We start from the raw sequence: 72,089 nt of genomic DNA on the forward strand, positions 1-72,089 counted from the left end.
TTTTTGCATGCGGTCAAAATTTCCTGTACTGTCATTACTGACTGTCAGCATTTCAGCATTGTCTCCCAGCACAGCCCGGGAATTCTCTCTCTCTCTCTCTCTCTCTCTTTTTACTTCTCAGCCGCTTTTTTTTTTTTTTTTTGAGAGGGCATCTCTCATGTTTATTGATCAAATGGTTGTTAACAACAATAAAATTCTGTATAGGGGACTCAATGCTCAATGCACAATCATTAATCCACCCCAAGCCTAATTCTCATCAGTTTCCAATCTTCTGAAGCATAACGAACAAGTTCTTACGTGGTGAACAACTTCTTACATAGTGAATAAGTTCTTACATGGTGAACAGTGCAAAGGCATTCATCACAGAAACTTTCGGTTTTGATCACGCATTATGAACTATAAACAATCAGGTCAAATATGAATATTCGTTTGATTTTTATACTTGATTTATATGTGAATCCCACATTTCTCCCTTATTATTGTTATTATTATTATTTTTAATAAAATGCTGAAGTGGTAGGTAGATGCAAGATAAAGGTAGAAAACATAGTTTAGTGTTATAAGAGAGCAAATGTAGATGATCAGGTGTGTGCCTGTAGACTAAGTGTTAATCCAAGCTAGACAAGGGCAATAAAACATCCACGGATGCAGAAGATTTCTCTCAAAACAGTGGGGGTGAGGTTCTAAGCCTCACCTCTGTTGATCCCCAATTTCTCACCTGATGGCCCCCCCCTGCGACTGTGCCTGTCTTAGGTTGTTTCTCCCTTGAGGATTCTTACCCGCTTTTGACACTGTTAATGATTTGCTCCTTGACTCTTTTGTTGACCTCTGGATCACCACTTTTTGCTCATTTCCTTCCTTCCTGTCTCTGCTCCTGTTTCCAGGTTCATTGTCCTGTGCAGGTAAATATGGGCTCAGTCCTGCACCCTCATTCAGGACCATGGCTTCCTGTGTGCAGCTGACATGGCACTGAAATCTCCTTTGAGAACTTCCTTCTCAGCTCCAGAAAGACAAATCCAATGCCTTCTTTTTAAAATTTAATTCAATTCTTAAATGTTTTTATTTTTTAATTTTTAAAGTGAAGTGTGGTTGACATATATTGGTTTCGGGTGTACAACATAGTGATTTGACAATTATGTTCATTAGAAAATGCTCACCATGGTAAGTGTAGTTACCATCTGTCACCATACAAAGTTATTACAATATTAGTAACCATATTCCCTGTGCTGTACTTTTCATCCCCGCGGATTTTTTATTTTGTAACCCTTAATCCCCTTCACCCACTGCCTTCTTGAAGCTTCTGTTTAGAGGGCAGACATAATAAAACAAATAATGTTTGACATAATAAAAACAGAATCAGAATCTTGGGCTCTTAGCTTTTCTATGTTCCAGTTCCCTCCGTGTTAGGAAACTGCCGGGCTGACCTGTCCTCTCAGCCACCCCCGATGCAGTCAGGCCCTGCTGATTTTGCTGCCAGGCATTCCACCATTACCCTCAGCCGGCACCTTTCTCTGAGCTGCAGCATCTCGCTCCTGCATCACTGAAGCCTTGATGTCTTTTCTCTTCTGCTCCTGTTACATGCAATGTGCCTGGCCAGCATGATCTTTCTGAAGTTTCATCAAGCCCCATCCCCAAATCCTTCACTGGACCCAGAGCTCCTGCAGGTGGGCTCTACTTCTCTCTGCAGCTGTCACCCCACCACCCCATGCTCTCAGCCTGTCTGCTCCCTGCTTTCTGGGCTCCCACATGTTATCCCTTGCTCCCCCGAGCTGCCCCATCCTCTTCGGCCTGTTCACGTTGGCCTTTTCTCCAGACCTCAGGCTGAGGGTGGCTCCTTCGAGGAGCCTTGCGGGGCAGGGCCTAGAGCCCCGTGGGGCACTGATTCCGCTGCACCCCCTCTGCTGCTGCTTCACATTTACCCGTGTGGGGACAGTGGGAATGGAGGTCTCCCCGGTGCTGTGGGGATCATACATCCTTTTCCTCAACTAGCTGAGAGAATAAAATGTTTTCTTTCCAGCACAGCTTCGGCATCCTATAGCCACCCTTAGTGGTCTTCTGTAAGAGCTATTGTGGATGACAGACATCCTTTAGGGGTGAAGAAAATGAGGCGTGAGTGACTAAGGACCATCACAAATTGGGTAGAAAGTCTGGAGGCTTTGGGTCCCAAGCCAGCAGGGCCATGTCCTAATTTGTTGACAGTTTCTGCCTGAGCACAGCCCACAAGGGTAAAAGGCCAGGCCTAGTGAGAGTGACTCAACCCAGAGCCCCTCATTGTGTCCGTCTCACCAGAGGACATCCTGCTGAACATGGGCATCCTCAGAGCAGTTGCATCTGGAATGGGAGCAGGGTTCCTGCATTTGTGGTGAGCAAGTTCCTGGCTCCTTTCTACCCTGTCCGCCACCTTCTGTCTGTCTCTGAGGCTTCCTTCGGTTTTTATGCCTTGGCCGTGGGTGGACCCACCCATGTCTTTCTTCCTGCAGGGCCTGCTGTGTTCTGTGGCCCTGCTGCAGCCTCAGATTCCCCCTGCTGGTGGGAGTCCCCACCTGACCCATGAGGGCCTCACCTCCCGAGGCAGTTACTGCCTGGCCCATGAAAATACATGGGGAGATTTGAAGGGCTATTGTGTTACATCCTTCATATTTTACCAGCAATAGATCCAGCCCTTGGCTCTTGAGTGGACTCTCAGCTCTATAAATTAGGGGTCTATTTTTAGGAGGGAAGATTCATAGTCCCTGAGATTCCCTATGACCTGCTCATGTTTAAGTGCTGAAGCAGGATTGGACTAAGAGGCCAGGTGCTCTCAGAATAAAGTCATGCTCCAGGAGCCAGACCCACACACTTCTGGCTCCTCTGCTTTGGTGCCCGCTTTGACCTCGGCTCCTCTCTGATTTCTGCACGGCACTCGGGTTCTGCTTGCCTGGACTTGGGCTATGTCTGAATTTGCTTTTGCTTTATAATTGTGTCTGCAGAATCTTTTCTCCGAACACCTGGTCCATGAGCCCGGCAGGGTTTGCTAAGATGCAGCTTCCATAGCTCCCTTGCTGAGGCATAATCTCAGGGCTAGGAGCCTTGAATTCTGCATTTTCATCTCTTCCAGGTGATTTTTGTGCACAACATTTGAAAACTGCTTTACATGCCAAGTTTTTGGGATCCAAGCTCCATTTCCAGAAACCTGGATTTAGTTTGCTTTTTATTCAAACTCTACCCCTGTAGGTGCTGACCCAGGATCTCTCTACAACATGGTCCTCAACGCAGCCAGAGCAATCCTCCTTCCCTCTCTATCTGGCAAACCTCCCTCCCCCAGGCCCAGAGGGTGTTGGGTTCCTGACTGCAGAGAACTCTGGAAGGTGAGGATGGCCCTGCCAATAGCCTTGGGGTTGCCGGGAGGCAGACTTTCTAGGGCAGTTCATTAATGTGTACAGCCAGGAGAGAATGTTGCTTGGAGGGTGGCTTAAGGTCTAAGATAAAGGACAGAGGCTGCATCTGGGCAAAGAGAAGCCACAGAGGAAGGGGCAAAGGCAGGAGACCAGCAGAGGGAAGGGGAGCCCATGGTGGTGGCACAGAAAGGACAGGGCATGTGGGCAAGTGTAGGCTGGGTTGGGTGTCTGGGCAGGGCTGTGCCATCTGGACAGTGGCCTGTCCGCCCTCTCCCCTCTGCCACCTCCATGCCGGGATTCAGGCTGGAATGAGGCATTACTCCATCTCCAGTGTTGTGGGTGGTATGGAGTGGGGGGCACCTGCTGGATGTGGGGCAGGCTGAGTGGGCAATGGTGCATGTCCTCCCCATCTGGTTCATTCTGTCAGGGGCCTTCAGGCAAGTTCAGGGCTGTGCTCAGCCCTGGACCCTGCAGTGCTCGAGAGACCTGAGAGCAGGGGGATAGGAACAGCATTGAGGACAGCTAACCCTCTGGATGCATTTTGCCTGGAGAAGATCTGGAGGAGAGGAGCCTGTTTCAACACCAGAAGGACTGTCATACAGAACATTTGAGAAATTCAGTGGGTGATCTTTGCACCTGCTTTCTGTAGGAAACAAAATACACACACTTAGTTAATCAAGGTGTAGTATGACTGTAATCGCTGAAACCAAAGACTAGAGGAATACCAATGTTCATGAAAGGCAGGCATAAATGCACCCTTATCAAAGCTCTTGACTTTCATCACCAGGTTGCAGTCTTCTCTCCCCTCACTAGCAACCCTCTAACAAATTGAAATGGAAGCTATAGAATGCAGAATTCTCTGTTCCCTTCATGCCCTTGGCTGCTCTAAAGTCACATTTTATAGTTATGTAGTTGTACATAGTGTATGATAGTTGATAACATGTTTAGGGAGCTGGGGAAACAGAGCCATGAGTCTTCTCTCGCTGAAGTTGACCTAACTTCTTTGGGATTAATGGCAGAGCCCTATATCACAATTTATTCCTAGTAGTTGCTTGTTGGGCACTCAAGAGTCCATGCCACTCTGACGGACAAATTTGCTCCAGGTGTCATCCTGCCTTAGCCCCGTGTTCTCGGTCTCTGCAGGCAGCGGGACTGGAGATGGGCAGGTGAAGGTCCTCTCCTCATGGCTTCTTGTTTCCCAGCCCGTTCGCCTGTGTGTGCTCCCTTCCTCCCTTCCTTCTCCTTCACCAGTCAGACTGCCAGTGTCCTGGCCTCAATCGGATGCTGAGGATCCTGGGAGAAACCGCCCTCTTCCCAGGAGAACCACCACTATGAAACCCTCTAAAGAGGGTTAGAAGACACAGATTACTGCAGAAATTACAACCAACCAGAAGATTCAGTTACAGTGAGTCCATCCTTCTGAGTTTTGAAAGGTCCCTATTTCAGGCCTGGGGGCTCTGTGTGCAAAGTCTTGGTAAACCCATTTCTACCTGTGTCTGCTGAGTTGAACTACAGCCACGAAACCTTCAGGAGCATTCCTAATACCTCATGGTTTAATTTAGCCTTGTGTTTGTGGCAGGAATTCTCTGCAGGTTGCTAACATTAGAACATTGTCCATTGTCCCACGCTGGAGCAGGAATGGAGACACCATGGGCAAGGATCAGACTGGGGCTGCTTGCCAGGCACCGGCCAGGTTCTGGCTCAGCAACCTGACTTCCTGCCACCCTGCTGCCTGGAGGTCCATCCAGCAATAGTTGCCAGGGTGGCTGAAGCTGCCAATTACAAAGCCACAGCTCAGAGACTAATAATTTTGTCTGGATTTCTGTCAAGGCTGGGAGTGCTTGTCAGCAGCAAATGCAGGAAATTTTAAGAGATCAAGAGCAGTTAAGAATAAATTCCATTCTGGGATGTTATCCAAACAATCAAGGACTTAGCACTTCCTGGGGGTGAGGACCAAAATGGAACATGATCGGCGGCCAGCATCACTTCTCCGATCTCATGTGTCTGTTTTGAACAGTGAAGAGCTGTCTAAAAATAAAGCCTGGACCTCACAGGATTGGTGCTTTTCTTATTTATCCTCATAGGCTTTGGTCTTTTGAAAAACATCTTTATATGGGCTGAGAGATTCCTATCATCTGTATTTATAGAGTCCTTTATTCTAAGGATGGCAAAATGCCCACTCCCGCTTCTGAGAAGTAAGGGGCAGGTTTTCCCTGGGGGAAAAGTGACATGAGATGGGCAGTAAAGCAGGTGGTGGGAGGATTAGATGGAACACCTGTCTTTTGGTAAATCAGGGTTTGGCTTGCTTAGTAGCTCTGATCCTTCTTAGGAAAGCACAGCACTCTCTCCTTGCCTTTGCCTGGGCTTGGGCCTCTTCTGAGACCTTCCCCTGACCTCCTGCCTAAGCCACACCTTTCCTACTAGTCCATCCTCGGGTTCAGGCCTGACCTGCCATTTGCTCCTAACGACTGCTCCCTCCCCTGATTTCTGAGGCACGTGTCCTTTGTGACCCCTCACACCTTAAGCCACACTTCATGTGACTGCATCTGTCTGTCTAGCATGGTCTTTGATCTCCCAGAGCAGAAACAGACCCTTGTGCCTTTCCAAATGCCCTCCACCCCTGATAAGACAGTAGGTCCTTCTCAATAGCCAGCAAGCCTGAGTTAAGGTAGTTGCTGGTCCCTGACACTAAGTGTGGGTCACCAAGTCACCAAAGAGATGACCTTCAGCAGCTGAACTGTAGTCCTGACACACTTAAGACTGGAGATGTGGGTGGTCCCATCCCCTCCCTGCGTTACTGTGATCCACAGCCCTCTCTTCTTTCTGTGTACTTCAGTTAATCCGTCGGAATCCTAAGATGTTACAGGGAACTGGACTCTGACTAAGAAGCTCCCCAGAAACTCTTTCCCCAAACTGGAGGTGCTTCCTAAGTGTGGAATAACCATGATGTGCCCGTCTTCCCCGTGGGAGCAGCAGGATGAAAGGCTGTGGCTAGATGGGAACACCGGCGGGGATCTGGTTATTTAAGGAGATTTAAGGACACCCGAACAGCCAGGGGACGTGAGCCTGAGGAAATGCTGCCCTCCCCCACAGTTGTTCACATTCCACACAGCAGATTTTTCTCATGAAAAGCACTAGGTCTGGTGGACGTAAAGTAAGGTGTGAGCTGGGTGGCTCAGGTGAAGCAGAGGATCTGATCTTGGCCGTGGCCATCCTCAGTATCCGCTGCTTGGTGCCAGGTGTGTCCAGCTGGCCCTCGGCAGGGTGGGTGAGCCCACTCTGGCCGGCATCTTGGGCCCCCATCGTGCTTCCTGTGTTGACCCTGCCTTACGTGATGGCCTGCTTATTAACATGGCTTCTGAAGTGGCCTTGAGGAAAAGAGGAGCAAGTATTTCCTATTGAAGAAGGAAGTGGCAAACATACTCAGAAAAGAAGGAAATTTTGGAAAGGGTTGGACACAGTGGTGCACCCAAGTGGAGAGACGGGGACAGTCTAGGTAAAGAGGCAGGTGCCGGGAGGTTTAGCGTGCAGTGGTGTGAGGAGAAGATGGGGTGAAGGGACCAGTCCAGGCTCCCAACACCTGTGTGCTTCCAAGAAGCCATTGCCCAGAGCTGTGGCAACAGTGCAGAGTAACAGAAACAGCCTATTTGGAAGTCAGAGATTCTTACCTGCCGCTATGCTCCTGCCCTCCCACTTGACTGGTTAATATCGCTCGAGCGATTTGTTAACCTCCTTTTGCCCTAGTTTAGTCATCTGTAGGACGGTAGTTAAAATACACACCTCTCCAGAAAGGGGACCCCCTGCAGTGTTAGTGGGAATGTCAACTGGTGCAGCCACTGTGGAAAGCAGTATGGAGGTTCCTCAAAAAACTAAAAATAGAAATACCATATGACTCAGTAACTCTACTTCTAGGAATTTACCTGAAGAAAACAAAATCACCAACTGGAAAAGATGTATGTACCCCTATGTTTAATGCGGCATTATTTACAGTAGCAAAGAGATCTTAAAGCAGCCTAAGTGTCCATCATTAGATAAATGGATAAAGAAGAGGTGGCACATATATCACAATGGAATATTAGTCAGCCATAAAAAAGTCAGTTTTCAGCATTGGATGGACTTAGATGGTATTATGCTAAGCAAAATAAGCCAGGTGGAGAAAGACAAATATAATATAATTCACTTACATGTGGAGTCTAAAAAAAAAATAAAATGTATAAACAAATACAAAACAGCAATACTCTCACAGAAACAGAGAACAGACTGCTGGTTGCCATAGGGGAGGCCGGTGGGGTGTGGATGAAACAGGTAAAGAGGATAAAGAGGCAAAACATCCAATTATAAGATGAACAAGTCACAGGGATGAAAGTATAGCATAGGAAATATCATCAATAATATTGTAATATCAAAAAAAGTAATATCTTTGTATGTTGACAGGTGCAACTACACTTATTGTGGTATGCATTTAGTAATTTAGCATTTATTAAATCACTATATTGTACATCTGAAAGCAATATAATATTATACATCAACTATATTTCAATTTAAAAAAGAGAAAGAAGAAAGGAGTATGAAAGAGGAAATAAAATGAAGTCACTTCAGTCAAGGGGTTTTAAAACAAAGCCAGAGGCCATAAGGAGGTAGGAGTTACACAGTCCTCACCTGGTTGAACATAAACTTTTGAGCCGAGCCTATACTCTAAGGACTCTGCAGGAGCAGCTGCAACTTGCTAGAGATAGAGACTTTTGCTCAGTGATGGCCTGAGCAACTATGTCATTTAGCAAGGATTAGTTTTCTGCCACTAACACCAATCAAAATTCTTTGTAAACAATGTATACAAGGGGGCACAATTTGGATTGCTACCTAAATCTATCCTCCCTGAATTGCAATTCCGAGACCCCCAAATAAACACTTTTGTTATATTAAAAAAACAAACTCACCAGCAACAAGCAAATTTAATGAGAAAAATATATAAAGAGTAACAACAAATAGCATAAAACACCCAGGAGTATTTTTAAAGAAAATTGATGTGATTACAATGAAGAAAATACAAATCTTCATCAACATGTAAACTGTACACATAAAATAATATGTACCTTTGAATAAATATCATATTCCTAGATAAGAAAATGTCTGTTGTTAAATATTAATTATTCCCAAATTCATGCACAAATTTAATCAAGTCATTTCAATATCCTCATGGCTATTTTAGAAACAGAACAAGTTCTGAGGTTAGTAATGTGAATGTTTAAAACAAATTTTTGAATAAAAAATAGAAGTGATTAATATTATTAAACTAAATTATAAAGATATAGTGTTCAAAACAATCTGGTTTTTGTTCATGAATAGACCAATCAATGAAACAAAAAAATGCAAACATCTTGATAGATAGGGTTAACCAAAAATAAAGCTGTCAGTTATTTTCCCAGCAAAAATGGGTTTATTGGGGAATAACAGAGAATTGCAACTTCGGACAAGCAAGCTCAGGCAGAACCACAGAGAGTCCAGAGAACAGAGAGTGGGCTCCTTTACAGAGGAAAGGGGGTGGGGAGCTGGGGGACTGTTCTAAGCAAAGAGTCCATTGGAGGAACTGGGAGTCTGGTGTGTCATGGCAGCTCGTTGGCTGACTTGTGACAATCTCTCATTGGCTGTGCTGTTGCTGGACTGTTGCTAGGGGAGGCAGAAACACATCCACCCTCCTACAGGGTGGCCCAGAAGTATAAATAGTAGAGTTGCGCAGCGTCCTTCTCTTTCTGTGGACTCTGCAATTAACCAGAAGGAGTAGGCCTGAGAGCTCCCCCTGCAGGCCTCCCCATGCCCGTCAGTGAGGCTTCTTTCCTTCATCAATTTTCAGGATAGATAAGAATGAATGGCAGTGTGGTACCCAAAGTAACTCAAATAAGTGTAAAATAACTGTATTATTATTCAAATCACATAGGAATAACCTGTTAGAAATTGGGGAGAGAGAGTAATTTAGTCTTAAACAAATGCATTAAAATAAAGTTCAAATTAATATAACAATTAAAATACAGAAAAACCAAAAGCAGATGAAAGGAAAAGCTTCATCAGATATTTGGAGGAGGGGTCTGTTTTCATCTTATGGGCTCAGAAACTCAATTTGTTTTATTGTCCCACGGTTTATCAAATCTCTGAATGCTGATTTGAGCTGTACAAATTCATAAAAGTAGTGTTTAAAATCTAGTGATAACTTATTAATATTCAGGGACACATAGAGCTGTCAAGGCTGTCCTTGTCCCACAGGATGCTAACTGGTGATTGTGAAATCAGAGCAAGGAGGCCTGGCCCAGTGTTTTACCTACAGCCTGCGCCTGTCTGGAAGCTAGAATGGCCACACGCACTCAGATGACATAACATTCTTTTGTTGCCCAGGTGCCGCCGGGCCTGCTGTAGCTCCCCTCCCCAGCAGTGGTGGGAAGGCCCTTGTGATGTTGGCTCACCTTTTGGATTTTTGGATCATGCAAGAAGCCCAGGGAATAGTTTGGAGAGCCTGTCATCTCTCCAGTGGCAGGATCTGGTTCTACAGCTCACAGCTGCCATAACCACAAGGCCACTCTGGGTCCATGGGGGGATGCTGTGGGTGCCCCCACTTCTTCAGCTCCTGTGGGCTCTGCAATGTCCTGCCATTCCAGTTCACCATCCAGTCCTGCCTTCCTGCCCCCTCGGAGCATCTGTGCAGGGCAGGAACCGATACCATCATTCTTCTCAGACTCCCCCTTCCCCTTTCCCAAGTTTCAAGGCTGAAAAGGGTCCATCCCAACCTTTTGTGCAATTAAGGGCTCATTTGTTTGGACCCGCTAGAAAAGGGGGTGTTGGTCATTGTCAAATCACCTGTAGGAGGGTGACATGGTAATTTATTTCCTGAAACAGGGCAATTTTGAAAGTGAAGTGAAATGGAGGTGGATGGGAGTTATCAGTAATAATGCTGAGGAAGCAAGAACAAACCAGGTCTATCCAGCCTCCCCCTCCATTCTCCCAACACTCTTATATGGCCACTTTTCCTGGGCTATCCTGGCCAACCCCCTTACTTCTGACCATATTCTTTAGCTACATTGATGCCTTCAATATTGCTTCTTCTTCCCTGCCTCCAGCCCTTCAGGGTAACATCTCAAGTTTCTGTATTCGGCATTCACAGCGAACTCCCAAAGGACATCTTAGTTCCAAGTTCCTGAGGGCATCTCAGTGTGGTTGTCCACCTATGTCCTCTTCCCTTCCCTTTCCTTCTCCCCAGCACACTGGGGGGATTTATCTTAATAAAACAACCTGAAATTGTAGTATCACTTAAAATAATGCAGAAATAAAACCCCAGAGCAACCAAAGATTCCACAGGAAGGGAAGATTCCTTTAAGAAGGGAATGTCCAAATAAAGCTGATGGTATGGAAATGATCGGTTAATATTTAGAAAGATGATGATTTTGAAGAATTTGGCAACATGGAAATTGTATATTCTGTAATGGTTAGGGGAAAATGAAGGAGGCTATAAAGTTGTACTACTTTGACTGTAATTATATGAAAATAATAACAAATATGTTAACATGTCAGGATGGAAACAATGCCAAAATGGTAACAATAGCTTTGTTTCAATTGGGAGATTAAGGGTGATTTTTTTTCTCTTTTGCACTGTTCTCCAATTTTTCTGGAATGTGGTTCATATAATGGAAACAATGTTCCCTCCCTCCCCTTCTGCAGGAATTAAATGAGGTAATTACTGTGAAGTGCCTTTCCTTTGTTTCTTCTCTCTCCAAAACCCCATTGTATCCTTTCGACCTTGTCCTGAAAGTGAGAGAATGGGGCTTGGGTGGATTCTCTTGTTCACAGGGGGTGCTCCCAGGGCAAGGCTTTCTCCAGTTTTCTCTTGTCCTCCAACTATGTCAACCCTAAGTCACAAATGAAATGCTCTTGACAACCCTGTTGGACTCATCCTGGGGATCCCTGGCACCTGCAAAGCCAAGACTTCCATATCACTTCCATAGAAACTCCAGCTCTGTCAAAAACAACTTTGTTATGTGAAGTTTTACTGGGAAAGGAAATGCCTTGAGAATTTTCCACAGTTCAGAGTGTTGCAGAGGTTCCCTCCTCTTTGTCACTCTCTCAGATTTCTGGCCTGGGTGGTGGTCCAGGCTCTCAGCCTGCTGAACTGGGATTCTCTGGGCAGGTTCTGAAGTTATTCTGAATTTAGCCTCATCTTCATGCATACTTTCCACTTCTTCAATTTCATTTCATTTCAGTTTTCTAAACCATTTGTGACAAGGAAGATATTGTTCTTAAGGACAAAGCATCTTTGCTCCCTTAACAAATGAAGGCATCTCCAGATAGGGCCCCCTCCCAAGAGAGCCTTGGAGGAACAGATGTGGGATGTGTCCTGACAGCTCAGAGGAAAGGGTGTGAGCCACAGGGAGGCCAAAATTCTACTATGAGGGAATCCTGAACACTCCTTTTAGATTTTCTTCCATTAGCCAACTAAACCCAGAAAACTGCCCCTTACACTATTTCCTATGTCTTAGCAAATCCTGACTTCACTAATGTAAAAGAGCCTTTGAAATACATCACCTGTATTTATTCCAGCAAGGCTTGCAATAACAGATGACTGGAAGCATTCTCAGGTCCATCCGTAGAGCCGGTTTCAGTAAATTATAATGCATCCTAACAACAAAAATTCTAATTTAAAAAAAATGAAGAGCAGAGCAGCGTATGCAGTGAGGGGTCATCGGTATTAAAGTGTATTTAGTATGTGTATAGGATATTTCTGCAAAGATAGAGCAAAATCAGTAATACATCCTCCTCTGGGGAGGATAGCTGAAGACTGAAAAAGAAAAGACTGATTTTTATGTTGTTTTTTATTCTGGTCTTTTTTGGATCTTGCATATATATTTCCCACCAATTATACATTTAAGACGTGCTTCTAGCAAATATCAATATACATATTCATGTATGTACATATTGTGTTTGGGTGAACTCTTAGGGTTACGGTTTTCTTATTTTTGCCTACCCACATTAAGAAGGGAAATCATTTCCATGCCTGTAGCTTCAGCAAGGCCTCTAACCCTGCTGTCTTGAATTGCTTCAGGCTCTGCAGACACATTGGAGGTTTGCTTTCTCTACTTTTCAGCTACTCACTCTCTTGGGAGTCACTTTTCAAATTTTCTGGCTGAGAACTCACCCCATTCTTCCCTGCCCCACCCAAAAAAGGTACAAGAAATCTAAAACATAAATACTGGAAAACTGATTTTTGATAAGAACAGGAGACATAACATTTACAGAAACCTGAGCTTGGGCAAAAGTGCCTTGAGTATACTGGAGGCGGAGCCACGAGGAGAATGCAGCTTTCAGCAGCAAAGTCTAGGCCACCTAATACCGTTTGCCGGTGGACAGAGGAGTTAATAAGTGATTGGTATAAGTTGTGAATTGTTCCTCCACATTCAGGTGCAAGAAGCATCACATTTCTTTATTTTTCTAAATCAAATGACACCTGACTCTGAGCATCTACTGTCCTTACTGATAGGGTTTGCAAGACACACAATGCTGGCCATTCTTGGGGCTCCCTTTCCTTCAATCAGTGCACATGAGGATCCTGGGGCTCAGAAGTCCAGGGAAATGGGCAAAAGCTGCTTCTTGGCCCATGTGGTTGGCATAATTGTCTCTGCTGCCTCCTCCTTGCTGCATGATGTCCATCTGTGGGGCACGGGCACTTGGAAATGCCTCTCAGACCACATTGTGCGGGTGCCCTGGCTTGACTCAGAAGCCACAGAATGTAGTTTCTGGCTTTCCTGCAGTCATGGAGGGTTCACTTCCCCACAGTCCAAGAGATGTAGCTGCCCCCAGACCTGGGTGTGTTTTCAGGGCTGCCCCTTCCCTGGCTTGGAAACCCATCTTCCCTCTTTACTCTTTATGCAGAGCCGGATTTCTCTTGGTGACCCAGCTTTCTGAAACAAAAGCTTGGGTCTCCAAGGTGGCCGACCTGCCCCCTAAGTTTGGCACTCGGGTGTTCGGGTCTCAGGAGCACAGGCCCTGCTTCCTTGGGCAGCACACTGGTGATTCTCCCTGGTGAATTGCCACCAATGACAGCACCCTGAGCACAAGGGGCAGGCGAGTTCCCTCACTGCCCTGGGAGCCCCTAGTGCCAGGCCACGCTGGCAACCGCAGAGCTCTCCCCCTGCTCTGCCAGGGCGGTGAAGCTTGGCCGTCTCTGCCTGAAGACCTTGATTCTCCTCTGGCTCTCAGTCTCCCAGCTCCGTCATCTGCCCCATCCGGGATGCCTGTTAGATTCCAGGCACCTACAAGCCTGGGAGCAGCAGGCTGAATGGCTCACCCAGGGGCAGCGGCTTCCCTCTGCTCTTACCCTTGGCTGGTTCCCTCCCCCGCCAGGGAACTAACGGGTGGCCTGCGGCAATTTGGAAAGCTTTCATTCCGTGCTTTGTAATACCTGGTTCCACCTGAGTTTTTGCGGAGTCTGTGGGAAAGTGGTCTCAAATTTTGGTTGTGTTAAAAAAATCATCTCTCTGGGGGGCTTAAAAGATGCAGTGTCTGAGCAGCTAAGCCAGTAGGCCCTGTGAAAGATGATTTTTAACCACCCCATAGTTTACCCTAATGCAGTACCCTCTGAAGAATGGACTGAGGGCAGGTGGATGGACGGATGGACGGATGAACAGTAAACTGCAAGGTGTCCTGAAGACTAGAAAATGAGAGACCAAAAAGAAAGGACAAGGAGTTAGCATTCTGAATAGAACTTCAAAGATTATTGCCTCACATAATTGAAATTTGCTTTCACATTTTACTTTCTAGAGTATAAAAATTTTCAAGTAACGATTTACACAATACAGAGGTGCATAAATAAAAGGTTAGTAATGCCCTCCCGCCCCCCAGGCTCACACCACGGAGGTAACTGATTTTAATACTTTCGTATGCATCCCTCCCTATTTTTCTCAGTATTCATAAAACTGATATAAACAAATGTATGGCATATTTTCTTCAATAAAAAACAAAAACAGAAGCGAGGACTTACTATTTCATATTTTTCTGGCACCTAAATAATAAATTCTGGACTGGTCAGTTCAAATAGATCTAGCTTATTCTTTTTAAATGATTTCATGTATTCTGTGATGTGGGTGCTCTACGCTTAGGTCTTTCCGAGTCTCCCCTGCCTTTTTAAGTCTGCTACTTCCTCACCCTTTTCCTATCCTTCCCCCCAACCCTGTACTGCACACCCTTCCCCCTTATCTGCTTCTCCTCTTTCTTCTGGTCTGTACAGATAATCTTGTAAAATCTCTGTACCCTCCAAGCTGAAATAATGACTTTGTACAAGTAGGAAAAGGCACCTCCTGAAGCATTTCACAGCCAGAAAAGGTCATAAAATACATGCAAATCCACAGTGATGACTGAGAAATGGTGCATCTGAGAGGTCACACTGAACCCACAGCTTTGGCCAGCTGCTGTTGCTCTCCCGGCATGTTCATCTCATGATGTTAGAACATATCCTGGCTGACGCATATGCATACTTTAAATTTTAATAGCTTCTGTCAAATTGTAATCCAAAAGGGTCATACTATACAATGCATGCAACTCATTGCCCACACCCTCAATAGCATGAATTTCTAATTTGAAGTCAAATGCTTCAAAAATAATTTTATTGTTTCATTATAAAGTGATATAAACTCATTGTTAAAAATCCCCAGGTCCCAGCAGTCTAAGGTGGCCATTGTTTACACTCAGCTTGGCACTGGTTCAGGTATTTCTTTATGCCTATTGGCACAAATGCAATCAGCTTACACGACAGGGACCCCGTTAAAACAGCTGTTGTTTAATCTTCTTTTAAGCCATTTGAATTTTAGAGTCAGGTTGTTAATTTCTGTAAAATGTTCTGCTGGGGTTTTGGTTAGGATCGCATTGGATCTATAGATCAGTTTGGAAAGAATTGCTGTCTTGACAATAGTGAATCTTCTTAGCCATGGGTGCAATATCCTCCTATTTGTTTAGGTCTTCTAAATTTTTCTCAGCATCATTTTATAAATTTAAATGTGCAGGTTTTACACATCTTTCTACCATATTTTTCCTTATGCATGCCATACCTCATGTTGTTCTTTTAAAATAAAATTAATTTAAAAATGTTGATTTATGAATTTGTCATTGTCAGTATGTATAGAAATATATTTGATTTTTGTATATTGATCTTATATCCTATAACCTCAATAACCTTATATATTAGTTCTAGTAGCTCTTTAGGGATTCTGCATGATTTTATACATAGATCATGGTATCTTCTGCACATGAATATAATTTTACTCCTTCCCATCCAGTCTAGATGCCTTTTCTTTCTCTTTAAAAAATTTTTTTATTAAGGCATTATTGATATACACTCTTATGAAGGTTTCACATGAAAAAAAAATGTGATTACTACATTTACCCATATTATCAAGTCCCCACCCATACCCCAATGCAGTTCCTGTCCATCAGTGTAGTAAGATGCCACAGATTCACTATTTGCTTCTCTGTGCTACACTGTCTTCTCCAAAACACTATGTGTACTAAACGTAGTACCCCTCAATCCCCTTCTCCCTCCCCACCCACCCTTCCACACCCCTCCCCTTTCGTAACTGCTGGTTCCTTCTTGGAGTCTGTGAGTCTGTTGCTGTTTTGTTCCTTCAGTTTTGCTTCATTGTTATACTCCACAGATGAGGGAAGTCATTTGGCTCTTGTCTTTCTCCATCTGGCTTATTTCACTGAGCATAATATCCTCCAGCTCCATCCATGTTGTTGCAAATGGTAGGATTTGTTTCTTTTTTATGGCTGAATAATATTCCATTGTGTTTATGTACCACTTCTTCTTTATCCTTTCATCTACTGATGGACACTTAGGTTGCTTCCATTTCTTGGCTATTGTAAATAGTGCTGCGATAAACATAGGGGTGCATGTCTTTTTCAAACTGGGCTGCTTCATTCTTAGGGTAAATTCCTAGGAATGGAATTCCTGGGTCAAATGGTATTTCTATTTTTAGTTTTTTGAGGAACCTCCATATTGCTTTCCACAATGGTTGAACTATTTTACATTCCAGCCGGCAGTGTAGGAGGCTTCCCCTTTCTCCGCATCCTCACCAGCATTTGTTGTTCTTAGTATTTTCGACGCTGGCCATCCTAACTGGTGTGAGGTGATATATCTCATTGTGGCTTTAGATGCCTTTTCTTTCTTTCTCTTGTATCCCTGCCTCAGCTAGAACCTCCATTTCAATGTTGAATTAAAAAAAAAGGTAAGTAAGGGAGGTGATGGATATTTTAGTTTGACTGTGGTAATCATTTCACAGTGTGTGCATATATCAAAACATTGTGTTGCACACCTTAAATTATATAGTTCTTATTTGTCAAAAAAAAAAAGAGTGGTGACAGCAAGCATTCTTGCCTTGTTTCTGACCTCAGGGGGAAAACATCTGGTCCCTCACCATTAAATATGAGGTTAGTTTTGGGTTTTTGTAGGAGACTTTTATCAGATTGAGGAAGTCTCCTCTATTACTAGTTTGCTGAAAACTTTTTAAAACTTTTATTTGGAAGCAATGGATTATTTTGAAGAAAATTGAAGAGGTAATTTTAATTTGGAGATAATTTTCATATTTTAGAAATGATACAGAGAGATCCCACAAAATGGTACGGTTTCACAACCAGAAAATTGACACTGATACAATCATCATTGAAACCACACTCAATTTCAGCAGATTTGTGATTTCACTCATTTATATGTGTGTGTGTGTGTGTGTGTGTGTGTGCATGGGGGAGGTTATATGGACCTGTATCACAATTGTAGATTTGTGTTACCAGCCCCACAGTTAAGATACAATCAATTCTGTCACAAGGATCCCTTAAGCTTATCTCTTATCTCCATTGCTATCTCCCTCTCTTCCTCTCCCCAAAGCCTTACCACCACTAATCTGTTCTTACATATATAATTTTGTCATTTCAGAAAAGTGATATAAATGGAATAATGCAACCTTATGAGACTGGCTTTTTTTCACTCAGCATAACGCCCTGGAGAACCATCCATGTTGATTCATGTATCAGCAGTTCATTCCTCTTTATTGCTGAGTAGTATCTATGGTTGGGATGCACCAGTTTGTCTAAGCATTCATCCATTAAGATGTTCAAATTGTTTCCAGTTTCTGGGTATTACAAACGAAGCTGCTGTGAACATTTGTGTACAGGTTTTGTGTGAACATAAACCTGGGATAAATTTCTCTGGGGTAGTGGCCAAGAGTGTAATTGCTGGGTCATATGATAATCTTCTCAGTGAAATGTCTTCATGTGTTTTCTGTGTATTTTCTAATTGGATTGATTGACTCTTACTGTTGAGTTTTGAGAGTTCATTGTGTAGTCTAGATGTTGGTCCTTGGTCAGATACATGATTTGCAAATATTTCCTCCCAGTATGTAGTTTGTCTTTGCATCCTTTTCACAAAGTCTTTTGCAGAGCAAAAAGATTTTAATTTTGATAAGGCCCAATTTATCAACTTTTCCTTTTATGGATTGTGTTTGTAGTGTCAGGTCTAGAAACTCTAGGTCTGTGATTCATTTTAATATTTTTGCAAGATGTAAGGTTTAGGCCTTTTTTTGGTCTAAATGTCCAGTTGCTTTGGCATTGTATGTTATATATACAAGGCCATCCTTCCTTCTTTGAATTGCTTTTGCACCTTTGTCAAAGGCCAGCTGGGCATATTTGTGTGGGTCTGCTTCTAGGTTCCATTGATCTGTGCACCTACCTCTGCCAATACCGGTACTGTAGCTATATAGTAAACCTTATCGTTTGGTAGAATGATTTCTCCCACCTCTTTATCATTTTTCAAACCTGGTTTTACTATTCTACATCCTTGCCATTTCATACACATTTTAGAATAAGCTTGTCTTATTTTAAAACCTTGCTGTAATTTTGATAGAAATTGTATAAAATCTACAGATCAATTTGGGGAATATTGACATCTTTACTATGGAGTCTTCCAATCCATGGTGTGATGCTCCATGTATGTACTTTTTTATCAGATTTTGTGAGTTTTAGGATAAAGATCCTGTACATGTTTTGTTAGATTTGTACCTAAGTATTTCATTTTTTGGAGAAGTTCTAAATAGTATTGCGCTTTTGATTTGTTTCCATAATATTCATTTTTAGTAACTAAAACTTTGATATTTGTGTGTTGATATTTTATCATGTAACTTTGCTGAACTTGTTTATTAACTTTAGAATTTTTTTGTTTTTTTTTTAGGTTCCTTGGGATTTTCTATGTGGACCATCTTGTTATTTGCAAATAGAGACAGTTTTACCTCTTCCTTTCGAATTTACATGCCATTGGCATCTCTTTCTTTCTTATAACATTGGCTGTGAAGCCTATTACCATGTTTAATAAGTGTGGTGAGAGTGAACACCCTTGCTCTATCGTTGATTCTAGGAGTCAATCGCTATTATGATGATGTTGCCTGTAGGCTTTTAGTGGATGCTCTGTACCAAGTTCAGGCAGTTCCCCTCTATTTTAGCTTGCTGAGACCTTTTCTCATAATGTTGGATATGGGATTTTTTTTTATCATGGCTTTAAATTTTGTCAAAAGTGTTTTCTGTATCAGTAGGTGTGATCATATAACTTTTCTTCCTTAGCTTGTTGATATGATTACATTGATTGATATTTGAATGTTGAACTAGCTGTACATTCCCTGGTATAAACCCTGTTAGATCACGGTGTGAAATTCTTTTTATAAGATTGCTGGATTTGATTTGCTAATATTTTATTGTAGATTAATATGTCTAAGTTTCTGAGATAACTAATTTTGTAGTTTTATTGTATTGTTAAAATGAATTGGGGAATATTGTCCCCTTTTATTTGCTGGAAGAGATAGGGTAAAACTGGTATTAATTCTTATTTAAATATTTGGTAGAATTCTCCATTGAAACCATCTGAGTCTGCATATTTCTTCTGGGAACTTTTCAATTATGAGTTCAATTTCTATAATGGTTATAGGATTATTTAGACTTAATTTCATCCTGGTTGAGTTTTGGTAGTTTGTGGTTTTTGAGGAATGGACTATTTCTTCTGAGTTGTTTTATTTATGAGTGCTAGGTTGTTTAAGTATTTTCTTATTATCCTTTTAGTGGCTGTAGGCATCTGTAGCGATAACCTATGTTTCAATTCTGATATTTTTGATTTGGGACTTGCTAGAGGTACTGTATTTCTGTTTCCAATTTCATTCATTACTGCTCTTATCTTCTTTATTTCCTTCCTTCTGTTAATTTTGCATTGATTTTGCTCTTCTTTTCTAGTTTCTTGAGGTAAGAATATAGATGATTGATTTAAGACATTTTATGTTTTCAAATGTAAGCATTTTAGTGTTATAAATTTCCTTCTCAAGAAATTCAGATGACCAACAGACACATGAAAAGATGCTCTACATCACTAGTCATCGGAGAAATGCAAATTAAAACCACAATGAGATTATCACCTCACACCAGTAAGGATTGCCACCATCCAAAAGACAAACAACAACAAATGTTGGTGAGGTTGTGGAGAAAGGGGAATCCTCCTACACTACTGGTGGGAATGTAAATTAGTTCAACCATTGTGGAAAGCAGAATAGAGGTTCCTCAAAAAACTAAAAATAGAAATACCATTTGACCCAGGAATCCCACTTCTAGGAATTTACCCTAAGAATGCAGCAGCCCAGTTTGGAAAAGACATATGCACCCTTATATTTATTGCAGCACTATTTACATTAGCCAAGAAATGGAAGCAACCTAAGTGTCCATGAGTAGATGAATGGATAAAGAAGTGGTACATATACACAATGGAATACTATTCAGCCATAAGAAGAAAACAAATCCTACTATTTGCAACAACATGGATGGAGCTAGAGGGTATTATGCTCAGTGAAATAAGCCAGGTGGAGAAAGACAAGTACCAAATGATTTCACTCATATGTGGAATATAAGAACAAAGGAAAAACTGAAGGAACAAAACAGCAGCAGAATCACAGAACCGAAGAATGGACTAACAGTTACCAAAGGGAAAGGGATTGGGGAGGATGGGTGGAAAAGGAGGGAGAAGGGGTGGGAAGAAAAAGGGGGCCTTACAATTAGCATGTATAATGTGGGGGGAGGCATGGGGAGGGCTGTGCAACACAGAGAAGACAAGTAGTGATTTTATAGCATCTTACTATGCTGATGGACTGTGACTAATGGGGTATGTGGAGAGGACTTGGTGAAGGGGGGAGTCTAGTATCATTATTGCAGATAATGATACCAAAAAAAAAAGTTTCCTTCAAAGCACTACTTCAGCTGCATTTCACATGGTTTGATCTGTTGTATTTTAATTTTCTTTCAGTTTAATGTATTTCATTTCCTTTGAGACTTCCTCTTTGATCCATGAATTTCTTTAACTTCCAAGTGTTTGGAGATTCTCCTGGTTTCTAGTTTGGTTCTTCTTATCCTGGTTTCTAATTTGATTCCACTATGGTTAGAAAACATTCTTTATGACTTTAATTTTTTTTTTTGCATTTGTTAAGGTTTGTTTTATGGCTCAGGTCATGGTCAAGTGTTCTACGGACATTTGGAATAAATATACTGTTGTTGGGTAGAGTGTTATATGTATGTCAATTGTGAGAATTCTCCTATGCCTTGCTAGTTTTCTACTACTTACATCATTTGCTGAGAGGAGATGCTGAGGGTTTTTTTCTATTTCTCCTTTCAACTTTATCCAGTTCTACTTCATGTACTTTGAAGCTCTGTTGTTTGGTGCATGCACATTTAGAGTTATTATGTCTTCCTGGTAGATCGATTCATTTATCATTATGTAATGCCCTTCTTTGTAATATTTTGTTTTTCTCTAAAGTTTATTTTATGTGTTATGAATGTAGCTATTTCTGCTCTTAAAAATAGCTCTCTTAATGTTTGCTGTAGATACAACAATGTACCTTTGCAACAGTCTACACCTTTTGACATTTTTCCACTTCAAGTCAATGTGGAAAACCTACATCCATTAGGTCTCTTTACCCTCCCTTCTTTTCAAATTTAATTGTCTTAAACATTTCTTTATATACATTGCATAAGAAGGGTTAAAACTGATTTAACTCTTAAATATGATTTGACAAACTTGTGAAAGTTATATTTATATTTGGTCTTCTTTTTACCCATTCTGATATTTTTGTTTTTTGTTTTTTTTAGCTTCTGTTAGTATTTCCTTTCTGTTAAAAGAACTTCCTTTAAGCCTTCTCTAAAGGTAGGTTTGCTAATTACCAATCCTCTTAGTTTTCATTCATCTGAGAATTTCCTTATGTGCCCTTCCTTTCAAAAGGAGATTATAGCCAAATAAAGAATTCACAGTTGACAATATTTTCCTTTCTGAACTTGAAAAATGTTGTGCCACTTCCTCTGGCCTCCATGGTTTCAGGTGAGAATTCTACTGTCATTCAGACTAGTGTTTCCCTTAAATGTTTAAAAAAAATAATCCTAATAAATTATTAATAAAACTTAATAAAAGTAATCAAGTTTTTTTATTTGTGTTTTAAATTTCAGAAATTTAATTATGTTGATAATATGTCATGCACACATTTCTTCAAGTTTACTCTATTTGGGTTTCACTCAGTTTCTTAAATCTGTAGATTTCTTTTGTTTTTGTTTTATTTTTTCCATGTTTGGAAACTTTGTAGCCATTATTTCTTCAAATTCTTTTTCAATCCACTCTCACCTTTCTTTTGGTAATAATCCCATGATGGAAATGAGCTCTTTGTTATTGTTCTACAGGTTTCTGAGATTGTATTTGCTTTTTCAGTCTATTTTCTCTGTTTATCAGGCTGGGCAGATTCTTTTTGTTGGTCCACATTTGTCTGTTGATTCTATCCTCTGAAAGCTTCACTCTACTATTAAGCCCATCCAGTCAGTTTTTAATTTCAGTTATTGCATATTATGGACTAATATCCTCCCCTCCTCCACACCACAAATACATATGATGAAGCCGCAATCCTGAATGTGACTATACTTGGTGATAGTGTTTTTATAGAGGTTATTAAGGTTAAATGGGTTCTCAAGGTCAAATAGAGGTTACTAAGGTTGAACCTCATTACGGTGGGGCCCTAATCCAATATAAATAGTGTCCATATAAGAGGAGTGAGGGACACCAGAGCTCACCTGTGCTCTCTGAACTTTCACAGAGGAAAGGGCATGTGAAAAAATGTGAAATGGTGGCAGCTGTTTACAAGTCAGGAAAAAAGCTTCCACCAGAAACAGAATGTTCCAGCACCTTAATCTTGGGCTTTTAGCCATAATTGACAAAATAAATTGTTTTTGTTTAAGTCATTCAGTTATGGTGTTTTGTTATGGAAGCCTGAACAGACTGATATATTGTATTTTTCAGTATAATTTCTATTTAGTGTTTTATCATTTCTATTTCTTTGCTGAGATTTTCTATTTCTCATTGCTTTTTTGAAGAGATCAGTCATTGATGATAGAAGCTTTTTTATAGTAACTGCTTAAATATCTTTGCCAGTTAATTCTAACATTTGATTTATCTGAGTTTTTTTGCATGTTATGTATTATGAGACTCTATATTCTGTTTAATTTTGTCTTAGCAGGTAGTCCCCTTTTGAAGTGTAGCATATGGGTTGTTGAGTGGATTTATTAGGCCTCCTGCTGGGCCCCACTGACACAACCTTAGCAAAAGCAGAGCCCTTGCTCACTACAAATGACTGGGGTGGGGTTCAGCTTCTGCCTGGGTCCTGCTGATGCATTCCTAGTGAAAGTGGGAAGCCATTGCCTCTGAGTGGGGGGTGTAAGCTCAGCTCCTTGCTGGGTGTTCTGACACCATGTGGGGTGGGAGGGCTGACTACTATGTTGCTGCAGGAGCAGGGTGGAAGCTCCAATCTCTGTTGGACTTGCTGACACCAGGGAGAAGAATGGGGGATGGGAAGTGCCAACAAGCCCTGCCGCTGAGTGACTGGTCCCAACTCACTGATTCTGTGTGGGAGTGGCAACTCAGTGCCCCGTGGGTTGTGCTGACACTGAGGGGAGAGAAGAGAGGAAGCAGACCATCAACCAGGTTGGGATGGAGTCTTAGTTCCCCATTTGGCCCTACTGAAGTAGTGGAGGGAAGCAGAGCATCATCTGTCCCTGCTTCCCATGGCTTGTTTAGTCTCCTTGATGTTATGTGTGTCTGGAGGTTCAGCTTCTGGGCTCTGATGACACCAGGGGTCAGGAGTAAGGGAGCACTGAGTCATCCTGACTCACCTGAATCATTGACACTGGGCTGGAGTAGAAGCTGAGCTGAAGTTGTCTTCATGTTCTTGCATATGTGGGTTTATAGCTTTCTTCATACTTGAAACAATCCTAGAAATTCTTCAAGTATTTCCTTTGTCTCCTACTGATGCCTTCAGGGACTAAACTGGTACATATATTTGGCTGCTTGAAGTATTCCCACAGTTCACTAATGCTCTTTTCATTTTTGAAAATTCTTATTTTTCTCTGTTTCACTTTGAATTGTTTCTATTTCAATGTGTTCAAGTTCACTAATCTTTTCTTTTGCAAGGTCTAATTTGCCATTTTTTCCATCTAGTGTATTTTTTACCTCACACTTTGTAGTTCTCATTTGTAGAAATTAAATTTATTTTGGTCAGATTTATATTTTCCACATCTCTATTTAATATATTCAACCTTCTATTTGCTTAAATGTGTGGAAATTAGTCATAGCATTTTTTAAAATGTCCTAGTCTAGTAGTATTGTCTGTTTCATTTCTTGGTCAGTTTCAGTTCATTGATTTTCCTCATTTTGGTTTTTTATTTTCTTGCTTCTTTGCATGTCTGGTAATTTTTTCATTGGATGCCAGATATTGTGAATTTTACCTTGTTTGATGCTGGGTATTTTTGTCTTCTTGTAAATATTTCTCTGCATTTATCTTGGGCTAAATTAAGTTCCTTAAAATACAAGTTCTATTATATTTAATTTTAGGTTTTTATAGGTTAAATTTTCACTATAAGTCATTTCATTATTATGTTCCCAATTAATTAATACTTAATTTTTTTAATGCTTTTGCTGGATTATGCTTTCAGGAATAATTATCAGAAATTATCCACATGTGAATGACTTGCCTATCTTACAATGTTTCTACTGACCATTATCAAGGCGCACAACAATTTGGGAAGTACTAGAGCCCCTGAGTCAGACTTTTCCCTTCAGTCTCTGTATTTTTATTGTGTTCTGTATGAAGAAGTGCTGAGGAGATGATTAAAGTCAGCTAATGGTTTTCTTTTTAGGATACCAGTTTTTGCTTTCTCAATGAAACTGTGCTTCTTTATTGAACAAATCTTGGTGTTTTTCTTCCTAGTCTTTTTTATTGGGACACATTAAGACTTTAGATTGTATTTGTATTTTCTTTCATTGCAAGAAAGACCTTATTTGTATCTGGATGCATTTTGTGTCTTACAATTTTTTTTCTAGTATCTACTTTAGGTAGATTTCCATTTCTTTCTATTTTATCTCTGTTATTTTTACCCCTGGCACTTTCGTTTCACTTGTTTTCCTCTGTCTTTCTAATCATAATTTTTTTCCTCTTTGATTCTCTGTAGAATATCTCCTACAGTATTTTCTTTAACTCCCTTTTGCATATTGCATGCTTTCCTCCCCCCATTCTCTCCTCTTTCTCCTCTTCCTCCTTCTCCTGTGCCTGTGCTACTCCTATTTCGTCATCTCTTATCTTCCTCTCTCTACTATTCCTCCTTTTGTTAAAGTTTTATTTGATACTAAATGCTGTGGTTTTTAAATATATTTGCCTTTGAATAGGGTCAGTTCTATTTGAGTTTGATAATCAAAATAATGTGGGTAGAATTTTCTTGACTCTGTACCTTTTTTTTCTTTTTTTACCTAGAAAACATTTTGATTGGCTCCTTAGGATAAGTTAAAAGAATGCTAGATCTGTATTAGGACACAGGACATGCTGAGCTAGGAGAGAACCAGTCATGCTTCCATTTCAACCAGGACCCAATGAGATAAATGCTCACTGAATGTTTCTTCACTGGGTGGATGAACCACTGAATGCTTGACCTGTCTCATGGAAAAGTACAAGGTTAAGCCAGAGAATCTAAAAATCCTGGACCAAGGCTCTCCAAGTTAGCCAAGGCAGAGTCGCAGAGCAATACATTTTGGTAAAACATTCTGCTTTCTCTGAGACAACACAGGTTTTTATTCCAAAGAAATTGTAGCATGTGCACTTGGGCTCTGTTGTATGTCCAAAGAACAATGACAGTTATTAAAAATTGGAAGTCTGTGGTTGTGACCAAATTCTTGGAATGGGTGACTCAGGGCTCCAGACAGGCGGTATCTGCCCTTCTGAGCACAGACTGGAAGGGAGTCCCCAGGCAGTGCTCATTGATGCAACACATCTGTGTTGGGTGCTCTGTACAAAGCACTCCTTTCCCAGATGTTTCCTACGCTGCAGTGTGGGAGTAGATCCCATGCAGTGCACTAAATCTGTGCTCTGCTGAGAAGCCCCTGCCCCCAGCAGCCTCCAGGGATGGGCAGTGTGTGTGATTTGGGGAGGTCACTGGGTCCCCTATTGCTCTTGTTCTGTCTGCATTGTGACATTTTATGGAGAGTTCACACTCAGGCATGTCAGAACTAAATGGTGCAGGCTGATTTGGTGTCACTTGCTAATGCCCTGGATTCTTTATTGCTGTAGATATGCACATGTGAGGGACAGCTCAGACTCCCAGTCACCCAGCTCTGCCCGTTTCCATGCTGGACGGCAGACAGCAAGTCCATTCCTTTCACCAGCTCTGTCAGAGCAAAGTCTTTGCCTTCATCCTGTTTTCCAGAATAGCCTCTCAGACATGGATTGAACCTTGAATTTTAGTATTTATTTGTACTGCTTGATTTGGCCCAAGATCCTATGTTTTTGAAGACTAGACACATCAGGAGAGAAAGGAATCACAAATTACTTGCATATAATAAATGTGGATTCGCATCACTGCAATTAGGCTTGAATTTATGAAGCACGTCTCAAAACTTAAAATCTTTTGGAATCTGAAGAATATAGGAGGTAGGTGTTACTTAGTTCACAATTCCTATAGGGTCTGGGTGGTGGTCATCCACCCTGCTGCAGGTCACAGCTGATGGATTCAGGAGAGAGGAACCTGATGCAAGCTAGTCACATTCTTTCTTTCAGGAAAACTGTAAAAATCTGAGTCGTAACAGAAGAACCAGAAGGTGTCAGAGCACAGTTACTTTAGGACAGAACCCTCAACCTATGGTCCACTGGTCACTGAATCTAAGGAACCTGGCTTCTCCTCCAAGGTCCTCTCACTTCTGCCAAATCCCTTCACTTTCCTTCCAATCTAGGTCTTCGGACTCAAGAGTCTAAAGATCGCCACAGCCAATCCTCAGCTTCTGGCCATGCCTGTAGACATGCCCCAGATTTTGTCCATGGTGCAGCTCAGCCAGGCAGTCCTAGAATCCAGGCTTCCAAGCTTACTATTTCAGGGTACTCAGTCCCCACCTTCACCTCCTTTGTAGATCACAAAACTCCAGTTATGGAAATAAAGGAAAATGGGGGCATGTGGGGTTTCTGCCTTTCTGAAGTTCAACATATTTGTTCATAGATTCTCCTGGACCATTGAAGTAAAGTATTACCCAGTGTATTATAAAATCTGTCTAAAGGCTTTAGAATTGTTATCTGGAACTGAGAGGTATGAAATCATTTAATAATTGTTGTCATTTCCAGTTTGTGCTTGGCATTATGGTGGGACATAAACAGAGCATGGACACTGAGTTAATCACAAGGAATCTACAATTGACAACACTGACTTCCTTCTTAATTGATGGATTAATTCTTTAATTTATTTAATGGTCATCCCTCTATTTGACAGAACTTTACAGAGAACAGCCTCATGGCATTGCATGTACTGGGAGAGACCCAGGATAGGAGCAGGACATAGTGCCTGTTCCAAAGAGTCAATCCTAAAGAAACAACAGTATGTGTTGATCGGCATAAATATATTAATACTTGTTGACAGGTATGAGAGAGGACCTGTGGGCATGAGCTTGAAGGAGGCACAACTGAAGGCAAGTCAAGTGGCTAGAAGCTTCTTCAGTCATGCTCTTGGGAGGTGGTGATCCAGATTCCTGTAATGGTTGGGGAATGGAGAAGAGTTGACAATTTCCAGAGATCTTTAAGAAGAAGTAGGAACTATGGAAGTAAGTGACTAGAGGGTGTGGGGGTAGATGGTGCAGGAGAGGGAGAGTTAAGCGTGGGGGCCATGCTGCTGAATTGGGAGGCTTGGCAGGTGGTGATGGAAGTAGAGAAAAAGAGGAAGGTTGATGTGGGAAGTTTCTTTCTGTTTTCTCTTGTGGGCTGGTTAGATCCAAGTGGAAATGTTGAGTAAGACTGAACTTAGGAGAGAGATCTGAGTTGAGCATCTCATTGGAAAAGAGAGATGGAAATGGAAGCCATACAGTTGGAAGAGATCACCAGAAAGAGTGTTTCAGGACAGAATGGAATGTCATAAGAAAACTTGGGAAAAGGAATATGGGGAATAAGCAAAAAGGGGACAAAGACATTAAAGAAAAACTAGCAGAGTGTGGTGTTAAGGAACCAAAGAGAATGTTTGCATTGGAAGGGAAGAATCATTTCTACTGAATGCTACTGAAACAGGAAGGATAACGTGTACCAAGCTCTTAATCGATGACTTCTATTTTCTCTGAGCAGCAGGAGGGAAAGTGTTTCGATGCGAGTGAATTTCAGAGGTTGGGGAACAAAATTCCCGGGCAGCTTTCCAGAATGATGTAGGAAGCAGGCTGAGATAATCCATGTAATGTGCTTTGAATACTGCCTGGCAAAGATTAAGCTCTCAGTAAATTTTGGCAGCTATTATAACGACACCAAATCGTTCAGCTTCGTGCTTTTTCTCTAACAGTGATTAGCACCTGGAGTATAAGCACGCACACAAAAAGCTGGACGGATGCATTAGTTCTGAAGGGGATTTTTCAAGAAGTGAGTTGGAAGAATCAGGGAGTTGTGGAAACTGGCAAGTGTGAAAGAAATATTGTTTTGTGGAATCTTAACTGTATTAAAAAAGAAAAAAACAGAAGACAAGAGAAGGCTGTTAGATAATGAGGAAGTAGACAGCTCCTGGGCCAGAAAGTCCTGAGGATGTTACGATGCTGGTGCAGTGGAGTGATTGGATGACAGAAACTGAAGGATGGAAGGCTGAGGAAGAGAGTGGGGTTTCTAGATTTTAGACTTGATGAATACAACAGTAATCAGTGGTGACAATGTTCTGGGGAGGCAACAGAAGCACGCTGATAAAGTGGAAGGAGGTGAAGGGCACTGGAAATCGGCTCTCCTTTAAAGCACTAAGAATTCAAGGGGAAGGGCTTGAATGTGAAGGTCACTCAGGGAGGTGATAATGCTTGGGGGTGAAGGAGTGACCAGGGGGTTGGCAGATGGCAAAGGTGGTTAAAGAAATGGGTGCTGTATTTTAGCCTGGTTTCTCCAGAAAGCAGAGCCTGAAACAGAGACTTGAGTGAAAGTCTTATTGGAATTCAGGGGCAGGAGTAAAGGTTTGGGAGGAGAGAGGCAAGGAGAGAGGAAAAGTCATACAGAGATTTATCATCATGTTGGCCGTGGCTGCAGGTGGCTGATCGCTTGACCCTGTGGGACAGTTTAAGGAGCCGTGTGAAAGGGATCTCGGGGTCTTCTCCATGGAAGAGAAAGTGGAAAACATTTATCCATAGGCTCCCATCCCCATCCAAGAACCCTCCACAGGGTGTGAGCTCCTAAATTTTTGGGCCGTATGTCTGTGGGACACTAAGCAGGGTACAGAGAAACTGGGACAGGAAAGAGAGGCATCCAGGAGTGAGGCTTCTAGGCAGCACCTCTGTGAAGGACAGTGACTCCTTCAGAGCTCTGGCTGCTCCTTGGTGACGCAGACAAGAGGCAGTGAGGCTGAGAGCATCTGAAGGGAGGCCCAGGAGGTGTCTACATACTATTCTTTCTACTGTCACAGTTGGCTTCCAGGCAGCGGCTGGCTGAAAGCTCTGCAAAAATTTGATTCAAAAGTGTTAGTGAAACAAGCTACAAGTACTATTGCCGCCAGTTATGTGGCAGTAACTAGTGCTCAAGAAGGGCTCCTCCATCACTGCGTCTAGGTCACCCTCACCCTTGGCCAGTGCTCAGGCTGTCTGGGCCCCTTGTCTGGTGTGGGAGCTCCTGCCTGCATACCCCAGGCATCCGAGTCCATGCTTGCCTTACCCTTGTCATCTGGAAGTTGCCCTGCTTGCCTGCTCACCACCCTCACTGGCTCAGGAAACCCCAAAGGACATGGCAGGGAGTCATGTGGGTTCTGTATGGACCCCCTGATTTCATCACACAGAAGACGCCCAGATCCTCAGATCACCAGATCCAGGACCCCACCAATAACTCCTCTTTTCTGCCTACCAGTTCACTGGCATTAATGGCCCTAAAGAGACCAGGTGACAGGTCCAACTTCAAGGTGAGCAGGGTCTTTATTGTGTTCCCTTTGGGAGAAGCCTCTCCCTGACCATCACTCTGCTGTCCCCTGAACCAAGGCCTCTGATCTGTCAGTGCCTAAGGTTGTAGTGACAAAGTGTGAACTCCATAAGAGGGTCCATGGGGATAATGGGGAGAGAGGCCACGGTTGCTTCTATGCCTCACCAGATGTCCCTAGTCTTCTAATCAGTTTCTAGGCTTTGACCCATCCCTTCCTCCCTCTCTTCCTTCCTCCTGTCTTTCTTTTTTTCATATTTGAGGGTTGAGAGAGGAGAAGGGAACGAATTGGGGCTGCCACAAATATAGCTCAGGGCAGTGGTGTTCAGAAAAATCTTGGAAATTCAGCAAAGAAGGGGCTGCTTCTAAGTCTCAGCTGATGGCCTGGGCTTGGTAACTGAAGGGTGAAGTGGGGCATTCCCAAGTCTGATTTTTAAACTTATACTTCTCTTTGATGGGAATACAATTAAGTCGTAACCAAACTCCCCTTAACAGGAAGTTGGCCAAGTCCTTTGTGAACTCTATGTGCTGCGTGCCCGGCTGGCTCTTCCATGCAGCGGGCTCTGAAGGCCCAGACCCTTGGTGCCAGCCTTGGAGAAAGAGCACAAGGCCCAGATGCTCTTAGCAATTTCAGCCTGGGAGCTTGGTCTGGGATCACTTGGATCTGCCCAAGATTCCACCTCTCCTTGAGAAGGTGTGAGCCAGTGGGAGTGGATGCCCAGGTGCATGGGTTTCTGGGAATGAGGACAGGAGCATTGTGACAAGCTGAAGACAATGGCGCAGGAAGAGGCTCTGTGAGCAAACCTTGAGGATTTAACTGCAGGAATGAATTCTATCTGCCTCATTTACACTGTTGCAGGGCTGTACCCAGGTTGAGGCTGGGTTGAAGGGGAACAAGCTGCTCCCCTGCAGGTCAGCTTTCTGGGAGCAAGAGTGTGTTGGAAATCTAAGCCTTCTTCCTGTGTGCAATCAAAGGAAATTCATGGCCACTTAGCTTCACTGTGGACATTGGGCAAGTGTGACTTGTGAGATGCACTTTCAAGGCAACTCTATTGTTAGTGAGCTAATAATAATTTTTTCCTGGTTCATGGATGGAAATTCAGCACCCTAAGGACCATAGTTATTTATTAAGAAGAAAAATAAGAAATTAGAAAACAATCAGATACTGAAGAACACTATTAGGGAACTCTGGGACTATGGCAGGACGCAGGTCCACCCACGCGAAGACATGAAACTGAATATCCAGGGAGAGAGGACTGGGGGAGCAAAAGGCAAAACATTCTTCTTTCAATGTCTCAGCTTCTCGGTTTTGGGACTGCTGACATCCAGCCTGACCTGAGTCAAAGACTCTCTTTGGAAAGCAGTGTTAAGTCTGCGTGAGCACTTAGCTGTCCGTGGCTTTTGTTAAGTCTATCTACCAATGTTTTCCAAAATCAACTTTCAGACTTTTGGAGAAAATCATGGTAAGTTAAAACAGTGAGAAAAAATAAATTTGTAAGAGGTTAGGAACAAATACGACAGAGCATTATTGCCTGTTTTCAGTGACAACAATTCTAATGCCAGTCTAACAAATGGAGTTTATTTAAATAAATCCAAAAACACTAGAAATACCTTAAGAAAAACAGTTTTCTTGCTGTCATACTGTAATCTTGGTTTGCAAAGCTCCATGGTGCTGCGACCAACAGGGCAAAGGGTTTTGCTGATGTCTCAGTGGAAATACTTCATTGCAGCGCAAGAAAAAAAATATAGGTATGCTCTGTGAAAGGAGAGCTTCGAATGTTTGCAAAAGTTCTCAATACTCTTCTAACTTTCCTGGGATTACAATCTAAACAAGAAAACCCGTAAGACTGATTTTACTTGCGAGCCTACAGAGAGCTCCTATCTTCGCCTGGTCAGGTGGTGTTTCCTCAGAGACCAGCATGGTGTGGAGGCTGACGGCAGGGCTATGAGTCGGCTGGGCTGCTGAGAGTCCCAAGGCCTCTCTTTATTTGCTTTGGATGTTGGGAAGCTACATTACTTTCATAGTCCATATCATCATTTGTAACATGATAAGAAAAGAAAGCACCCATTTTATAGACTGGTTATGAGGATTAAATGAAATAATAAATGAGCTTAGAGCATAGAACCCAAAACTTTGAGGAGTGCTGATAAATAACACCTTTTTCTACTTTGCTGATTACAATATGAGACACTCATAGGAAGTTTACTGAGTTGTACCAACTTGAAATTATAAAGCACCTACTTTGTGCAGGACACTGGGAGGCTGGCCCACCACAGTACCTCCAAGGATTAGAGGGTGTAGAGCAAACATACTAGGACACTTGAGGAATATAAAAGGCTTGGGCACACACATGGGTGCCCACACCAGCAGATGATAAACACCCCCCTGCATGAGAACAGAGCCTGGCTCTTCTGTAGTCCACATCTGCACATTTCTTAGCTCTTCCTGCAGTGGGACCATGTCCTGAACAACGACTGAGCAAAAACGACAATGGTCACTTCCAGGAGACCAGGCAAGAGCCATGTTCCTGCATCCTTGCTGCAAGACCTTGGAAGTAATTTGCCTGGGTAACACAGCTCAAGTTGGGGGGCTGCCTGACCCTGCTCTGTGGGAACTAAACCTTTGCGTGTTGTGGGATGAAGATAGTGGAGTTTATAACAGGAGCTGATGCCACTCATCCTGAGACACTTCCCTGTAACTTAGAAGGGAACTTTCCTGGGATTACAATCTAAACAAGAAAACCCATAAGACTGATTTTACTTGGAATGAAGCCATGATTGCTTCCTACACAAAATGTTATCTGTAAAATATCCCATCAGAAACTTACAGAAAAAGCACTGACCAGCTTGCAGGTCTTTGATAATCTGGGGCTACTTTTTGTATCAAGAATAGATTTGACAATGGGACAGCTTTCCAATTAAAATAGGGTTAATATAGCATCTTACACACCATTTATTTCAGAATGGACTCTAGGCAGAGGCAGGAACAACATCCAATGGTTGTTCTTGTGTGGCTCAGATGTGGTTAACTTTCAATAAACATTGTGCTCATTAAGATGCACCCCTGGAAAGCACATGACAATGAGCTGTTGCCATATCTATCCAGCCTACAGTCCAAGAAACTGTATTTATCCATATAGTAGCTTAAGTGGTGTTGGCAAATTTCCTCATGTCTTTTGTGCCCTGTGATGGTGGAGGCCGATGGCCCCCCTAATGCAGATGTCCAGGGCCTGGGATGTGGGCTCTGGGGAGGGAGTGGGGGAAGGCCAGCCAAGGACCAAAAGAGTCCTGGCCACAGGTAGAGTCTGACGAGAGGGCTGGAGATGGGTAGTGGTGTTTCTGGATAGTCTATGGGAGACCACACGCCATTACGGATGTGACTTGTATACACTTCTTTTGGACAACTGCGGTCTAGGATCTTCTTAAAACTTTAGGAGCAAAATAAAAGAATACACAATGCAACACTCACACACTTTCTCTCTCTCTCTCTCTCTCTCTCTCTCTCTCTCTCTGTAGAGGGCTCTGGGAAACTCTAGGATCTGGAAGATAAGTGTACTGAACTTTTCTCTTTGAAATTGTGATAAATTCTCAGAAATAATGCAGACCCCTCCTTGGCCCTTGGTGACTCTGTTACTGATCGGTCTCCCTCTTTCTCTTCGTTGTCAACCCCTCTGCCTTGCTGTGTCTGCCCTCACCATATCCCACCTCAAACCCACTGCAGGCTGTTTTCCACTTTTTAAAATGCTGCTATAGATTCAGACTGTGAGATGTCCTGGAGGAGAACAAGCAAGTACATTTTGGAAATAAGACATCATTTTCCCAGACTTTGGAAGCTAACATAATGGGCTTGTCTGCATTCCAGCTGCAATGTTGCATCTGGCAGCCTGGCTATTCTCTGATATAATGTGAAACATAACTCAGTGGTCATTTCAATGTGTAAAAAGTTCAGCAGTATGTTGGAACTATCATCATAAATCAGGAACAACTTTCTTTAGGGACTTTATTGCTACTTGATTTAGTATTTCCTGGCAACTTGCCTGTCATGGAATGAAGCCATGATTGCTTCCTACACAAAATGTTATCTGTAAAATATCCCACCAGAAACTTATAGAAAAAGCACTGACCAGCTTGCAGGTATTTGATAATCTGGGGCTACTTTTTGTATCAAGAATAGATTTGACAATAGGACTCATTGTTAAATGGGACAATATAGTCCATGAGACAGCTTTCCAATTAAAATAGGGTCAATATAGCATTTTACATACCATTGCATCAGAGGAAAAAAAAGTGGACTCTTTCAGTTCCAGGAAGAAAAGAAGGCAAAATATGTATACTGTGAAAAATGGGAAATTATCCTAAGCAACTTTCATGTTAATTTGTTCCATTATTATAAAAACAGGGACATGAGAATCAGCCTCATGTCCAAAGCGTTGAGGAGTGTGTTCTAGGTGAGTGCTGTGGGGCTGTATGGTTCCTTACCGGTAACTAGGGGTCAGGTTGGCAGAATCCCTCCAGGGCCCTGTAGTTTGCCGTGCTGTGCGCTGTCAGGGATGAGGGCCAGAGGGAAGTTGGAGATTCAGTAGATGGAACTAACTCCATTCAGTTCACACCCCGCGATGGCACTAGCCCCTGAATGGGACTTGCGGTCTGTGAGCCACGGCCAAGAACAGGAGCAACCCTCAGCCAGTGCTCAGCAAAGAACTGAAAACACGTGATGTCCTCCAACATTTGGAAAGACGCTAGAGCCGAGGTGCAGAGTTCAGTGTGGGGCCATCTCAGACTGGCTCCCTCCCAGCTCTCTATCTTCTCCAGGCTGCTGGATCAGCAAAGTAAAACTTGAGTAAATCTGAACCTATCTTTTCTTCCTTTTCCCATCCCTTGGGTAGGAATGATTTGGCCTGGGATCTCAACTAGGCCCTGGACAAATACCGCCCTCCCTTTGTCATGATGAGCACATGGAGGAGGACCTCCAGGCGAATGCAGAGACGACAGAATTTAGGACGAGGGGCCACTCTGCAGAGTCAGAATCAGAAGACTTTTCCCTGTGAAATACAGCTTCTGCAAGAGACAGGGGAAATGTGGAGCACACTCCTGATTTGTTTTTTCAACAAACTTCAAAAGGACATTTCTTTTATGAAATTTGGGCAGAGAACTGTAAAGAGAAAAACAACAGGTTAGGGAAGCCAGCACAGAGATTCAAAGAAATCTTCATTTCAAATTGAAGAGGAGGAAAAATAGACCTTGCCGAAGAAAGAAATATGGATCTTGCCAAAAACAGATTTAATGGAGAAGTCTACTTTGACATTACAAAGCTCAGAGAGAAAGGATAAAAGGATAAAAACAATGGGAGAATGTGTAAAAAGCATAGACACATCTAATTAATACATAAATATTAGGAATTTCAGAAGAAGAACAAATAAAAGTGGAACCATCATTGAAGAACTATGTGGGGGAAATTTTTCTGAGATAAAGGAAGACTTGAGTTTTCCAAATACCAGGAAAAAAAAATTAATGAAAAGTTTAACACCGAGACTTATCTTGATAATTTAATTTCAAGAAATAAAGTAAATTCAGTGAAAAGCCAAGCAGATAAATCTTGTCCTCCACATCTCCTTCACAACAAACATGCAGGCAAGGATCATTGTCTACAGAATTTTGAAAGCCAGGACTGTAGCCCAAGGGTGACTGTCAGACAAATGTGGGATCTCAGGCAATATTGATGGCAACTGAGTTAGTTGGTGTTTACCTGAAATTCAAATTTAACTGCTCAAATTTAATTTGCTAAATAAAAATCCTCAGCTCCTGTATCTGGCTAAGTTGATAGCCAGATCCTTGGGCAGCCTTCTTTTGTATATATGAACTTCAAAGTACACACCCCTGTGAGTGTCCTGGAAAAAAAAAAAGCCTAACTTACATGGATTATTTTTAAACCAGTTGAGAGAGGAATCAAAGTGTCAAGGTCAGGAATAGAGAACTCAGGTATAAAAGGTTTGTGAGAAAAATAGATGAGCAGATAAAATCCCCCTAAAACAACCAACAAGCAGCTATGAAACAAAATTAATGTAACTCAATATATTAAAGCACAATAAAAATGCCAGAAATAATTTTCAAAAGAGACACATTATTAAATGATGTTAATTTAGTAATAATGATTTAGTTCAAATTACCCACTACTATCACTAAAAATGGGAACTAGGGGACCAGAAGACAAGAATTAAAAGCAGAGTAAGTTCCTCATATTACATAGGGAATAATCTGTTGACACGGCTTTATTTTTGATAATGAAAACTAGTGAAAATAGATTCTAATATATGTTTTTTTAATGTCACTACTAGTAGAATAATAATAAGAATAAATATGATTCCTAAAATCACATTGGGAAAGTCCAGTTTAAAAAAATAGTAACTGTAGCCAACATAAAAATGTCTATTAAAAAGAATCATAAAACAATACAGTAGAAATAAAATTATAGTACATAGATTTTGTTAACAAAATGATTGGGAAAAACTCATTTTAAATCACAGACTCATCTTGGATTAAAAATAAAATATAAATATTGCCTTAGTGTACCCCATCAATCCAAAAATAATAAAAGTAAGGCAATGGGCAAAGATGTAAAGGATGAACCCAAACAAAAGGAGAGCAGAAATGGGAACATGAATGGGAGAACCTATTGGGTTCAAGGTGAAAACCAAGGCCGAAACAGTCAGTATGATAAACAGCATTAATTTATTCCATTAAAAGAAAAAATCCACCATGAAGATACGACAAGTTTGCATTTTCTGTGAGCAACATAAAAGTATCAAATGTAAATGAGAAAAAGAGAACTGCTATTGTGGTGAATGATGTTAACACTTTCGTTGGGACAGGTCAAGTGGACGAAAATGAAAAAGTATGTAGAGGCTTCAAACAATGTAACATGTTAATATTCCCCAAATCAAGGAAGAACAACTTCCAAATGTATAACCCTTACACAAATTGATCACAAAGCATATCTTAACAGATTCCCCAAATAGCAATTAAAATTAAAATTACACTGGGTTTGGGTCGTGTCATAAACCATCCAGTGCTGTCCAGAGAAAGTCATGATGACAGTTATTGGCATCATAAAATGTTGGTCTAGAGCTTGTGATGGGCATGTCCTCTGCAGGGTGCCATGGATGGAGAGGTTAGAGAGGCCACCACCACACATTCAAAAGAGAAGAAACCAGACTTTGGTCAATTGTGAATGTACTATCTCCTGACCTCCAAATTTTGGTTCTTTGTTCAGATGGCAAATGTTGACTGTTCAGCCAATGATGGACCCAAAACCTAGGTAGTGTCTCTGGAGTAAATGATTTCCGTTTCTTACCCAAGGACAGCAGATCCATAAATCAAGCTTTACTAGCCCTCACTCCTGCTTCAGATTTCAGACTTAAACACTTCGGAGAGTTGCTTACTCTAGAAGGGCTGTGTTTTAGAAAGAATGATTTTTATTGTGAAGCCTAAGTTGCTCTGGAGATACAAACCATGTGCCTTGTCTCATTTTGAGAAACAGTGCAGGGGCATGCATGATCCTTTATAGAATGATTATAAAGTGACTCCTCTCTGTGCAAATGAACTCAAGGGGCCTTCAATACCAAACACCAGTAGTGTGCAGCAAATCAGATTACGTTTCCATGGGACTCCTCTGGAATGCATATGTTACACGAGGTAAAGCCAATGTGCACCTAGGAGGAAAAATCGTTGCCACTCTGCACAGCTGTCAGTGGAATGTAAAGTGAAAAGATCATGTATCAGGAGAGAAATGTGCTTAAAGAGAAAGTCCTCTGGTGCAAAGTGAGTAGACTGTTTTTAATAATTGCATAACTAAGAAAAAGCATGGAAATTATTCTTCCAACATGCCACATGAGCTCCATTCTAGCCACTGACTCAGCAGTGACTTTGTGTTTTTAATGAGCTGAATTCACTGGCTATCCTCCTACAGGTTAGTTGACTTGGACCAAGAAGAATGGCACAAAAAGCTCCTCATCGCATGGTCCCTGAGGTTGCTGGAGTCTCTCTTGTCCTGCTGGTCACCCTGTCTGTCATAGAGTGGAATTGAGTTCACACACTCCCCATCTGCGAAATGCACACCTATTTACAGACATACACAATTTCACTGAGAGCTCCTTTGAATTTAAAGACTTACATCAGCTATTTACAACTGTGTGATTTCATTCCACATGGTGGTGGTATTTTTTCCTCCAAATATGGACTCATTAGATGGTAATGAATAAAGCGTTCTGGGCGTAGGAAATGCAGTATCCTTCCCCCAGGGTTATTCCAGGGAAGCATGGGCGGAAGCAGAGCCTTGCTATTTCGGGAAAGCTGGTGGAGGCTGAATTGGAGGGCTGGTAGTTGGGCAGCAGCTGTCCTCAATCTTGCAGCTTTAACGGAGGGGAGCTGACGGATTTACATTGTTTAAACACTTAACTGAATCAGCTATGAAAAGAAGGATGGGAGGAGTCCTGCTTAGTGGGGGAACTCAGGCCTTCTGGGTTCATACACTTTACACACACACACACACACACACACACACTCACACACACACACACACACACAATGATTTTCCCAAGAGTCTGCCAGGAGGAACTGGAGAGAAATTATAGCAAGATTAAAAACAACAATAACGAAAGTGCTTCTTTTAGAAAGCTGTGCCTGGCAGGGGCTGGTCAGGGCTCCTGGACTCTGAGCATAGAAGCAGGGCTGAGAGTGGGAGCTGGACCTTGGATCAGCAGAGTGGGGATTGGTCAAGGGCAGTGGATCCCAAAACCTCCAGCTGAGAACACAGGCGCTGGGATGGGGAAACACTGAGGTGAAGGCAGGAGCTGTAGGTCTGGCTCACCAAGGCTCTTTGGGACCACCCCTCGTCTCCTGGATTTTTAGTTTAGCTACTGCTGATGAGGGGACAGTTACATCTAAGAATGCTAAATATTGGTTTGCTTTCAGTCTGGAGTTGTCTCTAGTGGATGGAGTTTTGCCATTGAGCTTATCCTGTTCAGCATGTAATCAGTGGGTTGAATGACAATTCCAGAAATCTGCTTCCTGAGTGCAGTATACTTTGAGTAGCATATATCCTTCAATGTAATTGAGAACCTTAGCTGGGAAGATGCAGCCCTTGATAAGACACTCTGTGGCTCTAGTTAAGTGTATGGTGAGCCACCAAGAGCCAGGACTATCTTGTAGCAGAGAAAGGAACAGCCTGGGCAGCACTGGCTGACCCTCATCTGGCTCAGATCCAAGGACCCAGAAGGCCTATCCACAGCCAGGAACAGACACCTCAAGGGAGAGCAAAGCCTTTGCAAAGACATATCTCTATCTTTCTCTATCTCTGAAGACTGTCAGGGAGGCCTGGAAACTAGGCTCAGACAGACCTGCAGGGCAGAAGTCACAGGAAGGTTTAGGCTTGAGATAGCTGAGTTGTCCAGCAAAGGGTGCCTGCTTCGCAAAGTCAGTGCTGAGCGGCTGAGCAGAGGAAGGAAGGCCCGTGTTAGGGGGGATTTCCTGGGCCATTGCCAAGCCCCCTCTGGCACCAAGGGTCTCTGGGGTCCAAGTGCACACAGTTCAGCCTCCTTAAGAAACAAAATATACTGCGCCCTCTAGATCATGACATGAAAGCTTTTTAATGAATGGGACTTCTCAAAGCGACCCTTGAGGGGCTGAGCTGCATCTCTCCCAGGTAGAGAGAAGGAGTTCAATCTTTCAGCTGAGAAAAGTGTTCCAGGCTGAGGAGGCCCAGCTGAGGTATGGGGAGGTTGGGGTTCCTATGGCCAGGATCCTCACTGAATTTAAACCACCTGATGATGTAACTGGCCTGTTGCTAGGCTACCGCTTCCACACCTTGAGGCAATAAGCTATTGCTTGGCCCTGTGCTCTGGGTGGAGGCAGAGATGGTAGTGCTCGACCTACGGGAGAACAAGCTGGGTAATAAACCCTTTCACCTCTGAGAACGTTTTGCTGTCAGTTTCTTTGGTCACATTGAATCCATAGTGCACTTGCCAGGGGCTGAAACCCATTGGCGGGACATGAGGCCAAGTCATGTTCTGGACCTGGCTTGACCTCCGGGGCCCTCGACCCCCTGGGGACTCACCCCCAGCTTGTGTGCAGTGACTAACCGTGCTTGGGGCTGTGGCAGCGGGACTGAAGTTCTTCTCGCTCCCATTCTGGGAGTTGGCAAGAGAGAGGAAGTCTATGTTCCTGGGGAGCTGAGGGTGAGAGGGGGTCCTTTGGTAAAGCTGCAAAGTCCAGAGCTCATCACAGACTCCCAGTCGTGATTTTCTTCCCAAACTGGCAGCAGGTTTTCCAGATCACCTCTGCTCTGCTCCAGGCTTGTGACGAGCCTCCGCCCAGGTTACCTTTCTGCCTGTACTCGCCGGATGACCTTGGCCTGGCAGAGTCTCAGTGTCCTCATCTATAAAGTAGGGGTAATATTGGCTAACTCAGCGATTAAAAATTAAGTGCATGTGCTGTACCTGGGAGGCAGTCTATAGCCCACATGCACCCCCTGCACATATCGAGGTCCTGGTGATTAATTGTTGTTGTTCTCCTTATTTTAGGTAATCGTGTGCATCTATTTTCCCTTCTATGTTGGCAAATCTTTGAAGACAGGACTTAGGTCTTACACATTTTTTCTGTGATCCAGGACTAGGTCTGAGATTGGCACACAACAGTTGTCTGTGGAATATTTATTACATGAATGAATAGCTTATACTTTAATATAATGTGCATTAGTTGCAGAAAAATCAACATAATGAAGTAGCTTTGAAGTAGTAATAAAAATAGTGAGTAATAATTAATTGCTTCCTCTGGGCCAGACAACATGCTGTACTAAATTCTCACACTAAGGCTCAGTGGAAGAAATGATTACCTTCAATTTTCAGGTGGAGCCAGAGGCCCAGAGTGTGGATGGCTAGCCAAAAATCTTAGAGCCCCATTTGCCCCCACTCGGGGAGTGTCACACCGAAGCCTATGCTCTCTAACACCAGATGACTGGACACTGATGCAAATACCATTTTGTTGGCAATATCTGTATGTGGTGGGAATGGCCCCATCTCCAAGCCATTTCCTGATCAGATGGCAGCACCCCATGTAGCCTTACATGGAGCCCTGGAGAAGTGCCATGTTCCTTAACCCAGACTTTACTCAATAGCCTCACACGTCTGTACACATCCTTGCTGAGTGTGACTGCATGGGGACCATCTGCTCTGGAGACAGGACACCCTGCCCCGTGTCTCCCACCTCCTTGCTTCTGTCCCCACAGGGCACTGATTTATGGCACCCAAGCAGGGGCCCCGGCTGCCTGTGTCTCAACCATTCTCACCATCTTGGTCACTCCTCTGTGGCCGAGAACATTCTAAAAGTAAAGATGAAGGTTTCCTCCCAAATGAAACTCCATGTACAGTTCTCGGGTGTTACTCCCTAAAAGGTATTAATCACCTGACTTTAATTCACATACTATGACAGATTTATTGTAACCTCTCCCAGTAATAGAGAACATGAAAATTGCATTAACTGGGAATATACCTTAAATACCAGTAGATTTGGATGTGTTTCCTGGACTTGAGTTAACCTGACTGATTAAATATAGAATTACACTTAAGTTACACATTGCAGATTTATGTTTTTCTCATGGATGTCAACAGATTCATTTGTTTCTGCTTAGTTAGAAGCCACAAGTTTCAAAACCAGAGCTGCCTGTGTGGTTTGCTGCATATTCTGCTCTGCCGTGATCTTACCGAATGTATTTCTCAATTTCCTTTTTACATGTGCTGTTTTAGTTAAGTGGTCGGAAAGGAATCCTGAATCAAATAGAGACAAAAAAAGATGAAAACCTCCCCCAGAATATATATTTATGAAACATTCTTCCTTGATATTTTAGTAACAAAATGATTTTGCACGTAGAGCTCCCCAAGTACATTTTCTTCTATTTCTATCAAAGGATTTTTTTCCCTTCAGAGGAACCATTACACCCAGACATCCAGATGTATTTGTTAAGGGGGTAGGCTGGTGTAAGGGGTAGGCACAAAGTCTAGAGCAGAGGTTGGCAAACTTATTTTTGAAGGGCCATGACATTTTCAGTTTGTGGGCCATGCACGACTACTCAGACGTTCCCTTACGGACAAAAACTGAGGTCACTGGTACAGATTAGGGTTCCAAAGCTGGGGCTGCTCTGGGTGGAGGGGCATGGGGAGGTGAGCCTGAGCACACTGACCTGCACAGGGAGGTCCTGAGATCTGAGGGCTGAGAGGGGGAGGGCTGAGTCTGCAGGGAAGGTCCTGGAACATAGAGCAGGGTGTTCTGCTGGGATCTGTCTGCCTCCTGTGCCCTGAAGTAAGATGCCAGATGGTTTTCCCAGGACTATGCGTTTAAGAGACTGAAAGAGGCCATTTAGTTTTGGGAAGCACATTGCTGAGCTGTTCCAGTTTCCCTCCTTCATAAGTGTCCCCCTTTCCTCAGGTCAAGCGAGGGGGCTTCAAGGAGATCAGTCAGAGATCTTGACCCTGAGTCTTGGGCAGTGTGTGGGGCTGCAGGCTCCTGCCTGGCTGCCTCAGGAATGGCCTTGAGGCCCAGATTTTGTCAGGACAAGGGATGCTTGAGTGTGTGCCTTCTCCCTCAGGAGACCCAGTGATCCCTTCCAGACTTCAGCCAGGAGGGCCAACCACCCCCAGGGATGTCTGGGTAGGGTGCATTACTGAACTCCGGCCAAGGGAGTGCAGGAGAGAGGAACCCAGAGGCAGGGTTCTCTGGAGAATGCACAGATCACCCCATGAGACCCTAGGAGGAGCAACGTCGGGGGTGTCAGGTCCTACCAGATAAAACAGCGGCCCTCACCTTTCCTTCCCAAACCTGGAGGAGTAAAAATGTGGCTAGCAAAGCAGGGAGAGGGATGGAGGGATGGAGGTGGGTGGAGAGGAAGAACCATGTGAGGTGGGGAAACTCACGTGGGCTTCAGCCGGAGCCAGGGCCAAGCTGGACCAGCTTTTATTTTAGTGGGGCTCGTAGTTGTGACTATTGCAGGTGACCTGACACCTAGTGACTGAAATGAGACTGTGTGTGTAAGAAGTGAGCAGAGAAATTTTTTATTATCCAAGATGAGCTGACAAACCCCAAGATTTTGCCCAGGGGCAATGAGAAAGGAGTGAACGTAGCAGACTGGGAGGTGAGCCTTGGTGCTTTATAATTGCAATGATGGAGCTCAACCCCCCCTCCCATCCCCTGCCCCCAACCCCTAATACCACAGAATGAACTTGGAGATAGGGCCCCTTAGGAAGTGATTAAATAAAGATTAGCCTGTTAGGGTGGGCCCCGATCTGGTATGACTGGTGTCCTTATGAGGAGGGATTAGGCACGGGGAAGACAGCATGTGAAAGCCAAGGAGAGGGGCTGCAGAAGGAACCAGTCCTGCCTTCACCTTGATTTTGGACCCCTGGCCTCCAGGACTGTGAGAAAATAAATGTCTGTGCTTTAAGCTGCCCTGGCTACGGTATTTTCTTATGGTGGCCCTAGCAAACTAGTACCTCCTACCTATTTATTTTCCTGATTTCTCTTGGTTATTCTTGTGTATTCAGTTTTGTTTTTTTTAAAAAGGCATCAAGTTTCCATAAAGGAAAATTTCAGATCCTTTATTTCTGTCTGTCTCAGCTCATCTCATCCCCACGGGGCTCTCTGCACACTGGGTGCTCAGTGAGTACTCGAGCTAATCTTTCATGGGGAGAAGACGCTGTATCAGAGGGGCCGGGCATGGAGGTGGGGTACAGGAACTGGGGTGGCCTGAGCCCCATTGCTGTGGGCTCCCAATTAACAGCAGTGTTTGGAGAAGTCGCCCTGTAACTACTTTGGTCACGGTCCCCCACCTGGTCTACTAATGGGCGGCTTTTGGACACACATTGCCCCGAGCCCCTGAGACGGCATTTATGCTGGCCATTGGGGAGAGTTCTCACCAAGGCACTGGTCAGCTCCATGCTGGTCTCCCACTGGTGCTGGGTTACCCTGCTACAGCTTCTAGGATTTACTACCAGGAAGCTGCCCATTTGCAGAACAAAGTAAATCCAATCCCGTCTCTGGCATCCCTTGCCCTTTGCAATTCCACCCTTAACTGGTGGTGCTTCCGTAAAACCAGGCCCTGGCTCAAGGTGGGCTACACCGGAAAATTACTTAGTGCTCAAGCCTCAGTTTCCCCATCTGTAAATGAGGAAAATGATACTCATCTAATGAAATTGTCCTGAGGATTCAATGAGGTAGCACAGTAAAGTGTCAGTTCTGAGCCAGCTCAAGTGAGCGCCCCGTGAGCATGTCATTGCTCCCTGCAGTGAGAGCCCTGTGAGTGTGTCACTGTGTCCTTGTAATCTTTCATCCCTTCCCTAGGAACACCCTGGAACCCCACTTGGCAATCTCTCTTCCTGAATTGAGTGACATCCATTCTTGTATCCCAGCCTGCCTTGTGGCACAACATCCACAGAAAGGTCCTGAGCTGCTCCAAACTTCAACATCGTTGCCTGGAGAGTGGGGACAATGATATTATCTACCTCAAGGTTATTGCCACACAAGGTTATTGAGTAAAACAATAAAGCATCTGGCACAGATTACAGTTTCATAACTACCTGGGGGCAGGGATGTGTATGTCCTTGAAGCTTCACAAGCCTGTGCACGGTCTCCACCTAGGGAACATTTAGAAGTGAAGCAGAATGAGTGGGAGACATGTTGGCCATGGTGGAGAGACCATGACCCAGACCATGTTCCAGACCGTGACCCAGACCATGATCCAGACTATGTTCCAGACCATGACCCAGACCATGTTCTAGACCATGACCCAGACCACGATCCAGACTGTGATCCAGACCATGGCCTGGAGCATGACCCAGACTATGACCCAGACTATGATCCAGACCTGACTCCCTGTAGGTGGCTCTGGATGAAGCTGTCATCATGTTGGCCTCACTTTCTGACCAAAGATGTTTCCTTAACCACGGGGTGGCTGGATTGTTCTGAAGTCAGGCTGTACACTTGCCTCCTTCAGTCCCCTGCCATCCTCTGAGCTCACTGGTAGCATTATGGCCCATTACTTCAGGGTTTTTTGCGTGCTTACGTATTGGGTTCACTGGGCTATTTTGGCCAGAGGACTTAGGTCTTCATTTTTCTTGCATATTTCCTCAAAGACTAGATCCCTGTGGAAATTTACCATTTCCCCTCATATGTCCCTTTTGTGCTCTAGAGATGAAGTAAATGCGCATACATTTTCCTGCCTTCCAGTCCCATTACCATATGGTGATTTGGGGCCTTTTAGAGGGGGCAGTAAAGAGAAAGGCTACTCCTAAAAGAAAATCATGTCAGAAACCTCTAGGACCCTCTAAACACGTAGTCTAAAAAAGTTAAAAGGATAAAATGATATGACAGCTTGTGTAGCAGAAGGACACAGGGGCCCTTGTAGAATTGTAGGCAGCACCCTGAAGTCTCTGGGCTGCACACTCTCAGTCCTGCATAAGGGGGATGTTTCACGGCACTGAGCTGAGGTTTGTAGGAATACGGGGAGGCACCGGTGTTGTTGTGACCACAGTCTCCGGAATGTATGCCGCGGCTCTGCACTCAGAAGGGCGCACACTTGGTTTAATGCTCCACTGTTGTCATCTTGTTTCTTAGTAATTCTTGAACAAGGAGCCCCTCACTTTAATTTGCACTGGGCCTGCAAATCGTGCAGAACATCTTATTCCATCCTCATTCTGCATCTATCAGAGTCTCTGAAAGTGGGACCAGGAATGTGCCCTTGAAAAGGACTGGACAGGTGATGGCTGATGAGCAGTCGAGTGTCATGAGAAACACTTACTTCTTGAGAAGACCTTCCTGTAGCCCTCTGCTCTCTGTGAGTCTTCTGGGAGGCAAGAACACAAGAACAGAGTTACTTAGGAGTACATCTTGACCTTCTCCTTGTTGGATGACTCCCATTGAATTAAATAGCAGGGTGTTAGGAAACCACCTGTCTTCTAGAGTTCATGGAATGGTCCTGGGCCTGTAGGGCCACCTTGTCACTTAAGCTTCCCCACATTCATGCCAGTGGGTGGCACAGCTAGGTCTTGGTTCACCTTAATTGCTAAACATTCTGAAGCTCTTTATAATCTGATGATTTTTAGTATTTTAAAAATAACAATCCTGGACCAGGAGAAGTCCTCTTAGCATGTTATTTTTCCCAGAATGTCACAGGATATAACAGCTATCATGAGCAAAGACTAGTAGTCAAGGTTGCTGCACTTTTTATTAGAAGAATGCTTAACAGAGGAGACACTCAATAAATATTTGCTGAGTAAATGAATGCATGCTTAGCAATTTTAGATATTTCCAGGGAAAACCAACTTATCCTCCACTATGATATGGGTAATTGGTTTCTTCCTCTGGGACTGGGGAGAGCTGGCATGGCTCTCCTTGCAGCTCTTTCTGTAGCTAACTTTCTCAGAGCAGCTCAGCATGGTTGTCATTTCCCCCTGGGTAAAAACTAGGGCCACTGAGGGATAGCCAGGGCTGCTTTCAAAAAATTGTTTAATTCACTTTAATAGAATTTATTAAATTCCAGCTCTATTGCAGTTATACAATGTGATTTTTTTAAAAGGTGGACAACATGATATACATTATGAAATGATTACCATGATCGGGTTAATTAACACATCCAACACCTTGCACAGTTACCTTTTTTTTTTTTGTGGTGAGACCACTTAAGATCTACTCTCTTATCAAATTTCATATATACAAGGGAAAGGAGAATGAACCACACTTACACCCCCGAATGATCAATGGATGGCAAGACTACCGGCCTGGGCTCCAGGTGCAGAGTGGAGCCAAGAGACCAAACCAACGCAGACAAAGACATCTGGAGAAAGAGTGTTTCCACTTCTTTTCCAATTTATTTCAACTGCGGTAAAATACACATAACATAACATTTACTGTCTTAACCATTTGTAAGTGTGCAGTTCACTGATGTTAAGTACATCCACATTGTTGTACAGACAGCACGGCCGTCCACCTCCAGAACATTTTTGTCTTCCCAAACTGAAGCTCTGTATCATTAAACACCAACTTCCGTCCCACTTTCCCTCTCCCAGCCCTGGCACCGCACCCTGTTTTCTGTCTCTGTGAATTTGACCACTTCATGTTCATTGTTTTGGGCCAGTTTCAGCCTATCAATAGCCAAGGCTGTGGCTCTCAATCACTGGCCCTGTGGTTCTTGCTATGTTTGCAAAAGAACCATAAGGAAACATTGAAAAATAAGGTTTAGTACTCACGGGTCCTGGAGAGCTCCTGACACACCTAGGCCACACAGAGAGGTTGCAGGTAGAGAGCGAGAGAGTGTGCAGGCTTGGGATTCTGCCATTATTGAAGTTGAGGTTGAGGGCCTCAGATTTCCTGGGCTCAGTCTTTATTGGTGAATTTAAAATATAACAGCAGAAAGTTTAAGCATGGGATGAGAAAAAAATAGTGGTCCAAATAGTCAATAACCTCAATCCCTATAACAAAGGAGACTGGGGTGGGATAGTCGGGAGCACCTGCTCTTTTTCCAGTTGAGTGGCTGGCAATATGTTCATTCTGACAGTGCTCTTTGAAGAGGATGCCTAGGCAATCAAAGCTTAAGTCAGGCCTTGCATTACAAAAAAAAAAAAAAAGCCGATTATCAGGTCCTACATAACAATCATGTAAGTGGAATCATACATTGTCTTTCTGAAATTGGCTTATTTCATTTAGCATGTTTTTATGGTTCATCCATGTTGTAGCATGTGTCAGAATTTCTTTTAACATCTGACATCTAAATAGTTCTGTATTATATAGCTCTATCTCATATCATCTATTTCTATCTGTATCTATGTCTATGTTTAGATATCTATCTCTTTATATACTTCCACAATTTGTTTATCCATTTATCCATCAATGGACAGTTGGATTGGCTTCTGTATTTTAGCTACTGCGAATAATTCTCCTGTGACTATGAGTGTATAAATATCTCTTTAAGGCCTTATTTTCAGTTCTTTTGGATATAAACTCAGAAGTGGAATTGCTGTATCATATGGTAATTCTATTTTTAATATTTTTAGCAACAACCATACTATTTTCCATAGAGGTTGTACCATTTTACATTATCACCATAAGCACATAGGGGTTCCAATTTCTACACTTCCTTATCAACACTTGTTATTTACTCCCTCCCTCCATCCCTCCTTTTCTCCCTCCCTCCCTCCATCCCTCTCTCTCTCTCTCTCTCTCTCTCTCTCTCTCTCTCTCTCTCTTTCTTATGCTAGTAGCCAACCTAATGGTATGAGGTGAAATCGCATTATAGTTTTGATTTGTATTTCCCTAATTAGTGATATTGACCATCTTTTCATGTTCTTGTTGGCCATCTATTGTATATTTTCTTTGAAGAAATGTCTATTCAAGTCCTTTCTCCTCTTTTAAGTCAGGTTGTTTTTTGTTTTTGAATTTTAAGAGTTCTTTATATATTCTGTATGTTAACTACTAACAGGTGTATGATTTGTGAATATTTTCTCCCATTTCCGTGGGTTGCCTTTTTACTCAGTTGATGGTATTTTTTGATGTTCAAAAGTTTTAAATTTTCATGAAATCCAAGTTATATCTTTCTTTGTTGCCTATGCCTTTAGTGTCATATTCAAGATATCATTGCCATATCCAATGGTTGTCAAGTTTTTTCCTATGTTTTCTTCTGTATTTTATAATTTTATGGTTTTAGGTCCTAGTAGATCATGGATCCACTTTGAGTAAATTTTTCTATATGGTGTTATATAAAGGTCCAAATTCATTTTTTTTTGCATGTGAATATCCAGTTTTCCCATCACCATCTATTGAAAAGACTGTCTTTTCTCCATTGAACAGTCTTGGCCCCTTGTCAAAAATTATTGGACCATATATATGTGGGTTTACTTTCAGACTTTCTGTTCTGTTCTGTTGGTGCATAGTTCTGTCTTTATGCTAGCACCACACTGTTTTGATGATTGTAGCTTTGTAAAAAGTTTTCAAATCAGCAAGTTGTGAGTTTCCCAGCTTTTTTCTTTTTCAGGATTATTTTGACTCTTCATGGTCCCTGGAGATTCCACATGAATTTTAGGATGGATTTTTCTATTTCTGCAAAAATGTCGATGGGATTTTGATAGGGATTGTGTTGAATCTCTATATTGCTTTTGGTAGTATTAAACATCTTAGTAGTATTAAGTCTTCCAAGCCATGAATGTGGGATGTCTTTTCATTTATTTAGTCTTTAATTTCTTTCAGGAATGTTTTTTGGCTTTCATTGTACAAGTCTTCATTAAACTAATTCCTAAATATTTTATTTTTTGATGGTATTGTACATGGCATTATTTTCTTAATTTCCTTATCAGGTTGTTCATTGTTAGTATATAGAATTGCAGCAGATTTTTGTGACTGTATCTACTACATTGCTGAATTCATTTATTAGTTAAAACAGGTTTTTTTAAGTTTATTTTAGGGTTTTCTATATATAAGATCATATCATCTGTGAACAGAGATAATTTTACTTTTTCCTTTTGAATTTAAAAACTTTTATTTATTTTTCTTGCCCAATTGCTCTGTGCCTGCTTTTACACTTATGTTTTTATATATTAGGTTTCCAGAGGACATCAAATAATTAGGGTATCAAATAATTACTGATTCTTTTTTTCCTTCAGAGGAAACAAAAGGAAAGGAGAAACAAATACTTGTCTAAGTTGAGGTACAAATTATGACAACTGTGTTGGCCCATAGGAAACTACCCTGAAAAAAGATGGTAACCGGGACCCTTGACTTGACAGACCAAGAAACGCCATGTCAAGGAGAACACATCGTGGGGAAGGGAGGTGATCAAGTACTCACCTATGGAACTAACGCAGCAGGAAAGAGGCATGGTCTTGGCCTGTGCTCATCGGAGCAGTTATGGTCTGTCTTAGGTCAGCAACATACAACTTGAAAATGGTCTCTTAATATATGGTACTTTTTTTCTCATTTAGTGTTTTTAACATCCCTCTGGGCCTCTGGGTGAGTGTGGAAGGAGAGAGTGTGATGGGCATCCTCAGCCTTTCCACCCCAACCAGATAGTCTATCATCAGAGACTTTCTGGGAAAACAAACCTTTGAAATCTTATGTTTGCTTCCAACAAAGATGGTCAATTACACAAATCAGTGGAAATGTTAGCAATCTAGTGGAAAAATGGATTATTACAGACACTCCTCCATTAAGCTCCCATGCCTCCTTCTCCCACAGCTGGTGGGAATGTGAAATAATGCAGCTACTTTGGAAAACAGTCAGGCAACTCTTCAAATAATTGAATGTAGAGTTACAATATGACTCAACAATTTCACTCATAGGTATATACTCATTTGAAAGCATGAAACTTGTACACAAATATTCAGAGCAGCGTAATCATAATAATCAAAAGTGAAGACCATCCAAATGTCAATCAGCTGATGAACTGATTAACAAAATGTGGTAAATTTATACAATAAAATGTTATTTGACTGTAAAAAGGAAGTACTGATGCTTGATACAGTATGAATGAACGTTGAAAACATTAGAGCAAGTGAAAGAAACTAGTCCCAGAAGACCATACATTATACGATTCTGTTCACGTGTGATGTCTAGTACAGGAAAACCTACAGAGGCAGGAAGTAGATTAGTGGTTGTTTAGGGCTGGTGGTGAGGGAAAGGAGTAGTTGGGTGATAGGTAAAGGGTGCTGGGCTTCTTTATGAGATGATTTAAACATTCTGAAGTTGACTGTTGTGGTGGCTGCACTTATCCGTGAATATATAAAAACCATAATTGCACACTTGTAATGATGGAATTATATGGTGTATGAATTACACCTCCATAAAGATGTTCAAAAAAATGAATGATAATAGCACAAAGGATGGGAGGGAAGAAATGGAAGTGTATTGTTAAAGCTCCTATATAGCCTTATAGGAACTTTATAGATGTATGCTAAAAGCCGTGGAAGATTTGATGGACTCTACAAAGCCTAATAAAAGACTTAAAAAGTGTACTTCAGCAAGAAGGAAGTTTTAAAATCAGAAGGAACATCTCCCATGAAACAACATTCAGAAAAAAAGTATGCCTGTTAGCAATTTTTAAAATGACTAAGATTGGAGATTTAAAAAATTAGGTGGAACTAAAACACTAGACAATACAATAAGTTGGCAGATGTGAGGAGGAGATACATTGGGATAAAACACATTCTAAAGTTCTTGTATTGTCTAGGAGGAAGATAAAAAATTTAACTTTATACTTTGTAAAGTCTAGAGTGGATATTAAAATGTAATGGTAGCTAGTAAAAATAATAAGAGTAGAATGTGTAATTCTATATTATTAAAGAACAAGAGAGTACAGTGAATTAAGCCTGGATAAATATAATGGCAAACAGGCAAGAAGAAATAAAGGGAGAAAAAATATAGCAAATTAAAAATGAGAAAATAAAATGGCAAATTAAGTCTAAATATTTATAATAAATTTAAGTTGATTTATCTGATTACTTAAAGAGCAACTTTTCCCAAATTAGATTTTTTGAACACCAGCTATGTTCTATTTACTAGAGGTTCACCTATACTGAAATCCTAGAATGAAGGTAAAATTAAATGTTAGTGTTAGCACTAATGTTAGTGTAAACACATTGTTAAGTCAGAACCAATAGGAATAAAAAGCTTAAATTACTCAATAAGAAACAATTATTCATCAGGATGATAAAACAATGAGAAAACATGTACATGTTAAAAATCAGAGTATCAAAGGATAAAATAGACGACTAAAATTTTGCATAAATACTGAAAGTCTACAAGAGTAGGGAGATTTTCATATACCTCTGTCATAACTGCTGACATACATAACTAATGAAATACATTAATTGAATAAGCTTAATATTACAGATATATAGAAATAACTGTGAGAAACAAATAAATAGTCATTATTTACAACTACTTGGGAAATGTCTAAAGATTGAAACCTCAGCAAATGCCAGTGAATCATTATCATACAGATACTATCATACAGACAAACATCCTATGTGTTTTCTGAACACAATAGAATAAAATTAGATATCAATCAGTAAAAGGCAATAAAACTCAAAGAAGACCAACAACAAACCCAATAAATTAAAAAACACATCTCTAAATATTTCATGGGCCCAAAGAAGAAATCTTGAAAATTACTAAAGATTTAGAAAAAAAAGACTAATAATGTAAATATTAGTAAAGATTCCTAACAATGTAAACATTGCATATCAAAGCCATAGAGTAAGCTATAACAATACTTAGAGGGATAATGGTAGTTTAAATGTGCTATTTTGTCATTTCCAAAGTTAACATAAAAATTGAGTAATCCCAAAGTATGAAAAAAAGAATAAAAAGAGGAAGTTAATGAAGTACAGTATTAAAAAAAATTCAAGATAAAAAATAACAATAACCTAGAAGCTGGGTTTTGAGTAGACATGCTGTAGAATGGAACAAGTCTACCAGCACGATGGATTAAGCAGGAGAGAAAGTGTAAATTACCAATTTTAGGAAGGGTAGAGGGAGGAGGGAGGTTGAACTGAGGTTGGAATATGACCAGAAAAGTCAGGTTTTGATTAACGGGCAGGATATGTCAATGATTTGGAGCTTTATTTCAGAGCAATGGGAAACCTCTCAAGTTTTCAAGTAGAGAGTAAGTAGATACGGAGTGAGGAGAAAAATGGATGGGGAGGAGTCAGATCACTGAGGAGAGACCAGGTACAGAGACGACTGCAGAAGTTCAAGCAAGAAAACCACGGTGGTTTTGATATGGGAAGAAGCAGAGAAAATGAAGAGCATAGGGGCTTAATAGAAATTTGGATGACAGAATAAACACCATGGTTTTGGTTTTGTTTGTGTATCAGTTAGCATTTAATCAGGAGAAGGAAGTCGTGCGATAATTGGGACTAGGGATGCTTAATATCAAGAATTCATAACTATAACAGGGAAATAATAAAAGGATTAACATGTAACTAAAGGATACTGTGGGGGTGAGAGAGAGTACCCTAGAAGGTAGAAACTTGGAAGGGGCGACCCTCCCCAAGGCAAGGCTGGGGTTCAGACCTTATAGGAGAGGGGTGTTAGCTCACTGCATGGGAGGCTCAGAGCAGCCCAGGGCCGTAGCTGTCCTGTCTCTAGGCGGACAGGATGCAACACCTGGTATTGCAGGCAGGTGGGCAGGAGGTGGGAGACACCCTGTTGGGAACAAGGTAGGTTGAGGCTGGTGATGGGTATATGGAAACAATCTCGGGAAATTGCTTGCCAGAGCATGGGGCATACAGGGTGATGTCCCTGCCAGAAAGGTAGCAGGGCATCACTGGGCTGGACCAAGGCCTTGAAAGGACCCACTTCCAAAGGGCACCCCTGCCCCCACCTGGAAAGAAGGATAAGCAAAAAGCCGCTCACTGGCACCCAAAGAAAGGTCCCTCCCTCCTGCAGTTACCTCCAGCATTCTCTGCTGACAGCATTGAGCACGTGGATGCTAGCTGCAGATGAGGAATGCTTATGGCTCCGTTTTTGCTGAGCAGGAAATAAAGGATGGATCTGGAGCTGAGAGGCATTAAGTGGATAACTGGAACAGATGGGATCCAGGGATAAGGAACCAATTTTGACTCCCAGGAAACTGGCTGGAGTTACTGGGAGGATAGTTGTGGTATTTGCTGAGATGGAATCCTTAAGAAAAAGTTTGGCAAACTTGAGAAATGACTAGTGAAAGGGCAAGCTAGTGTCTCCTGGGGCTGGTGCTTGGAGGGAGAGCTGGGCCAGAGGAGAGATGAGCAGGGCTTCATCACACCCAGTGATGGCAGCCACGTGGCAGGAAGGAGACCCATGGAAAGAGCATTGCTTAAGAAAGAATCCTGAGTAACTCTAACATCCAAAGGTTCATAGAAGAGGCTGAGAAAAGCAGCCACAGTGGTCAGAGGAAAAGAAAGTATGGTTCACAGGAAATGGGCAAGTTGTATTAAGGATGTAGTGGCCCATTGTGTCACATAAAAGAAAGGCTGAAAAGGGGGCAGTGGCTTTAGACCCAGAGGACCTTGAAACCACGTGGCCAGAGCAACTGCAGTGGGCGTAGGGCCAGAGATCACTGTAGGCTGAGGAGTGGGAGATGAGAAATGGCTGGTCAGTCTGACCATCAATGTGTATGAATGTGTCTTTGAACAAGAGGAGAAAGGATGAGAGTAACTCGAGAGAGGTGGATTGAGACAAGTTTTTATTTTTACTGGAGAGAAGGAGCATTTTTATGTTGGTGTGAGGCTGCAAAGAGGGGACATGAGAGTCACATATTGTCCTTGGGACTGGCAGTCAAGACATGGTTTAACATGCTTTCTCACTGGCTGCGAGGGCTATAAATGTTGTTCGGACACCTTCCGGGAATGAGCCTAGGGACACAGAAGGATTTAGTAAGGATGATAGAAGATAACTCCATCACTGAGTAGGGTCACAAGGAAGTGCATGGTGTGTGTGAGATTGTTGCCAGAGCTAAGGTTTCAAAGTGAAGTCATTTGCAAAAAGTGGTTCTGGGAAGGGGAAGTCAGAGGGTGAAAGACTTAACATTATGGTGACCTTCAGTTTTGGCCTGTGAGTAATAAGGTCTTATTAGCACAGTCTGACTTTCTTTCTCCTTTTTTATTTCCATCTGTGGTGATTTCTCAATGCAGCTGTCAACAGGCCACAGTGAGTTTTAGCACGGGGCGCCAGTACATACATATATTAAATACACAAGGTACATAATCCTCACTCTCAGATCTTCAGGACACCATGCTTCTGGAAGCAGCTTCTTCATGCTCCAGTTCTCTCTGGCTAGTGGGTTTGTCTTGCATTTATATATAGTTTTGTCAGTGTTTGGGTTGACTTCTCAGCCAAGCTTAGTTCTTTACCACCTAAGGAGCTGGTGTTTCTCAAAGGTGCCAGAACTTGCAGAAAAACATGGTGGCCCCTCTCCATCTGGCCTCACACACCCCTAGACCTGTGGGGTGCCTGGACTATGGCTTTCCTCCCACAAGGAGTCTCTTGAGGAGCAGGCAGTAAAAGAAGGGTGATGACATCCTGCTTACAAACTGCTCTGCACACCTCTGGCTACAGATGCTGTCTAAGGAGGAGAATTAATAGTTCAGAATAAACAAGGCACTGGGGAATCCCCTTAAACTAGACAGCTGGCATTTTGGATTGGAATGTGCAAAAACTGCTGCAGATTGAAGCTTGCCCATTGTATTTTATTTTGTACAAATGTGTGTGGGCCTGCGTAGGGCCAAGGACCTGCTTTTCTGGGTGTCCATGTGAGGCAAACTGCACCATCAGGCGTCCAGGTGTCTGGGTAAGATGGACCTGCATGACCAGCCTGCCCCACCATTTCAGGAATCTCCCAGTGTTTTATTTCTAGAGGAGACCAAAAGTGGATGGACACTAGCTGCTCACAACCCTGCTGCCTGCCTCTGGGCCTCAGGACATTGACTTCCCTTACCACACCCACTTCCTAATACACTTCCCCACTTGCTCCACTGTGTTCAACCATGCTGTCTTCCCTCACTCTGGGCATTTAGTTAACCCTGCATGTTTGTATTCCCCTGATAATGTTGGGGGGAATCTGGCCAAGCTAATTGAAGGACACACTCCATTTCATGACCTGAGCTCCTAGAATGTGCCAGGGACTTTCCTGGGGGCTGGGTAGCAAAGTTCAGTGGGGGGGGCAGTTCTCAGGCAATGCAATATGTGACTTGAGAGAAGCACAGCGGCAAGTGCTGCGTAAGCACAGGTGACAAAGCAGTCAATCCCAGAGCTGTCAAGACAGGACAGTGGAATGAAAGGGGAGTCAGGGAAGGTCGCCTGGGCCTGGAAAGACTAGGAGTTCATCAAGTAGGGGTAAAAAGGAAAAGGCATTCCAGGCAGAAGGAACAGCCAGGCAAAGATACAGAGGCAGGGCTATGCTTGAGTGTGCAGAGGAGTAAATACGCCACATAGCCCGTGGGAATTTACACCAAAGGCAGAGCTGGGTGCCCAATTTGGAGTTCCCACTTCATCGGTGGGAGCCAGCGAAGGATGCTGAGTGGGGGAGTGGTCAGCAGAAGATTGGAGAGGATGAACCTGAAGGAAGCAGGGTCAGTGGGCAAGCCAGTAGAGTCCCAGGCACTGTCCCACAGGCACCTCAGCTTCCGCTTTTGCATGTCCCTGCAGGAATCATGTCAGGAGAACCCAAAGGGCTGGGCAGCTCAGCAGAGACCCTGTAGTTCTGGGGTGCAGTGCCCCTGATGGGGTGAGGCTCTCAGGGAGCTCCCTGGACAAAACAGGAGGGCAGGTGGGGAACCTGAACTTATTCCCCTGAATCCAGGTGAGCATTGGTTCAGGAGGAGCACCGTCAGTCTCATGGGAAGAAACAGATTGTCATCTGGGAGAAAACAGATTGTCTGCAAAGAGACACAAGCTGCTTCCAAAGCTTCCAGGCACTTTCCTGCCACCGCTGGCTTCAGACTCTTACATACACATCAGTCAGCAGTGGTAGGACACTCTCATTTGGTTCAGTGCATGGAAAGTGCATGGATTTTACATGATTAGTAACAAGGTGAGCCAACGATCCTTTCCTGCCAAGTGGTGAGTGTTTCCTCCTGGGGTCCCTTCCAATCCCTGCTCTCTTCTGTACGTGGGACTTCTGAGCAAACTGTCAGGGTAAGATTAAGAGGTGGTGTCCTGGTGGATCTGGAGGCCCAGGCCACCCCAGCGTATGAAAGGTTAACTGGGTAATACAGCCTTGCTGACAGGTATTCTGGTTGTTGTACATTTTTGAAATTGTGAGAAGTTAGCTGACCATCATGTGCAAACAAGAACACTGGTCAACCAAAGTGGGACCCAACAGACGTGGGTGTTCAGAGGGTGCCTGACCCGGCTCCTCTTCCATGGCCCAGTGCTGCTGTGCATGTTGGGGGGGTGGGAGGTGGTGGGGGAACCAGTGACTGTCCTGCCTTTGCAGTAGGAGAGAGAGCTCGAACCTAGCATTCATTTAGTGAAAGCAAATTACCTTTCTGCCTCCTGCGAGTGTGTACCTCCACGGACTTAGGATGCAAACTGAAAGAAGGATGGACATGAGTCATATGTCCCAGAAGGCTGCCTGGTCAGGACCCCCAGCCAGTCCTGGTGCCCCCGGGAGATGGGGGAGCTGGGCAGGATGTGAAGGGCTGTGCTCCCCACTGAGCTGTGCTGCTCATCCCCAACTCCACGGACAAGCAGAACTTCAAGCTGTAAGGAGACCCAGGTTATGAAGAAGGTTCTGGTTGAACTGTGGTAAGCATAGCACTTTGGAGGCACTGTCTCTCTGTAGGAAGTCTCTCTTTTCACAAGTCACCCCAATCAGGGTCTTCAGACACCTGGTGAGACTGAGTGCTTGCCCCCACCCTTGCCTGGCAGGGGTGTTGAGCCACTGGGGGCCCAGCCCTCACTTGCCTCCCCCTGTCATAAAGTAATTCATTGAGTCCTGGGTGAGCACCTCACAGTCTAGGAGTTGCTCACGAGCAGCAGCAACCGGCTGCAGGTCAGGCCTAGAACCATGACCAAGGGCTGGGGCGCTGCCGTCTTGTTCCTTAAGTCCCCTTGTCTGCCAGGTAGACATCCTGGGGTGTGGAGGGGGTCACACAGCGTCCCCAGCCGTCCATGCTGCAGGGTCCCATGCTTGTCAACCAAGCCCAGAAGAACCATACAACTCACCAGGACACGAACATGCCTTTGGACCCCAAACCCTTCACAGACTTGTCATCCTGCCTCATTACAAGGAGAAAATGAGTTCTGTTGTGGTTTAGTCCCGTTTCCTTTGTCCACTTCTCAGAGAAATCCTGCTCGTTTTAAGCCATGTCAGGCCTTCATCTTAAAAACGGTATAAAATAAACGGCACACACTGCTTGCAGCCACACACGGTCACGTCTCCATTAGTCTCAGCGCCTTGGCTCTTTGCTTGGAGATAAGCCTAAGGAACAGGGGAGACACATAACTCATCTGGCTGTTTTATCACCCTGGTTCTCATCATAGGCCGCAATGACCCAACCATATTGTTTTTCAGGAAATTTATGTCATGGCAATAATAACTCCTTCTAACAGAAACAATAACAGAGTAGGTTTATTAAAGGAGTATTTATGGCTAATTAAGCTGCCACAGGCTCTTTTTCCACCCTTGGAATGCAAGCGGCAGATGCACATGGGGGAATGGTGGGCCCCTATCAGGAGGGAGATGGCCTTGAAAGCAGGGGTCCCGGAGTCTGTTTGTGGCCTTGCCACCAACTACACTGTGACTACAGTGAGACGCATCCCTTCTCCTGACTGAAGTTTTGCTAACTGGAAACAAGCGGGTTGAACTGGATGACCTCCATGCCCTGCGATCCGTGGGCTGAGGGTAGAGGAGCAGCTGCGTGTTTGTACAGGGATGTGATATGAGTGAGGGATTACAGCTCGGTGGGCCCCTCCCTCTTGATGTGCCTTTGAGACTTCAGCCCCCCTCTCACCAGTCGTAAAGGTGACAGATGGTTTAACCTAGTCCAGCAGCCAAATCCTAACATAAAAATAAATTAGACGACTCCAAGAATCATGTCTGTTGTCTGTGTGTGTGTGAGCTCCCAGATTCTGTCCCTGACCCACACTGAGAAGACCATCAGGCACAGAAAGTGACCTCTCTGGAGGCCATCTGTTAGCAATAAAGTGCCCGTCATTCATCACCTCCCTGAAGTGTGTTTGCTTCCACCATGGGAGACTTACTGGGGTCTTCCTGTTTAGGAGCCCTCTCTGTCTCCCAGTCTCAAATCCCCAGACAAACGCAGCTGGGAAGAAATTATTCTCACAATCAGAAATGACATATTTTTCTTGAAAAACTTCTTAGCACTTAGAAGAAGCTAGAGCTGAAGCTAAAATAAAGGTTCTACCCACCCTCTGGTTCAGGGGCTGGTTAAGTCCCAACCCCAGGAAGTTACCTTCAGCTGACCTCACCTCCCTGCCCCACACATGTACCTGGAGAAGCGATTGCAGCCCTTGTTTTCCCAGCAAGTCTCCCATGTCCAGCAATGGTCTGACTCCCCAGCGGTGCCTGAGATTCACACTGTCCCATCAATTATGAGCAGACAGCATTTAAGTGTATGGTTGTTTCAACTAATACACAAACAGTGGAAAGGCATGGTTGCCTCTGGCCAGTGACAGCTCCATCACAGTCACCTTGGAGGTGCACTGCATATACTACCCACAGACAGGTTGCTCTAGGTAAAGGCAGAATTATTTAAGACATGGCCCTGACCCTGAAAGGGTTTGCAACTTGGGAAAAGGGAAAAATGTAACAGAATTAGTCATTGCTGTCAGTTCTAGGAGGCGCTCCTGGCCTGTGCCGAGAATAAGGGTAAAGGAATCCGTGTTGCAAGGTTGGTGGTAAGACACTAGTTCCCACTGTGTGGTCCTGCTCAAATCCCTGATCCTCTTTCCATGCCCATGTTCCTTAGGGGAAAACAGCAAACTCCCTTCCCCAAATATTTAAGGATAAGACAGCTATTTGGAATAGTTGGTTTTTTATTTTTTGTACTTACCACAGTGACTGTTAGAGTCTACCTGCTTATTTCAAGTGGATGCACAGCTGGTCTTTGTTATTGACAAGACCAGAAATAAATCCCAAAATGTGTTTTCTTGTAATTTCCTAATAACACCCTGAGGAGTAGAGTCAGAGGAACTTTCCAATAAGAGTCTTTAGATACTCTAGAGGTTAATAAATGCCATCCAGCTCTGCCCAGCAAATCTAAGGCGAAATCCCTCAGTAGGAAATAAAGCATGTAACTGGGTGATTGGAGCCTATGCAGAGCCATTGGGTGTTTAAAGACTTTATATGTTCTGATCTGGACCCTGCAACTGGTGATAATAATAATAACAATGATACTATTAAAGAGTTGTGAGTTTTCAAGCCCTGCACTTCATCAGGTATTTTGCTAAACACTTCGGCATGGGACCTACTTTAAGACTTTCAACAACTCCATGAAATAGACACTAATTTCTCTAAAAAAAGGCTCAGAGAAGGTAAGTAAGTCACTTACTTAAGAGAAAAATAGTGGCAAGTCAGAACTGAGATTTGGACCCAACTCCTGAGCCCCACATCAGTGCTGCTTCATGTTCTGTATCCATCCACAAGTCCTGCTGCCCCATGAGGAATGATGCTTTCTACGGCCAGATTTCCTAAAAAGCTAGAGAACTAACCCTTGTTTATTCTTTCAGTTCAAATCTTTAAAAACTAATATACATCTCCTCACCTTTATTTTTTAATAGCTTTACTAAGATATAAACCACATACCACACCATTCACCCATTTAAACTATACATTTAATAATTTAATATATTCTGAGTTATGTGTCCATCACCATGATCTGAATTTAGAACATTTTTTGCCATTCTTCAAAGAAATTCTATTCACTAGCAGTCACTCCCAATTCTCCTGAACCTCCAGTACTGTTCATCACTAATCTTACTTTCTATACCCATAGATTCCCCTCTTCTGAGCAATTTATGTAAATGAATCATTGATTATGTGGCCTTTTGTGACTGATTTCTTTCACTTGGCATAATGTTTTTCAGGCTAATTTATTTTGTAGTATCTATCAGAACTTCAATCCCATTTGTTGGTAAATAATATTCCATTGTGCGTATATATATATATATATATATATATACCACATTTTATTTATCTATGCAACAGCTGATAGACATTGGAGCTGTTTCCACATCTTGGCTATTATGAAAGTGTTGTTATTAACACATGTTTGAGTTTTGTGCAACATTCATGATGCTTTCATTTCTCTTGGGCATATACCTAGAACAGTATTGCTGGTCATATGGTAACTTTATAACTACTTGAGGAACTTCCAAAATGCTTTCAAAGCAGCTGCATCCTTTTACAGTCCCATTAGTAGAGAATTCCAATTTTTCTACTTCCTTCACAATATTTGTTACTGACTCTTTTTTTGATTTTAACTATTCTAATTGGTGTAAAGTGGTATCTCATTGTGGCTTTTATTTGCATTTCTCTGGGGATTAGTTACGTTAATTTTTCATGGTGTGCTTATTGACAATTTGTATATCTTCATTGGAGAAATGTCTATTTGGATTTTGCCCATTTTTAATTGGCTTATTTGTCTTCTATTATTGATTTATAAGAGATATATTTTATATTCTGGATATAACTCCCTTATCAAACAGATGATTAGCAAACATTTTCTCTCATTCTGGGTTGTCTTTTCACATTTTTGATCATGCCTGTTGAAACAGAGGTTTTAGATGTTGTGCAAGTCCATTTTATCAATTTTATCTTTTTTTACTTTGTGCTTTAGGGTCCATGTCTAAGATACCATTGACTAACCCAAGGTTATGAATATTTACTAAATTTTCTTCTAAGAATTTTATAGTTTTAGCTCTTACATATAAGTTTCTGGTTATTTTGAGTTGATTTTATAAATATTTAAAAAATATAATTAGCTTCATTCTTTGCATTGAATATCCAGTTGGCCAACCACCATGTTTGAAAATACTTATCTTCAGAATGTTGAATTAATTTCATTGAATTGTCTTGGCACCCTTGTTGAAAATCAGTTGATCTTAGTGTTAGGTTTATTTCTGGACTCTCAGTTCTATTCCATTGATCTATATTTTCATCCTACAAATACTTGAATTCTGTGGCTTGGTAGTAAATCTCGAGATCCAGAAGTATGAGTTCTCCAACTTTATTTTTATTTTTCAAGATTTTTTTGGCTTTCAAGGTCACTTGCATTTCCACACAAATTTTAGGATCAGCCTGTCATTTTCTGCATAAAAGCCAGGTTGCATTTTCACAGAGATTGCCTTAAGTCTGTATGTAGGTAATTTGGGGAGTATTGTCATAATATCAATATTAAGTCATAATCCATGAACATGGGATATTTTTCAATTGATTTAGGGCTTCTTCTATTTCTTAGAATAGTGTTTTGTAGTTTTCAATGTACAAGACTTGCACTTCTTTTGTTAAATTTATTCCTATGTATTTTCTTTTGATGGTAATATAAATGAAATTGTTTTCCAAGCTTAATTTTTATATTGCTGTGTATATTGTATTCTGCAACCCTAAAAAACTTATCCATTAGATATAATAGTTTTTAAGTATATTCCTTAGAATTTTGTATATACAAGTTATGTCAGCTGCAAATGAGATAATTTCACTTTTTCCATTCCAGTCTGGGCATCTTTTATTTCTTTTTCTTGCCTAATTGCTTTGGCAAGAATCCAGTACAGTGTTGAATAGAGGTGGTGTGAGTAGATATCCCTCTCATTCATAACTTAATTTAAGGAAAACCTATTCAATTTCTCATCGTTAGCTATGACGTTAAATGTGGGCTTTTCATCGATGATCTTTATCAAGTTGAGGATGTTTCTTTTAGCCCATATTGTTGAGTCTTTATCATGAAAAGTAATGGATTTTTCCAATGATTTTCCTGTATCTGTTAAGATAACCATGTGGTCTGTGTCTTTATTCATTTAATTTTATATGAATTGATTTTCAGATGTTAAATCAACCTTGTATTCTTGCAATAAGTCCCACTTGGTCGTGATGTATAATCTTTTTTTTTAATATTGGCTGGACTTATTTTATTACTATTTTGTTGAGAATTTTTGCATTTATATTCATAAGTCCTATTTTTGTATGTTATGTCTTTGTCTGCTTTTGTGTTAGGTAATGCTGTTTCTCATAAAGTATGTTGAAAGTGTTCCATCCTGTTCTATTTGTATGAGGGAGATTATGAAAAATTGGTGTTGATTCTTCTTACGTGTTTGATAGAATTCACCAGCAAAGCCACTTGGGCCTGGGTTTCCTTTGTTAATGGTTTTAAAATACTAATTCAGTCTCTTTAGTTTCATATGCCTATTCTGATTTTATATTTAATCTGAGTCAATTTTGGTAGTTTACGTGTTTCTAGATATTTATCCATTTTATCAGTTATCTAATTTGTTGCCATACAATTGTACATTGAACTCCTTTATAGTGCCTTTATTTCTGTAACATCATTAGTGATGTCTTCTCTATCACTCATGATTTTATTATTTTGAGCCTCCTCTCTCTTTTTCTTGATCATTCTAGCTAAACGTTCATGAATTTTGTTGATCTTTCCAAGGAAGCAACATTTGGTTTCATGGGTTTTCTCTTTTGTCAATCTCTTCTTTATTTCTATTATTTCTTCATTATGTTTCTTCCTTCTATTTTCTTTTGGGTTTGGTTTCTCTTTTTTTCTAGTTTCTTAAGATGGAATGTTAGTTTATTTATCTGAGATCTTTCTTATTTTTTCATTTTATAGGCATTTAGAGCTATTAACTCCCCCAAGCACTGCCTCAGCTACATCCCATGAGTGTTTATATGTCACATTTTATTTCATTCATCTCAATTATTTTCTAATTTCCATTGTGCTTTCTTCTTTGACCCACTGGTTACTTAATACTATGATATGTAATTTCCACATATTTGTAAGTTTCCCAAATTTCTATATGTTATTGATTTCTAATTTCATTTCACTGTGGTCAGAGAAATACTTTGTGTATATTTCAACCCTTTAAGTTTATTGAGACTTGTTTTATGACTTAGAAAATCCTGAGGAATGTTGTATGTGCACTTGAGAAGAATGTGTATACTGTTATTGTTGGGTGAAGTGTTCTATAAATGTCTCTTAAGTTTAGTTGGTTTATAGTGTTTTCTAGTCTCCATATACTTTCTGAACTTCTTCCCAGTTATCCTATTCTTTATTGAAAGAGGAGTATTGAAGTCTCCAGCTGTTATCAAGTTGTCAATTTTTCCCTTCAGTTCTGTCCATTTTTGATCCAGTGTTGGGACTCTTATGTGTCTATGTTTATAATTGTTATAGTACCTTGATAGATTTACCCTTTTATCATTTCAAAATTTCTCTTTCTCTGCAGTAACTTTTTTATGTATTACAGTCTATATTGCCATATACTTTTATAGTCATTACAGATTTCTTATTGATGCTGTTCATATGGCATGTCAATTTATGTTCTTTCATTTTCAACCTATTTGCATCTTTGGATCTAAAGTGTCTCTTGTATCAACACAGAGATGGATCTTCTTTTACATTCAGTTTTATACTTTCTGCCTCTTGATTGGATTGTTTAATATATTCCCATTTGATATTATTTTTGATGTGGTTGAATTTATATCTGCCATTTTTCTTACTATTTTCTTATGTCTCAAATATCTTACTTCTTTTTTCTTCCTCTACTTCTCTTCTACTAATTTCTTTTAAATTAAGTGAATACAGATCTTCATCAACTTTTGATGGAGTTGCATCCTGATAAACCCATGATAAGTTGGCTATATCCTAAGTCAGAAAGGCATTTAGTACAGCAAACCTACCCAAACCCATAGCTTAGCTTCACCTACCTAAACAGTGCTCAGAGCACTTACACTAGTCCACAGTCTGGCACAGTCATCTAACACAAAGCCCATTTTAAAGAAAGTGTTGACTATCTCATGTAATTCATTGGATGCTATGCTGAACATGAAAAAGAGTGGTTGTGTGGGCACAGGATGCTTGTAAGTGCATTTCTGGCTCAGGGGGTCTGAGGTGGGGCCAAGTATCTGCAGTTTTAATAACTTTCTCAGTGTTACTGATGCTGCTGGTCCAGGGGCCACACTTTGGGGCCAGTGACCCAGAAGGTGCTACCCCTAAAGTGGTTCTAGCTTATCCCTGGGAAGATACCTGGAGCTGAGTTTTAATTTTTTTTCCTGAAGTTTAAAAGTTGTATATCTTTTCACAGTTTAGAGTAATAAAGAGTAACAGAAAATAACACAAATCCTACTTCCTCAAATGGATGTCTGGAGTTCTCCACTCAGCCTCATTTCTCTGGCTCATTGGCCTTCTTTCTTTTCCTTAATGAGATTATTCTTATTCTTCCTTCAGGTCCTTTGCAGCAGTTGTTCTTCCTGCCTGAAAAGGACCTCCTCAAATGTCCCTGTTGTTCAGATCAGAGGCTAAAGTTCACCTCCATAGAGAGAGCTCTCCTGATACAAGTCACTCTCTATCACCTAAGATTTTATTTTATTTTTTAATAGTACTTCTCATGACTAAAAATTATCTTGTTCCTTTACTTACGTGTTTTCTGTTTCCTGACCTATTTCTTATTCCACCTCCCCTTCCCCATTACAGTCACTAGAACATAAACTCCAGGAGTCTTCTTTGTTTGTGCTGAATCCCAGGGGCCTGGGACAGGGTCTGTCACACAGCAGGTGCTCAATAAATATCCACTGAGGGACTAAATAATGATGAGGGCAAGAATATCATTAAGAAAAATGAGGTCAGACCCCCACCAGGGGTATGTAGGTTAGTTAAGCTAGAACAGAACTCTGGGCAATGCTGCATCTACATGGGACGTGGAGCAGGAGGAGGGACGTGGCAGAGAAGGAGCTGGGGGTGGGGACAGACAGTGGGCAGAGTCCTGCCTCAGAGGTCAGGGGAGTTGTTCATCTGGTCAGACAGAGTAGGAGCTCAAGCATGGAAAGGGCAGAGCAGGCTGTGCTCTCGTGGGTGGCTGTATTAGTTTCCTAGGGCTGCCGTAACAGTGTCCCACAATGTGGGTGGCTTGGAACAATAGGAATTATTTCTCAGACAAGAAGGAGAAATCAAGGTGTCCAGAGGAGCATGCTCTCTCCAGAGTCTCTAGGAAAAGATTCTTCCTTGCTCCTTTCAGCTCCTGGCAGCTCTGGGCATTTCTTGGTTTGTAGTGATGCAACCCTGATCTCTGCCTCTGTAGTCACTGTGTTCCCTTCCTGTCTGTTTCTGTCTCTTCTCTTCTTATAAGGATCATTGGATCAGGCCACACTCTAATGACGTCATCTTAACTTGATTATCTGTAAAGATCTTATTTGCAAACAAGGTCACATTCTCAGGTACTGGAGGTAGGACTTCGGCAAATCTTTTTGGGGCCACAATTCAGCCCATAATAGTGACCTTGATAGAGCAATTTCCATGAAGCAGTGCTCCACTGATCAGGTATTTGTGACAATAAGTCACATCTATTCAACTAAAGAACATTTCTCTCCACAGTCCCTGAGGGAAGAGTGACCCCCTGAAGCCCCTTAGGACATGTGCCTCAGTCGAGGACCACTCAAAATGGAAAGCACCCTCATGACCCTCATGCCAGGTCTCCAAAGGAGAAGTACCTTGGACAAGGATCCTTCAAGTACAGTGTGCTCCACTGACACACCCTGAAACCTCATGATCTTGGCCCAGTTAGGGCCCATTCTGGGACAGACTGGGAGGGCTTCCATATTCTGATTTTAGCTATGTCAACAAGGCAAGCTTGACGTGTGCCTTTGCCCAGCAGGCTTCAGTACTGGATGATAAGGAGTGCCTTACAAAGTCCATTCTTTCTACATGAGTGTTAGGTGCTTCCCTAAGAGCAGTGTACAAAGATCCCTTTACAAAAAGGAAGGGATAGAGGCTCAGAAAGGTCATTGGTGACTTGCCAGTGGTCACTGGAGTCATCAGTAGTAAAGCCAGGTCTTTTGGTATCATTTAGCTGCTCTCTGTTTTACACTATGGTAAACCTATTCTATCAGGATGCAGTTACTATCATTGAACCTTTTGTCCATGCCTGGACCTGTAAGACAGGAGGGTGTCCAATGGAGGCCAAAGGAATTCCTGGAGTCTAGATAGTGAACCCACGGCTAAGGGACCTTTGTATCTCAGAGGGCTATTCTTTCATCGGCTGTCCCTTAATATTTCAAGTTCATGCAAAGCATGATAAGAAAGTTATTCCCAAGTGGCTGTGGGTTGCAGCACAGGCCTTTACATTCAGCATTGTGAGTGGGGGAGCTCTGGGGGCAGCAGCTATCCCAACCGGAGGGCTCTTCCTTGAGGAAGTGACCACTGAGCCAAGTACAGAAGGACTCTAGGAGTTAGGTATATCCTGTAGCAAAGCCTAGAGGAAGCAAGAGAATGGTCTCCTTGGGTTTGAGCCATAGGACACAAGGAATCCTAGAGATGAGCCTGTTGGTAATCAGAGATTCAGCCATGTGGATTCTCGATGGCTCACGAAGGAAGCTGATGGTCTTTGTTAAAGTCTTCAGAGAGTTGGGGTCATCCAAGAAAGACAGGTTTCAGATTCCTGAATGCTCCCACATTATGCCAGACAGAATCTTATTCACTCTGTCTATGTTCCTGGGTCCTAACATTGTTCAAGACCACCATGGGCCTCCCACCCTGCCTGGAAATGAAGTAGCAGCTGCACTTGGGCTGGGTCTGTTAGAGCCAGGGTCAGACTTTCTTGGGGCCATGACCTCTGTAGGATCCTGACCTTTTTTCTAGGCCTGTTATCAGAGACATGCCAGGCTGGGCAGGGCAGGGGGAGAAGTCTTGTTACCTCAACACCCTGGGGAGCAGGGGGTACTCTCTGAGCCCCTGAATTTGTGTCCTTCCACATAGCCATGAACAAAGACAATAATGGCCTTGGGCCTCATATGGCAAGATAGCCAGTCTTCCACACAGGCTGGGATTTAACGGGACCCTTAATTGAGACATTCGTTTCATCATTCACTCAAGCATCAAGTATTTATCAAGCATCTACCATGTACACGGCCACCTGCTTACTACAGGGACATAGAGGTGGAAAAGGGACGTTCCTTGACCCTAACTTGCCCATAGTTCAATGAGAACACACCCAGAAAATGTTCAAATGATGTGCTTGTTACAATACAGGTTGGTGTAAATCCAGATCTGGGAGTTCAGGGTAGAGAGAAGTTAACCATGTTACAGAGAGCTCAGTTCAAGGATGAAGACACAAGTCTCAGAAAGTTTTGGCTCCAGTTCTGTGTGAAGTTGATTGAGTTGCTGCTCTTGCAGATACTACAGTGAGGAAGATTCTTCTCCCAATTCCTTAAAGGTCTATTTCAGACCTTTTCCTGACCGTTGGCTTTAGTCCTCTTACTTCATTCTTAGCTGATGGCCAAGGAGACACAGCCAGCCCTTAGATGTGATGCTTCCCAACACCGACCCTTAACTGCGGCCTTGGAATCCTAAGGTTCCAGCTACCGTCTCCAAGCTGATGACTCTCAGAAGAATACCCACAGCCTTGACTCTCTCCTGAACTCTAGCTGTCCCCTCACTTACCTCAAAGGCACTGCAAGTGCAACTTGTCTCAAACTCATTATTTATCAGTCTACAGCCTCTCATACCAAACAAACATGCTCAACTTTCTAAATTCCATAACTTCAATAAGTTGCTCACCCAGCTCTCTGACTCAGAATTCTAGGAGTGGCCCTTGAATTCCTGCATGTGGGCCTTTGGATGTAGGAAGTGTCTGAATATCTCTCCATCCTCCCTTTCACCTGAAATACTGTCACAGCTCAGCTATGATCCTTGCCTATAACTTTCCCTTTGCTGGTCTACTCACCACACTGCCTTGAGGATGAGTTTTCTAAAAGTGTAAAACATTGTAAAACCCACCATGCATTCCATAACTTACAAAGCAGACAGGGTCCTTCAGAACTTGCTCCCTATCTTCTTGCATGCTCTTCAACTTTCCCCATCACTTCTCTCTACCTTAAGCCTTGGCAAATCCAGAATCACCCTTTCTATGAGCATTGTTGACTGTCTACCCCACACCCATTCCCCTCCCTCTCTTTCCTCACAGAACCACATCGGATTACCACCCTCCCCGGCAACTTCAAGAAGGGCTGCTTGCCTTCAAACCCCTTTATGCATGATGTCCCCTGCTCATGGTCCAGAGTGAACAGACAGATTGAATGGAAGGTGACTTTGGGGAGGGGCTTCATGTCCTCTCTGTCTTGCTGGGTATGAATAACCATGCCTGTAGCTGCATTGTCTCTGGTTGCTATCTTTAGACTGCTAGAGGGGTAGCCCTGGGATGGAATTGACAGTGGGGACAGCAAAACTCAGAGAGATCGTGGGTCCCTGGTGGAGGCATGAAGCTGGTGAATGGCGCCTCATCTGGAGGTCTTCTTGGGGCAAGAAGATGCCCCAGTGTTCTAGTCATTCAATTCTAGGGATGTGAATTCAGCAAGTATTTTCTGTTACTCTCAGCCCAAATTTGATAGGCCAGTTTGAGCTTCAATGCCTGTGTACACTCTGTCTAGATGTAGGATAAACACACGGCCCAGGACAGCACTGGTTTATGTCCATCAGTCGAGCATGATTGCTAACAGCTTCCCCTTTCTCTTGCCCAGGAACCGTGAACACTACAGTATATGTTTGTTCTACTGGAATTACTCTGCACGACGTCCTCTGCCTGGAGAGCTGCTAGGAGTCTGGAGCCTGTTTATATGTCTCCTTGACACTTGATGCAGAGTCTCATCCAACTTCCCTCTACTTCCCTGCTTGCCAGGCAGCCCCTCTTATGTAGACATGTCTGGCACTGCATGTATTAGATGGCACTGAAGTCATGTTTATTTCTGTTAGATCATGAGCCCAGGGCAGGTATCACATGTGCTCAACAAGTGATTATTAAAGACAAAACTGCATTGCTCTAGGAATCCTATTTTCATATAGTAGATAGCAGAATCTGGCCATGAAGTGGCCTCATGGTTACTTACAGGAGACACAGCCTGACAGAGCCTCAGGCTCCTATTGCAGGGCACAGACCCTCTGTGGCCAGCAGAGAGCAGTCCTGTGAGGCGTCTCCTGAGCAGCGCTCTCAGTGCACTGAGCAGCCCACAAGGTCTGCCTAAAGAAGCCAGCACTGTGCTCTGGGCTCCCACTGGCCAGAGGACAATCCCCCAACCCCCCACCACGGGAGCAGATGACACAGAATGTTCCTAAGGGCTTGCAGCTGCTCAGCTGAGCTGGGTGGGGACCACCCCTACTTCCGGAAGCCAAGGGTCATTGCAGTGGACAGGCCCTTTGAGCACCCGTTTCCCATCTCAAAATGAAATGCCTTTTGTTGTTAAGCAGACTTTCAGCATCTAGAACCGAGCCCCGTTAGAATTTTCTCTGGAGCTCTTTGTCCCTGTGCAGACGGGGCTGCCTGGCTGCCTGAATAGTTCCTCTATTGGAAAGACTGGAGCGAAAGGAGGCAGAGTAGCTGTCTTCACTCCACTTCTCTGGACAGCTGACCGGGGCTCTGAGGACAGTGCAGCCGCCCAGGAAACCTCAGCTTACTGGGAATTCCCACTGCGCTAGAACTTTGAGGGGGCCAGGGAGCCCAGGAAAGGAAGTGACTCCTTAACAAGGAACATTGGTTACACTGACAAGGAAAGTCACGCCTGCCTGATTAGCAAAGGGCTTTAGGGAACCCTCTGCAGTCCGCACTGAAGGTAAGACAAACACAGAAAGAGCAGAGATGCCCCAGTGTTCTAGTCATTGCTCCAAAGATGATGGCATAATCACAGTGACAGGATGCACCTGTGTGCCCGTGGCAGGCAGCTCAGTGTTCAGGGGGGCACCCTGCCCTGCCTCCTCTGTCCCTGGCACCCTATACAGTTCTGAGGGCCCTGAAGTGCAGGGGCAGTGGGGTTTACAGAGACCTCAGAGGTGAAATACACTCATCAGAATAAATGTATGATGGTGTGGTGTTCAGGACACTTCTCCAGTGTTATCTCTGCACCCCCAGCCGCCATCCCCAGGGTGTGCCCCAGTGCCTCAGCAGCACCACCAGCCCCCACAGCTCACAGCCTCTGTGTCTGCACATCTGTTTCACTTGGTCCAGAGAGTTGCTCTATTTGGTCTCCAGCAAACCTATAGGCAAACTTGAAAATCTAGGTGAAATAACTTCTTCTAAGAAGCCTGCCTTCTACGAGCTTTCAGGACTGAAGAGATCGGGGTCTTTCTTTTTTGTTTTGCTGCTAAAACTTTCGACATACTTTGGCTTCGAATGTTAGGATGCTAGAGTAACTATTTGAGTGTCTGTGTGTGTCCCATTTACCACCTGATTCCCTCAGGGCAGAGGCACCGTCTTGTCCAGGCTTCCTGAATGCTATCCCATTCATAGTCTTTGAAACATTTATACACTGAAGGAGTTGATTACATGCCTGTTGAGGGCTATATAGAGATGGCTATGTTCAGGAAGGCAAACTGTAAAACTGTGAGAAGTTCTTTTCTCCTTCTGGTTTGGCAAATAACCCTCATTCTTTAATGGAGAGCTTTAATTGGAACCTTGACTCTGTATCTGGAGGTAATGGGCCTTCCTAAATATGGATTAGAGCAGTTCATAAACTCTTCCGTACATGTTAATATATTACAGGGTCTGCAAAGGTTACTTGGCTTGGCAAGAAAACTCCCATTAAAGATCAAAATAACAATTTCCTAGATTCCTGTGCAGGCTTCTAACTTGCCCTAGATTCCCTGGGCCAAGTAAACAGCTGTGACACAATCCCTAACTCTGTAAATGGACAGAAATCCCAAGCCCTCTGCAGTTGTCATGCAAGGAGGATGAAGGAGGAAATGGTGCAGAGTGGATGTGGGGGAGCAATTACTGATAACAGTCCACGTTTAGAGAGCACATTGTGAGCCAGCCCCTCTTCTAAGTGCTTCGCCTGAGCAATCCTTATAACCCCTCTGGGCTGGGACTAGCCATGACTTCCACCTGAAAGATGACTTACCTGGGATGCAGGGTGGTGGGGTGCCTTTTTCCAGGTCATAGGGCTGAGGGCCTAACTGATTATGTTTGAGTTTAGTGCCCTGATTCCTAACCACTGAGGTATACTTCCTTCTTAATTAGAAACTAGAAACTACTGAGGTTCAGGATGAAAGAGGTAGGTAAGGCAGACAGAGACAGGCTCTGAGAGCATGAACTTCATGTCTTGCACTCTAGGATGGGGGCCAGCATGCCTGGGTGCAGAAAAGTTGGGCTCTGAAATCAGCTTGGAATGGGTCTGAATCTAGCTCTGTAGGGAAAGGGCACCTTTGGCCATGCTGCTCTAGCCTTGGTTTTCTCATCTGTAAAATGGGGTAGTTTTGAGCTACTTCATGTTCAGAGCTCAGCATGGTGCCTGGGCCCATGAAGAGAAGGAAAGAGGAGGAGGAAGGCAGTGGTGGTGGGGGATCCAGTGACAGTGTCCCAGGGCAGAGGACACTGTCCTCTTAAAATTGCTCCCCTCTTTGTGGTTGTGTGGATGTTCTGACAAGAAGATTTCCAGGAAGACCCTCAGGGGTCTATTCATTCC

Source organism: Manis javanica, chromosome 7 (assembly GCF_040802235.1).
Source record: "Manis javanica isolate MJ-LG chromosome 7, MJ_LKY, whole genome shotgun sequence".
NCBI lineage: Eukaryota > Metazoa > Chordata > Mammalia > Pholidota > Manidae > Manis > Manis javanica.